The sequence below is a fragment of the Echeneis naucrates genome, chromosome 21 (assembly GCF_900963305.1).
Source record: "Echeneis naucrates chromosome 21, fEcheNa1.1, whole genome shotgun sequence".
Classification (NCBI taxonomy): Eukaryota; Metazoa; Chordata; class Actinopteri; order Carangiformes; family Echeneidae; genus Echeneis; species Echeneis naucrates.
In genome coordinates this window covers 16,674,644-16,735,875 of record NC_042531.1, presented here as the reverse complement: position 1 = coordinate 16,735,875, position 61,232 = coordinate 16,674,644, and the positions used below count along the sequence as shown (strand labels likewise).

Genomic DNA, 61,232 nt, shown 5'->3' with positions numbered 1-61,232 from the left:
TTATATACATCCAAACATACCATTTTGAATATTTTCCCTTCATTTTTTTTTGCATCATCTGTTTGTACTTAGATGCATTACATCTAAATGCTCATTTTCTAACATCACTGTAATGAACAATAAAAAGATTCTATGCTTCTTAGCTCAGGTCTCAAAATAACCTTTAGGAGAGTCACACAGTATGTACCCACACAACATTTGCATGAGTGTAACTAATTTGCTTTGCGATAATAATCTTAATATGCAGTTTATGGTGATTTAGAACTTATCATATAGCACCCAGGTTCCCTCAGGTTGCCTGTCTGCATATTAACAAGGCTCAGACATGGTGTTTTAATTACATTTCTAATCTTGTATCCTGTGGGCTGAACTAAATATAGAAGCAGGTAATTAATAGTGTTACTGATAGACATTCGTTGACACCTTTTACATTACTTTTCAATCTTAGTCCACTCCATAGAAGTGGCTACAAAATGGAAACTTCTGCTTTTTCTCTGTAGAGTAGATGGGATTATAACCAAGGCATATCTGATAAAGTCTAGACATGAAAAATATTCAGACGGCAGAATGTTCTGTACCAGAACAACTCAGTGCTCTCTGTAGCAAGTGTCCTCTCCTACATTTGTACCCTTGAACAAGATGCTATATTTGCTTCAGATATCTTGTTATGCAGCAGATTCTATGCTTTTGATCTCTGCAACTCTCATCAAGGAATGCTTTCTCAAATGCCTTAAAAAACATTTAAATGTTTCAGAACTACCCCCTTTTCATAAGGCCATGCTATATTAAAGACATTGTTGAAAAAAGTAAGAATATGAATGCCTCCATATAGAAGATGTCAAAGAGGAAAAACGCCTTGACTGAAGTTTTAGGTCTACTCCACCATTTCCCTGGCTACAAAGTGGCTTTTGAGATCTGCATATCAACAACACTGGGCTTATTTTGTTACTGTCACTGCTCCACTTCATCTGCCAGCTTCATTGTTAGCCCTACAGAGATGACCACAAAATACCATTGTTGCATTGTAGGCTGTTTGCTTTTTGAAGCCACTGGGGGTCAGTACAGCCCACATTACCACTTATTTTTTTATAGCCTGTATGAATGACAGGCCTACAGTTGGAATAGGTCTGAATGGACAAGCCCAAACAGGAAGTGACAGAAAAAACAATGTTTTCAATAACTACTTCTGAAAGCCACACCATGATATTCACTCTGAATGAATGAATCTACTCTCCAAATGAAAATAGAGTTAATAATGCATTTCCGTGAAAGAAACTTTATTTGCGTCTGTGCGTGCAAGTAATTAATGATAATGACAATAAGAACATAACTTAATTTACATAGCACCTTTAATAAGTATGGAGTTTACAATGTGTTTCGGGACGCGAATCAGAGCAGAACATGTATGAGGCGGATTTAAACTGGAAAAATAAACAATACACTTCCATGTGATTAGAGGGTCAGATGCTGTGCATGCACACACGAAATGGGGGCTACCTAGACTATAAAAAAGAAGATACACACATAATTTTTCTCTTTGGGCATTTTCCCTGTCTGGGAACTTGCGTGATTGATTTGGTGACAGTTTTTGGTTTTTGGTTTGATTGATTTGGTGACAGTTTTTAGGCCAGATCCCCTTACTGCCGCCACCCTCCCCATGTATCCGGGCTTGGGACCGGCACAAGCCTACTACTGGATTGCATTATGGCTGAGGTTTGAACCCGGGCCTCTGCATGCGAAGCAATTACACAATAACAAATATAATAACTTACTCTAAGGCGATACAGTCACTATATTAATGCCCAGCCTGAAAAAACAAAACAAAACAGACATGCTGATTTAAGTCGAGCCGCCTCCGTTTTTTGTGACTTTATGATAATAATGTAATCATATTTTATTCGAGTTGTTACAATAGAATAGAATTCTATTCACATTCCAGTTGGAGGTAACTGTAGTTAACACGCCATTCTTCAGGATGCACATTCGGACCACCATAGATCTTTGCCGTGGCTCTGTGTGGGTGCGCTCAAAAACAGGCAGCGCGCCTCCCGCCCCGTGGCCCCGCCCCTGTGCGCAGGGTTTGCGCCATTACGTCGCCGCGCTGATCACCGCTGTGGTGCAAGGCAGTCCGGCAGACGGCAAAGCAGCTGCAGAGACTAGGGGACGCTGACAACAACGGACGGGCTCTCTTGGGAAAGTCAGAAACGCAACATTTGCCTAGTCGGTGACTCGATGTCCAAAGATTTTCACTTGTAACAGTTTTTTTCCCGATTGCATTTTCTTCGATTTTACGCATGCGTGGGATTATACTTCACATCCTCTCGACCCGAAATGACTGCTAGTCGCCGTGTCTAGCCAATGGTTCCTGCGGGGGCTCCTGTCTTGTGGATTATCCGTCGTCGCCGAGCCAGTCGCATGGTCGAGCCCGGAGGAGGCCCCGCTCTGCTGGATGGATGTGTGTGAAGCAGCGCCGGACTCCGAGTACTGATGAAGACGGTGATAGTGATGATGCTCGGGTTTCGTCGGCAGTGCTTGAACTGATCTTGGATGTTCGGGCTTTATCGCCCCGACACAAACCATTTTCTCACACAGCTAAAATTATATTCCTTAAAAACTGGACGCCCCTGGAGCAGTTTATGACGGTAAGGAAAAGACACTCGTTCTCGGGCCAGCAATTTTTTTTAACAGCCAACTGACATTAGCTTAGCTAGTTTAGCGCTGTCACTTTTATCCAAGTTGCTGCCCCGCGTCGCTAAATTGACCAATATTGCGAAACACCATTGGGATAATGTTACTCCAAAGGGCTCATGCTGTTATTATACTCATGTCTGTTTGAGTGAGGTCTCGCACAAAGAAACAGAAAGCCCTAAAATACATGTTACTCCAACCTCAATAGCCAGCTCTTGTGTAGCTTGTTAGCTAGCTGTTTCCTAGCCCATTCAATACCTCAGGTCACTTTACGTAGCTGCGAAACAAGAGCTAATCCAGTGTGCGCAATATTGGTTTACATCTAGAGGTTTATTGAGCCAGTACCACTTTGTTTGGACTTCCTGCATTATAAAATTGCACATATGTAATCGGGTTAAGCAGGCCTTTAGTAGCTCATTCATTGAGCCGGGTACAATAAGCCCTTTAATGACACAGTCCAGTTGGCGTTCAATGGGACCAGTGCGGCGTCAGTTATGTGCCTACTGGGGCTTTAAATATGACATTGTTTCGTCATGTGCCGTGGCCATTAATTAGAGATTGATGCCAGCAAAACGGTTGAATTGCAGCATTTTAGTGTGAGTGTTAGACAGGGCTAATGGGATTATCTATCCCTGCAGCTCATGTGATAAATGCATAAACCCAGTTCAGATCGGTCAGATGATCTGGATGGGCTTTTTATGTGTCATTCATTGCACAGGGACTAATGAAGCCCCGTTTGTTAAACTGCTCTCATGAACGTGTCACATTCTTGAGATGTCACAGCAGAGGGGCCTGTATGGATCAGCTGCTTATTGTCATTCCCATATAGTTTGCACGTGTATCAATTATTGATGTTTTTTTTTCGGGGGGAGGGGGAGATAAGCGGTAGAAACAAGCTCTCGTCTGCAGGCTAAAAACCTTTTAACTGTGTGGTGTAGAACAGTGGATGTGAAGGTTTGCTGCGATGAGGCGTCCTCCTTTTTTTCGATGACGTAATCCTCCACCATCCGTGCCACATCTTTTGGGTCGCAGTCGGTTCTATGCTGCCTGCTGCTTGCCAGTCTGCTGCCGCCGCTGTGATCATATGGACTGTGCTCTGTCCTGTTTGTCTAGCCTCCCCACCTCTCCCTGGCACTCTCCGGGCCCTTTAGATATCTAAACTGCAAAATGACTTAAGGGTTAGGGTTAGGGTTATGTCGCGGATGCTTCTGAATTGGGTCTTAGTTAGGGAAGGAACCCTGAATGAAATCCTGTAGCTGGATTTATTTAATCTAAATCAGCAGCCCAAACATGATGTGACTGGGGGATCCCTGGGGATAATGTGAGGGGTGTCACTGGAAGCCCCCCGTGCCCCCTTCTTAATGGCATACTGCATTTAGGTACATCAGCTTTTAATGAGTGAAATGATGCAGTGAAAAATTTTTTAACAAGAACTTTTTTGTCTGTTCCCTTGTCTGCCACCATAAACAAAGCCCTGATCAGCCCTGATCAGAATGACTTTGACATAATGTTTGTGGCTCTTCTTGACCTTCATATATCTGGGAATCCCTGTCTGAAGCCAGACCACTTATCTTGGGAATTAAACTTGCTCTGTTGTATTTATTTAATATGGGACAACATTCAAAGCCCATATTTCAACCATATTTTAGCTGTGGTAGGAGTTTTTTACATTAGACTAGGAATGACTACCACAAAAGCACATCATGTTGTTTTGCTTGTGTATTTGGTAGCTTTTCTAAATGACATGTACATTTATAGCTCACGTAGCCCTATAATGCCTGCCTGATATGCAGAGAAATAATGGACAGAAAATATCAATTTTTTTGATGTCTTTAATCTGGACCAAAAACATTTCTCTCCTTTATATTTATTTCTTTATTTTTTTCCAAACAGCTGCATTTTTCAATTTCTTTTTTTTTATTTTGCCAAGGGGATGGTCTCATAAATGTATGCATCAAATATAATATGCACGGCATTAATAGTTTTACAAAAAAATAAAAATAAAAATCTAGCAAATTATATCTAAAGGTTTATTTACAGTGTCATAAACTTGTATGAGCAATATAAATTTCTTCATATGTTGCCATCCCTTAATTATTCAGTTTTGCCCAAATGATTTTAAATGACCCATGCAATTTCTTTCCTTTTTTTTGTGTTCACAAAGCACAACAAAACCATGACCACAGTATTTCACTCGGTTAAACTTAAGAGAACAGAGACAAGTTTTTTAAGGCACATTCATATATCATAAAAAGGAAATCCCATCTCTGATAGCTGAAACATACATCATGAAATAGAAATGCAGTCTGGCCAATTTTTATTTTTGATGCATCTATAAATTGATAGATGATGTGCTGAAGTGAATCCTGGCTTTAACTTGAAATTTTTTTGCTTTTGCTCTGTCCACTTGAACAGAACACCTGAACCGGCTATCTCTCTCTCTCTCTGTGTGTGTGTGTGTGTGTGTGTGTGTGTGTGTGTGTGTGTGTGTGTGTGTGTGTGTGTGTGTGTGTGTGTGTGTGTGTGTGTGTGTGTGTGTGTGTGTGTGTGTGTGTGTGTGTGTGTGTGTGTGTGTGTGTGTGTGTGTGTGTGTGTGTGTGTGATAGACAAGGGGAGAGAGTTCAGATGCTAATATGTGAGTGGATACAAGGGAGGAAGGGAGGAAATCAGGAGGGAGCACTGGTGGGCAGTAGTAATTGGGATTAGCTTCACCTGCTAGCAGAGGGCTGTTGGCTCCCATGGGAGCAAGCTTACAGTCAGGTAGTATCATCATGTCAAAAAGGCAACTTGGAATCAAGTTTACCCATTGATACAATTAGGCAAAGTGTTGGTTATTATTACCTGCAGCAAAAATCTACTTTTAATTTTCTGTTATTTCGATTTTAAGTTAAGATAAATTATAACTAAATATTAACTAAAGAATAGCATTTGTATGATACCTTTGTACTGCCAGGACTACATCTTCAGTACTTAAGCTGATGAGTGCAAACATTAGACCGTTTCATTAGTGATGTACAAACGAGGAGGTGCAGCAAATTCATGTCCACTTTGCCATCCATACACCTCTTTATAACAATTTTTTATTGTGCCATTTGTTATGCCAAATCTATCTACATAGGTTTGACTGGCCCTAATCGTGACAGGAGAGAAGATGGATGAAGATGCCTTCTAATTAAACGTCATGAATTGGCCCACATAGCAGAAGGGTGAAAGGTCAACCATTGTTCTCACTTGTTTGAGAGGTTGAGAAATGTGTACACACTGTGGGAGGGGTGAGGAGTACAGAATGTTAGACATTTTATGCTTCGATATTTTAAAAAGTGGTTAGTAGTCTTGTATTAAATGAATGGATGGTGGAAATAGATCTATATATAGGCAATTAATGAGGTATATTGGGACATGATGCAGTGTTTCCATTGTCTTTCATTTGTGTCACAGTGTAGGAGGATGTCATCTTCATTCACCCTGAGACTTAGCTGTTGTCTGAAGTCCTCACTTTCTGTCATTTCTTCCTCTCTTGACTGATTCTCACTTAACTCTTTGCTTTGAGTTTCCTGCTCTTCCCCTTTCTCTCTTTCTTTGTATGACACCTTATTTCTTTTTCGTGTCAACGTTGGAAAGACACACCCTACCACTTAGTGGTAGACTGTCAGTGGTTATTCTGACAATTTAGTACTGGTGTAATATGGCAAGTGTTGGCAAGAGGACTGGTTGTTTGCTGCTTTAAGAAAGATAGACTATCATATTCCATCATCTTTTACTAGTGGGTTTGAATTGTTGGCAGAAGTTCTACAGAAAAAAACAACATTGTCTTAGTAACCTTTGACTTCAGTTCAGTTTTCCAAAATTGCAGTTGCTTATCAACTGTCTGTCTTGTGCTTCTGGATGGTTCTTATTTTATCACCATAGCTGAATTAATGATTTGAAATTGAGTGATATTCACCTTTTTAAAATTCCCTATGAGAGCCTTTTCTTTCTCTGGGAGACACCAAGCTCCTTGTGACCTATGTTGACTGTTGCTGACAGCCTGTTCATGTTTAACCAAGAGGACCAGCTGTCAGCCCATTCCACTCTAACCCGTTGGAAAGCTCACGGTCCCGTCTGCAGTAAGGAAGCGTTGCAAGCTTAGCCATTGATAGGCAGCTCACCCATTTAATTTTACAGTGGCTGCACACCAACCCGTTTGGTTCCAAGTTGCTTGTGATACTGTGCCATTTTATTTCTTCAATCTAATGCCTCTTGCATCACTAACTACACAAGGGCTAATTACTGCCAACAAGGTGCTTAAAATTGGAAGCACAATAATTATCTTACATTTGGAATTATGCCTATGATTACACAGGTCTGTATTACTCACAGTCATACAAAGAATAACCTTATCACTTCATCAAACATGACTGTATCTGTGGGGTTTGTAGAGTGCTAGTCTCTGTATCATTCAGAAAGTAGCAGAGATCTGCATGTGATTATTTTCTGCCTGTGAACGCTGGGACAAAAATAACACTGGCGTTGTGAATTGTGTGTAACCGATTGGGGGTAGATTCAGTTCTGGTGAGGAAAAAACCTTTTTTAAATTTCAGAATAAATGATGTTTATTCATAGGTAGACAGTTGCTTTGTTATCCTGTATCACAGTGATCTTTTTATGCTTATGTAAGAAAGGAAGTGAAGAATCATTCAGCAGTTTATTTTAATGGCACTTGAGTTTGTAGTGGTTTTAGCTCTTGAAAAATGCCTTATGCTCTCAGAATACCTTGTAAAATCTTACTGTCTCTCTGGTATTGGCACATCTGGATTGTGTATAACTAATCAGATAAAACTGCATATTATGGTAATGGTGTTCTTGGTTAGTGGGCAGCCATAATGGTTTGATTATCTATAACAGTAGGATTCAGACAGAGAGGAGCTATTGGCAGATCCCCTACTATACAAATGCATACACTGAACAGATGCTTTGAATTGAATATTTACATTCAGGTGTGCAGGATTTGGACAGCAGCAGAGTGCTTTGTGATTTGGGACCAATCATGGGTGTAGCCCATAAGTGGGTTTATCAATTAAAAGTTCCCAAGCTGAGCAACAATGCCATGGCCATGTATGAGACATGACCATTAACTGGATGATCACTTTGATGGAGCTCCAGACACCCACTGTGATACATCCAAAAGGTTGCTTCCACCTCATAGATTAAGCTTTTTCTCTACGTATTGTGAACTATGAGACCTTAGATGGACAAGTGTGTTTTCAAGCAGGTCCAATCAATTTAATTAAACCAAGTGAACTCATTTCATGGGAAGCACCTTAAGATGATAAGTCAGTTTTGATACATCTGCAACACTCTTAAAGTCTGTTTTCTGTATCATTCATTCAGGGTTATTGAATGCAGGTTTAGTTTTTCCAATCATCCATCCATCCATCTTCTACCGCTTTTTTTGTTTGCGGTCAAGGGGGGTGCTGGACCCAATCCCAGGTCACACTAGGTGAGGATGGGGCACACCCTGGACAGGTCGCCACTCCACAGACTTACGGACAATTTAGAGCGGCCATTTAACCTAAACATGATGTCTTTGAACAGTGGGAGAAAACCCACGCAGGCACGGGGAGAACATGCAAACTCCACACAGAAGGGCCCCAGGCCGGGATTTAGTCTTCAGTTCACATAAAAATGTTAACATGAAACGTCTGAAGCTCTCTGCACCTCTGTATGTTTTTTGTCAGTGATTATCAGTCACCTTTGTTACCAATAAACAGTATTTGAGTCAACCCAGAAAAAAAAACTGTATTGATCGACTCCTCTACATCCACACACAATATATGGCTCTGTCAAATCTATACCAAGCAAAGGGCTCACTGACTTTAGAATTATTGTAGCTGTTGAACAATTTGTAGGGTCTTTCACATAATTGAATATACTCACTGGGTTTAAATTCAGTCCGTTGTCAGCTGTGGACATCAGTGTCAACACACTAGGCCGGTCCTGAGTTATAGTTATAGAATCCTACTGGTTTGCCCTCCTGGTCTCTTTTGCTGGAACATAAAATGAAGGCAAAGAAATGTAGGGGTTTAAAATAATGGTTGCTGGCATTTGACATTAGAGAAGTTGTGAATTTCATCCTTTTTGATTTTGTAGATTATAGAATTAAAAAGTGCTGTTTATAATTCTTGGACTTGGAATTTACAAGTTAAAACCTTACATTTTATGAAATGTTAAAATACAGTAGGATTTATGCAAATGATTTGCACTATTTTGCTTTACTTTTAAATTTTTGGCAACTTATATGATGGCTGTATCTAACTTGTTGTCCTGTATTGTCAGTATAGTCTGTACAGTTTCTAAAAAGTGCAGGACTAGATTATATCACAGAGCCAGATGATAAAGATGGCTGGATGGTGATTTAGGGCTGTGACATAGACCTAGCTATCTATGCAGAGGTTGAATAACAAAGTTATTAAAAGATTAAAACAATCATTGATCACTGGGTATGAGTTGGTTGGATGGTCTTTGGATTAATAGGGGGCATAGATGAAAAGACTGCTGGACGTGGGAAAACAGAAGGCATTTTGAGGTAAAAGATTGCTCCCAAACACTTTGTGACCAAAGAATGACTAATGTAAGAGATACAGCTCAGTTGCGTCTTGTTGTAGCAAACAACTCTCATAAACCTGGTCGAAGTTGGTTGATTGAGCTTGGCCAGAGAGCTTAGGCATGCACACTTTGTGCACCTTAAATTACTGACATAGAGAATGATGAAAAAGAGACCAGGTGGGGTGATAAAAGTGATGCGTACTTTTCATGGACCATCAATTTGGAGGGATTTCTCTACTCTCCATTGTCAGTGAGTGTGTTAGAGAGTGGCAAGGAGGGGCTATGCCAATACATGCTCAGCTGTACAATGTGGGGGGAAAAAAAAAAAAAAAAAAAGATTTTACCAACTTGAAATAGTTTGGGGTCAGTGTTGATGTGTAGCGGGCTGTCACAAATAAACCAGCTCCAGGGAAAAGCAGCTAACATTTGTATAATATAATCTGTACCTTCCATGTTAGTAGTGGAATAAATTGAAATTTGGAATGCTTTTTGTAGCTGTCTGCTAATGATGACATGTCAAATATGCTGACTAAGAGCTCAGATAGTGATACTGATTGTTGAATTTAGACACTGTGTTTATCAGGAGGGAAATTGCTACAGCAGAAATTATGTTCTCAGTATCGATAGCATTACAGTTCCAGGTTTCTCAATTTCAAATACTCCAGTACACACTCACACTCCCCATCTCCCCACCCCCACCTGTACACTCCTCAGGTATGTGAGTACAGCTGGCTCCTCACTCTTAGCTCAGGAGTTGTGCTACAGTGCATGTTTTGGCTTGCCCTTACCTTCACTACCACCCATCAAATTTTCCCACAAAATATTTATACAATGCATGAAATACACTTCTGTGCACATTTAGACATGCATCTACCATTTCCTGAAGGTGCACAGTGGTGTGCTTAGCAAAGGGTTGTTGCTCTATTGCAGTGTGCCCATTTTAAGCTGTTGCTTGTGCAATCTGAGCCAAGCATGCAAGCGTGTCTCCAGATCCCCAGGTCTGTCTTTGAAACAGCTGTTTAAAGAGCCTTGAATGCCTCAGAAGGTCAAAAGACACAGTTGCTTAAGAACAGTAGGTCAAAGCTGTAGATGGTTGGTCTTCTATATTCTGCAAGGTCTCCATGAGAATTAGCAAGATTGAACTGTTCTTCCTATTTATTATACAATGAGATTACTTTTCCATTCAGCAGAGTAGGCAAATGCCTTATCTGTGAACTGGTTGTAGCTGTAGACCATGTTTCCAGCTTTAGATAATGGCCATTATGCAAATCATGACACGAGAGTTGAATTTTGGTTTCATCTTTTATTAAACTTATAGAAACAGAAGTGTGCATGAGCATTCTGTTTCTAAACCTTTAGTTTCCTTGTTGCATGTTAGTGTGACAGTTGACAGGATTTTTGCTGGAAGATCAGCAGTTTACATGGTTAAGCCTAGTTTTATCCGCTGCTTGTTATGTTTGGAGATCTGTGGAGGAAACGCTAAGGTATTGCATATCCAACTAAAACAAGAACAGACAGACCAGTTAAAAAACACAGGACATTGGTGCTGCTGTTTTTTTTTTTTTGTTTTTTTTTTGTTTTTTAAAACACTGCTTTCAGTTTCTCCGCTGTCTGGTTTCCTCTCCATCCATGCATTTTTTTCTCTCCTTTATTTTATACTTACTGCTCTTAAATTTTGGTCTGCAATGACCAGCTTATTCAAGACAACATTGTTTACAAAATTCTGACTTTCCACAATTTTCTCTGTTTTAGTCAACAGATGGGTGCCGAATGTAGATGTGTGTACATGTCATCACTGTGCATGTAAGATGGTGCTATGAAAAGATCAAGAGGGAAAGGGGTCAACAACATGTGAAGGGATATCTGGTTACAAAGGCTGATGGGCATGCTTTTTTAGGAGGGTGTGTCCACCCACGTGAGCTTGGATATCACACACGCACACACACATTCATGCTCCTTTGTTGACACCTGGGCCTGCCCTACCCTTTCTCAACATTAACTCAGCCTGAGGACAGGGATGATCCTTTCTCCGTTTTCAACAATAAATCAGCCCCCACTTTTGACCCTAAAGTTGCATTTTATAACTATGTTTTAAGGGTGATTTGCCAATTTGTAACACAACAAGGCAAATCCATGTTCTAATGAACCATTACAAAAAGGAACTGTGAAAAATGTTTGACTTTTGAATGCTAGAAGCCAGTATTGATTCGTTTCATATGTGAAACAGGGGGAAAAGGGTGAGGGGTCAAGTCTTAATAGCAATGACACAATGCAACGACTCTTCAAATGTAGAGTTCAAAAAAAGCTTTTAGTGAACAAGACATGAAATGAATAACTCAATGCTTCACTTTGACTGTGAGAACCAAACACGACCACGAAGCTAAGTTTCAACTAACACTGTGTTAAACACTTTGTGTTTAACTGGCTATAACTTGAGTAAGCTACATTGATTTTGTTGTTGGAGATGGTTAAATTAAAAATAATTTAAATGAAAATGTGTTTGTCAAATTATCAATGTGTTATCAAAATGTCAATCAATTGATCAGTTTTACCATTTCTATGGATGAGGTAACGTAGCTGTGTTTTTGGAAATAGTGGGTTAGCAGCAATTCTCAGGAGGAAAAACAAATTGCAGGCTATGCTATTTTGTGTTGTGAACCACCATAAGTGTATGAGCTTAAAGCGTCTTGGTGTGTGCGGTGAGAAAGTAACTAAAATGGACAGTCACAACTGCAGAGAATCTGCGTTACCGTGTATTGTCAGAGATGAGAATGAGAGGACAGAAAGAATATAAGAAGATTTTGTGTGCATGCGTGCGTGCACATGCTGGAGAAATAGGCAGCCTTGCTGCTATTTTCTGGGGCAGGCTATCAGGCAGGGAGGCAGCAGGGAGGGATAATAACAGAAGCTGTTACATTCTTGTGGTTTCTCTGATTTCAGCATGAGGCAGGGGGCTGGCTCTGGCTGACTCACTGCTATTCTGCCTGCTTTGTCTTTATCAGCCTCTGAGCCAGTGTGCACTGCTAGCAGGCAGACAATACATGACATTTCTCGGACACTTTAATCTAAGACGCATTAATTACAGAACCATGAATCTTTGCATATTTTAGCACCTCTTGCTCAAGCATTAACCTGGCAACAGATTAACACTGGCTAAACTAAACCATAGTGAGCAGGGGCAATAATTTCACTTTATAGCTTGTTAGTTCAGGTTTGTCCCCAAGGCTGTTTAACAGCAGGTTTTCAGATGCGGTATTTAGGAATTTACTTGGACTTTGAGTATCTTGCTGAGGCTAGTTGTTTCCATACAGTTGCAGTTTATTGATTTGAGAGGAGCTGATAAATTACCATTGCTACCTTCCAGGAATAGCAATTGCTATTGGTTTGAAGTGAATGTGATGCTCCAGTCTTTATGTTTGGTAACAGCAAGATTTCACAGAAGTTGTTTGGATTACAGCTACAAGTAGTTTGCTGAAGATTATAAATTGGCCAAACTGATTCAGTGACTTCTGGACATCAGGAGTCCAGTTAATCACAACCTTGAGGCATCTTATTAGAGCTATCTACATCTTTAGTAACTATAAGTTTTCTATAGTTCACATTTTTTGTGCAGAGGAATTAATACAATGTCTTGTGTATACAAATAAATTGTAACAATCACATTTTCAATTTCAAAACTGGTCCAAAGTTCACTCTCTACATATCTCAACTCTTATACAATAACATCATTACTCTCAATCTGTTTCACTGGTTCATTTAAGCCCTCATTTAGGTCTGGGGTTCCACTAATCTTCTTTTGTCAAATCAGATTAATGCAGCGCAGGTCACCAATTTTTGGAACCTGGTTTGAGTCTGTTGTATATCAGGCCAGTGCTGGAGAGGAAATGCCATCTGCATAGTACCGCATAACCAGGACTACATATGAAACCTCCGACAGCTACATAACTGAATTAATTCCACACCAACCACTTCATTTAGGTTAAAACTAATGTTAATGTGGCATACAGAATACATGTGATCAGACCAAATTATATCATGTCTGTGAGGTGTGTGTGTGTGTGTGTGTGGGTGTGTGTAAAGCTATGCCATTAGAAGGCTCCTTTGTTGTAACAGTGACATTGTGCTGAGCTAGCTAACTGGTGCAAGCTAACTGATTTAAAGCAGAGATAAAACCTTGAGTCAAACACAGAAGCATGCACTTTGGGAGTTTTGTACAAAGCTGATGCACTTTTTAGTGTATTAAAACAATGTGCCTTTATAGCTCAGCCCTTGCAAGAAAAAGATTTAAAGAAAAGCAAGAAATTGCTGCCTCAGTGTTTTTCACCAGCAGCTAACCTTATTTTCTACAATGTGGAAACTTTGTATAAAGTATGAGGTGACTATCAGGTGGGCCCACGCTTTCCTGTTTTGGCCTTGTTTACAGACCACAATGTGTTCCACACACTTCTACATCTTAATCCTCACCTCTTCATACAACCTGTGGTACAGAAATGTCCCCCAACACCTCTCCCACTCACATTCATTTTGTTATTTGAACTAGATGAAAGATTCAGACCCACAGAAACTTCCTGCTGCTGTCTAACTAGTAAATGGGACCAAAAATACTAACATAATAAACTGTATTAAAAGTTTGTTATACTGTGTATGAAACCGGGAACTGGCAGAACAGCAGCTGCACATGTAACTGCACTCTTCTAAAATGAGTCATAAACAGACTATTGTTTCTTTCCCAGAGATTAATAGGTTTATGCTTTTCCTCAGTTCTTTGGTCAAGTGTGGAGTTGTATAATAACCTCTATGCTTGATGGTTACATTACCACATTTGTTATGATTAGGTGGTTGTAGGAACCTTTGAGGTGTAACCAGATTTTGTCGGCTTCAGGAATATCTAGCTTCCCTGCAATAGGCTACACAGCTGCTAGGAGCCTTGCCACTATTTTGGCCTGGTGAGACCTCTAATGCCCATTCTAAATTTGAAAAATTACTCAGACATGTTGGATTATCTATTTCCATTATCCAAGGAAATGGCCTTCTGACACTGATAATGTGTACACATTATGGTACATGTCTGATCATAAGCAAGGAACACAGTTTCCATGAAAATGGCTTGTATTGCCTCTGAAAGATTAGACTGCTGGTGATAAAAGCTTTTCCGAGTATTCCTCAACAACCACACTGCCTCTTTCTCATCTTAAATGTCACACCCAGTCTGCTTTTGTTTCTCAGCAAAAATGGAATATCCAAAGCTTCTTAGAAAAGGGCTTGGGTTATGTGGAGGGAGACAGATAATGAAGGAGATGGCTTGAACTTTGATGAGATAAGTGCTGATCTGTTTTGCTGATGTTTTAGTAGTATACCCTCAACAGCAATAGCTTTTAAGACAAGGAATACAGGGTCATCGTCTGGTTTCAGGGGATTAAATAAATCATGTAGCAATCATGTCTTTGTCAAATCTACCCTCTCTATCTCCTTTTTGAACAGACAGATTTTGCTCTGCCCAAGTCAAGCTTTTATTTTGGGGATATTTATTATTAACCTATCTTGGTCTGTATGATTACTAGCAGCACATGGCCCACCAGTCCACATAGTGTAATGCTGCACCTCTTCCACTTAGCCGATATTTGTTTTCAAGCTATTATCATGCCATCAGGTAATTGACCTCTGTCTTGAGCATTGCAACGCTGTTTAATTTGCATTCCCCAGGGAAAGTGAAATAATTATTTCTTCTTGACCAAAAAAAAAAAAAAACATGGAAGCAGTTCTTCAAATAACAACATGAAGTTGGTTTCAAAGTGAGACAATGCTCATAAAGTCCCATGTTAAAATAGCCAACTTGATCTCTATCTTCACTTACAGTCTATAAGTGGAATAGATTTATGACTTCTATATGAGCACAGTAGCGCTTTCAGGCAATGCTAAAGCTGCTTTCAAGTGATAAGCATGATGATGGTTATTAACACCATAATTTCATTATTGTTAATGTTTGGAGAGATTGTGTTTTCCTGAGTAAATGTTTCAACTTTGACTTTCCCTCCATTTTCATTTAAATTAATGACAGATAACTCTTGGATGACCTTAAGTCATAGTCGACTTACCATATATACAGGTAACTCTTGCAAGCCATAATAACAATTAAAAAGCAACAGCAGCCCACATGTGATCACCCATAAATATGTTTGTTTTGTTTTGTCTTTATAGTGTATGGCATCAAGGGAGCTTTTACATCCCAATGAAGAGAGTCTTATGAACCTGCTGTTTATTGATCCTACCGGCTATATTAGAGTGATTATGGAGCTGCAAAAAGATGTGCTGTGTGAAACACAACTGTAGTTCTGACTGTTGGAAATTGGAAAATGTCAAATTAAGTCTTAATGAAAGTTCAAACAGAAAACATGGAACTGCAGATTAGATTTGAGATTTCAGGGGACATCCGTAGGTGTAGTTACATGTTTCTGTCAGGTGCCTGTTGCCCCAGACATGTATCAGCTTTGCCATGCCCCCTAACCTAGTGGAGGGGGTGCTTGGTACAAAACACCTGGCCTCCCTGCTGGTGGGGCAGGAATGTGTAGGGCTAAAGTGGATGAGGGTGGAAATTTGCAGCGTTCTCAGAACATGACCCCTGGTTGCTTTCTGTAGGTTTTGTATGTGTGAGTGTCTGTGTTGGCTCCGTTATTATGAAGCAGCCAGCCTCTTGTTTTTTAAATGGGGTGATGCTGTCACAGATATTTCCACTCTCTGGGGTCAGTTTGAAATTCTGAAATTCTGTTTCTCCTATTATATGGAGGTTTTGGTAAGCTATGCTTTGTGTGATCATAGAATCACTCTCCACTGACAAGTTAGAAAAAGTGGATATTCGATTAACCAGATTTTTGCCATTAAGGACCCCATTTACATCTCAAATGAACTGAGCTAACACAGCAGTTAACAAATTGGCACATCTTTATTAAAAAAAAAAAAAAAGAAGCTGTCACCTTTAAAGAGCAGTAGAGCAGAGGTGTACAGGTGCTGTAACTGCTTGGTTTAATAAAGCTCTGCAGAATGAGTCAGGGAAATGCACCAGATGTGTGTGTTACGTATCAAATCAATGCTTGATGCTTCGAGTAGTGTGCTCTCTCCTTCTTTGGTGTTTGTGTCAGTGGAAAGCCTGTTGAATGATTCTTGGTTGACTGGTGCACAGCACAAACTAACTACTGTGAATGAGTAATTGGAAGTGGAACAGCTGGAAGTTAATGTACTTGCAGAACACCAGTTAGCTGTTACTTGCAGTGTTAAAGTGTGAAGGCAGGAGACCTGAAAATGTGGACTTTCTCCACAACTGCTGGCCAACCACCACCTTGACCTTTGTGCTATATGTAAATTCAAACAACCAGCTCACATCAGAAAAACCAAGTTCTGTGCCTGTTTGTGTTTTACCTGCATGATTTAATCCCATTAATGTATTTAGATCAAAGTTTCCATAGTTAGATTGTTTTCTGTGTTAGATGACTCCTGAATGTTGACAGTGCCGGGCCTGACTGGTGAGGGCCTTAGTAACGGATGTATTGAACTTATTCATTAGCTGTTCTAATAGCAGTGTACTCTTTAGTGTTTAATTGTGTTATTGTCTAAACTGGCTGCACCTTGAAGAGATGCTATGTTTCATCAGTTTCATCACTGTTGTGGTGTGAGCCAAATGCAGTAGTCTTGCAGCTTGAGAAGCACAGGCAGTATGACCTCTGACACATGAACATGAAATGAAATTTCAAGCAATTCCTGCTGACAGGGTGTTATGAGCATGCCTGTGGAGGAAACACTGGTCAGAGGTATATCCTTCTAGCACAGGGGGTTTCCCAACATGACGCTATATAACTGTGCAGCTCATAGCCATAAAAATTGCAGTTAGAACCAAATGTAATGGTCTGATCACACTTTAGACAGAAAACTAGGTCTTAACCGGTTGGAGAGCAAAACAAATGCATTTGACTTCTCACAAGAGGAAATGCATGTTAGCAAGGTCAAGAGGGGAAGTGAGAGTTGAAGGAATAACTCAAAGGGGAATGGGAAAATGGCCAGAAGGTGGCTGGAATGAAGGGAAACTCCCAGGGGAGATGGGCAGTGTAGCTATAAAGGACAGCAGTACAGACATTGTCCACACTGAGCATCGAAGATACACTACTGTTACTTCCCATCATTACCTGCATCATTTAGTAGGAATCTTTGTGACAGGTGTTAGGCATTTTAAATGGCTCTGTGTGTTTGTTTGTGAGAGTAAATGACTGCTCCTTGACACTGAAGACCATCATTTGCATAATGGACTCACAGACCATACTGATGCTTAATGACAGGAGGAGAGAAGGAAAAATTAGTCTTAAAAGAAGCTTCTCTCCTGTTGTTCAGACACTCAGTAGGTGCTAGGAGATTTGGGTCAAGGTTGTGTGTTACTGTTACTACCAAGTACTACCAAGTACTCCGGTTGTGTCGATCTTTTTCTACAGAAGACGCTTCATTGTCAAACTTAGGTATAGATAACATAATTGATCCCTACATAGCACAGCAGTCATTGCCATGCCAGAACCATACCCCTTGTGCTTTCAATGGAAGTCAGAGGGCCACTATAAAGAATCAAAAGTAAACTTCTGTTATTAAGGTTATCAAAATGATTGGGGGAAAAAAAGTGTGCACTTTTCATTATACCACTGAAACTCTCCTTTACTTACATCTGTCCATTAAAGTATTAGGATGAATAAGGATGGGTTCTTAATATTTTCTAGGATAAGATTAAAAAATAACTTTTTATACATTTTTATTCATCTGTCTCTCTCTAACCTTAGGTTTACCTGATTTGACTCATGTTAGATTGCATAATGTGATGTCTCTGTAATAACTGGAAAACAGGTGTATCATCCCTGTTGTATAATCCTTTTTTGAACTCTAAAGCTCTAATTTAAAATGACAGCCTAAGTCAGTCACAATCATCACTAGAAAATAAACTGTTATACGAGTTAATTAAATTCAGTTAAATATTTTGGGATATCTATATCTACAGGCACCCAGGTTAATGAATGTTAATTGAGCTGGTCTAAGAGTAGTATCTTTCAAGGTGTTGTATAGTAGTTCAAGGACTGGATAATGCTATTACTACCTCTTCTCAATAATAATACATAATATATATGCATATGTATTCTGTGAGAGAAATCACTTGCTTATTGGTTAATTGTTCACAAATGGAATATAACACTGAGAGAAACACTTATGATTCTTCCCTTTTAACATGAAAGTGACTTTGACATGGATTTTGACTGCAGTATCCTACTACAATCTGTTAACCTCTGCTGAGGCTGTCTAACTTATTTCCCTGACAAATTTCTACCTCATTCTCTCGGTGTGTAAATATTACATGGCATCATGTGACCCTTGATATACAATCTAGAGAAGCTTTGCCAGTTAAAAACATAACCATAGCATTTAACACTAAATGCAGTCATTCTCAATAAGTAACACCCTGGCTAACAGGTAACATTATGCTCTTCACTGCTTCAAAGCTGTAACTCTAATGGCTGCAACATCATGTGTACCTTTTTAGAGCTACAAAGAAGAACAGATTTTTAGAAAAACTCAGATCTATCTCTAGTTGTGGAAACTATTGAGTTTGTCCGTAAAATATGCGAAGATGGGTCCATGCATTGACTTCCTCACTCATCTTTTGAAGCAGTATCAGAATCTAGTGTTGATGTGTCACTGTTGTCAGACTTAGACACTAAGTTAATTTTGGTTGCCCTTCTAAGCCTACGGTTTCTGTTGTCTTGTGTCTCATGCTGTCTATAAAGACATAGACCCAGTCATAAAACCAACTTTATAAATTGATAATCGCTTTTTGGATATCGAGACCTCCAAATATTGGCATATGAAAAGCTTTTTAAAAAAAAACAAAGGATATCCCTATGCTGTAACATAAAAATCTAATTTTATATATTTACTTTAAAGATGCCATATTTAACATAAGCATGTAGGAGGCTGTGAATCGAACAGGGCTGTCTGGTATTTCTAATCAGGATTTCCCTCAGTTAGGAGGAGATGGTTATTCCACAGTACTCATTATAGTAAAGGAAAAAGGAAAAAACAAACAAAAAACATGGGTTTTCACAAGTCATATTTTTTCTTGAATAATGACAATGGAAGCACTGTTTTAGACAGCCTGAACTTTCATTGACATGCTGTGAGGTTGACACGTAGTTGTCCTTCATCTGTTGCCTCTTACAGTCAGTCACACTTCCACCCCGGAAGTGGTGGAAGTGTGACACTGGTTTTCCTGCTGCAAAGTAATTTTCTCTGCTCATTTGCCCCTGCTTCTTTAAGCAGATGCTTGGCCTGCATGGGTGGGTAGTATTTAGTCACGGCATCCAATGGATTCTCCTGGGAAATTAAAAAAAAAAAAAAAAATGTCAGTATGTAGTCTCAAAGCAGCTTTATTAGGGCTGACATTTCTGATGAAATCTCACAAAGATGTTGAATATCAACCCTCAGAGTAGACAGCTGTCATCATACACTTTGGGCCTCTTGCCTCAAAAGAAACTGTACTGTAGCAATCGGACTACAAACCCCACTATATAACTTTGCCATTAGTTGGGGCCACATATGGCTACCCGTAAAGGGGAAGTCAAAGGTCAGTCACTGCCCACATTCCTAAAGCTCCAACCTCCCTGGCACCCCACCTCCCCCACATAGATGCACGTTAAATGCTTTGTTTCAATCCATCAGTTACACAAAGACAAAGACACACACACATAATAAACAGCATGCCCACTGTCTGCTGTTGTTGTTGCCCTACATAAAATAAGTCGAATTAAAGAGATCAATGGGCAAGGAAGGGTGAGGGGTAGACAGGAAGAAAGGAAGAGTAGGGAAGGGGAGGGGTTGTTTAAATCTGGGTAAAGGTGAAATATGGGTAGGCTTTGGTGTATAAAAATACTGCCAGATAGAGGACAGATGAGTTTTCTGTGGGGGCAAAATGGAAAGAAAGACATGGAATCCACGCTGAGAGGAGAAGACCTTGGACTTGCTAGTTCAATACCAAGCATACCTTTTTTTTTTTTTTTTTGATGAAGGAATAATTACAATAGTAGCTCGAGTCAGGCCAGGTCTGAGCCTGTGCCATCGTGCAGAACTTCTCTCAGTGTAAAGTGCATTTGTCATTGCGGCACTCTTCATTTTAGCAGAAAGAGAGAAAGATCTATGACAAATTTGAAGTGACTTTTTTTCTCCTCACAGCAATTGCAAGCTATGTTTTCCCTCTCTCTCTCTCTCTCTCACGCATCTGTAATTGACCACCTGTTTGTTTGTGGCCTAGTTTATGCTTTTTGTACAATTCCTTTGGGGTTCCTAACTGCTTCTCTATTATTTCAATTGTTCCAAAGCACAACACAAAGTGAAGAAAAAAAGGGAAAAGGGGGAAAAACCTATATGTACCGTGTTGTTCTAGCTTCTTCTGAAAAAATGAGGGGTATAAATAGAAGTGTATAGGGCAAATGAAGTTCAGTAATTGGCCCATATTTGAACTGGGATAGGCTGCGGTGTCTGTTGTGTAACTTCTTTAAAGAGTTTGGTGTCTTTAGTGTAAATGAAATCTGTAGAGAGTATCTTAGTTAGTTAGTTAGTGCCGATAAAAGGGAACAATGTGCATCTCGATGTTTATGTCAGATAACTTGTTTATGTGTTGCAGTAGGTGTGTTTATAAAAAGGGCGTGCATTCCTGTGTGCAGACAGGAAGGCTGCAGGACTGTCTGTGTTTGCAATAAGCTGAGAGAACCAGAGGAGCCCACCAGTAAGGGAAGCTTTTGGGTCAAGAGCCCTCATATTCACAGACACACACACACACACACACACACACACACACACACACACACACACACACACACACACAACACTTGTTTGTAAGCTCTGCTGACTGAAGGAAGCAATAATGGTGGCGTGCTTCCGGAGATCCGGAGGGTTCTCTCAGGGGAGTGTGTCTGTCCTGTCCCGCTCAGCAGAGCAAAACTGAGAAGAGCAGAGTAGAAAATTATACAACAATGAGAGCAGAAAGCAGCTGAACAGAAAATTGTACAATTGGAAAGAATAGTGAATACAGGAGAGACCAGCAGAATCTAGGGAATGCAAACAAAAATATTCAAAATGATTGTAAATGATCCCAGTAATGTAAAGTCACGTGTTGATTGGCTATGTGAATAAATGGTTGCATAGTATACTGCTCTGGTCCATGGTCTTAAAAATGTCCATGGACATTTTTAAATGTCCATGGACATACATGGATAAATGTATAGACCAGACAATACCAGGGAAGGCACTGCTACCTGTGGAATATATGTGTGTCAGAGCTCCCCATCAGTGTGTCCCACAGCTCCTCTTAAGTCTGAACCACTTTTGGCAGCATGTCTCCTGGTTCTCTGTGCCTTCTGCAGGGCTTCATCTTTCTGCTCATCTTGCTGGTCTATTTGTTTTGCTTCCAGAGCTGACAGTACTGAGGCTGGTATTAGCATGCATGCATTACTGTACATGGTTGCTTCTGTAATTGTGTGCACAGGCTGTCTAGCTGCACTAATGCCTACAGTTATTCCGTTGGCAGAGTATATTGATCTCGCTGTCTCATCTTGTATGACCAGTTTCACGCCTGGCTGGTTATTAGCTGTGGACCACTGCACCCAATGCTTCCTGGAATACAGCTCAGCTGCATTTCTGTGTTAGAAACCTTCCTGCTTGCTTGAAGTAGTACCTACTTCTTAAAAATTCTACCCCCACCACCAGGAAATTGTGAGGGGAGGTGGTAAACCAAATCTGATCAGCTCAGCTAATTTTGATGGATACTGCTGAATATAATCTTGTGAATAAATTACAACAGAAACAAATGCTGCACTCATTAAATATTCATTGTGAGGCTATTCCTCTGCTCGTCTCCCATGTAGGCTAATGTGGTGTGACCTTGTGACATCATCTGGGCCAACTCCCGACAGCTGCACCGCAGAGATGAGCAGAAAACAACAAAACATTGAAATCACTGAAGATATTTTTCACTAAACTGTGTCACTTTAAGGAATAGTTTTACATTTTGGAGAGCTTTATTGTCCGGTCACTTGTTCAATCTGTAGGTATATACTATGTTTGGATACTTAGGTCATTTTGTGACTTTGCACAGACTTTGCTGGTTGTCCAGCAACCTCACTGTGGTGGCAAGACTCCAAGGAGTCAATGCCTCCAGCCAAGAAATGGTCCTACATATAAACCTCTGTAAAACCAAAGTTTACAGATGTTTTTTATGGGTGAAACAAACTGCAATTATCTCTGTTAAATGTTCTTTTGAGGTGTTAATAAACAAATATTATATTTCCTCGTTGCCAGTCTAAGCTAGGCTAGCTGTTAATTTAAAAAAGGTATAAAATCTGTTCATATTTCTTTAGCTGATCACCAACAATCACAACAAAAAATATCACATCCTAATGCTAATGAGAATCAATCCTATTGAGATATTTTAGAAGATACCCAACATTGTGTGTGTTCTATTGCACTTTCAGTAATACTTCTCCTCCACAGTTAAGACATACTGTACTCTCTCAGTAAAACCCCTCTTCATATTTTGTAGGGTGAGAATGACATGTTATAAATCACACATCATGTAGTCATTTATAAAGCGTGCATATTGAAAATGCTTGTTGATAGAATAATTACGTATGTTTGTGTGAAATATGAAAGTCTGGAGGTGATAATACAGGCTGTTGTGGCTATCAACAGTGGACTCATAAATACATTTTTTTGTATAGGTGTGCGTGTACATGCACAGTATGCACACCATCTGCTCATGCTCATGGGGCCTGTGCCAATATGCAGTGACAGCTCAGACATGCAGAGAGCCCTCCATATATCCTGTATACACAGACAAAAGTGCTCACACAGCGTCATCGGTACAAATACAACAGGTCTAGATGATGGGGTCATGACCATAGTGGCGTTATTATGTCTCCTGTCATGGTGGATCACTGAAGAATAAAAAAAAAAAAAAAAAGAAAACAACAGGAGGCGGACTGGATGTGTCTAAAACCCATGACAATGACAAATGTTGCTTCAGCTACAAGTAACTGGTGAAACTAAGCCAATAGGTTAGGTGGAGTTTTTTTGTTTTCTGCTTGATTTATTGACAGCCATACAGAGCAGTTCAATATTTTTTTTACAGATAATTGTAAGCAAATTACTATACTATATACTATACTATACTATAATAACTATTTCATAACTACATATAAAACAATACTGACAGAAGACACTAGCATATTTTAATGGTACAACTGATTGGATGGGGATTATTTTAAAGAAGAATACATTTATTAATACATTTATTTTCTTTCTTGCTGACAGATAGGAAATTTACTTGTATCTTGGCAGTCTTGTATCTGAATGCTAAATGTTAATCTATTGCCTACAGGCAGTTTGTTTATCTTAACATGAAGACTGAAAGCATTGCCGGACGGTTAGCCTAGCTTCTTTCAAAAGGACCAAACCCTCTGCTCATCAGCTCTGCAGCTGATTGACACAATGTGTTTCATTTACTCAAAAGTGCCAAAAAATAACACAGGACAGTGTTAGGAGTGTGTGTCCTTTTCTTGGCTGTGTTTTGTATTGTTACTACTGTATACTATATAGTATACTGTTTACTTATTATCCTACTATTGCAGTGTAACAAGTGGGGGAAGAAACAGGTTTTCCAGACAAACTGTTGCATGAATATATAATATTTATCAGACTTGAAATCACATAAAAAATCTAAATATGAAAAAATTTACAAAATTTATATCTTAAAATGCAGTATATGCCAATACCAGAAAAACTTAACAGCCTTTTCTTCTTGGTGTAAACTAAACTAAATTCTGATTGCATTTGGGAAGGTTTTCATCAGTCACATGTGGCTTTGGATTTTTTCTAAATTGCTGAATTATTGTTATTTATTCCTTCTGATGATCAGACAGGGCCTCGGCAGTCAGCTCCCACATTTGCCAACCAATCATAAGCCTTTCCAGCCAGACACATTGAAAAGACATGTTGTTATTAACATAGAGTTAAGTTTTGAAATAATTATACATCATTGAAATTGTATGTTGTCAGGTGAAAGGACCAGATTACGTGTTGTGCTCTGCTTGTCTTGTGTATATTATGTTCAATTTTCTCATTTTGTGCTATCTAGTGAATGTTTTAATACCTGGCTGCTGTGTAGGGAGCACATCTCCTTGTAGGGAATCTCTTACCTACTCATTGACATTCTTTTCTAATGAAGCAGTCAGTCTCTGCTGCTTCACTGTGCTTGTACAGACTTGTGTTGCTGTGTGGCTGCCTTCACTAAGGCAGCTGAGAGTACATCATGTCATACTGTACATTGGCTTATCATCAGAGGCCATTAGAGATGTTTTTTTCAGATGTCACGGTTCAGACCATGACCCGATGATGCCTCTTTTCTTCTTGTTCCCTCTCACTCATCGTTTCCCCCTCTCCGCTGTGTCTTTGGTTTGTTGCAGACCCTGGTAGGAGCGTGATGAGCGCGCGCTTCCGCTTGCCTGCTGGCAGATCCTACAATGTCCGGGCGACGGAGCTGGAGCGAGACAGGCAGCACACACAAGTTGTGTGCAATATACTGCTGTTGGACAACACAGTCCAGGCATTCAAAGTCAGCGTAAGTACTGCTCTTCTATTCAAGTCTCTCACTGTAATTTCTAATAATCTGGGTCAAAAATGTAGAAAGAAAAAAAAAACAGCAAAAAACTAAATAATGGAAACCAGTAAAGTGAACTGGACTGAATCAGAAGTTATTTTGTTCAATGTTAAGTATATTTTTTAACAATAAAACACAGTTTGTCACCCAAATGCTACCCATAGCTTTATTATAACCAACATGATGAATACACGAGAGGCACAATTTATGCCGGAATTAGCACTTCCCTTTTGGTAAACCCGTCCTGGCATATATTGCTTATGGGTGAGCATGTTTTACAGTTTGTTGAGGCTGGCATCACCTTTGTTGTCCATTGGAAATAAACCTTTTTATAAGTCTATGAGCAAAACACAGGCAAAGAGGAATTTCAAACTATTTTGGCATAGTTTAAATATGCCAAATTGCCAGGTTCCTAGTGTACTATTGACATTAGTTTATTTTTGCTGGAACACACAGACTCTCCTCTATCAATTTGTTTACAGTGTTGGGGAGTAAGTGAAGCCATTAATGATAAATATTTAATATCTTTCCCTCTTTTTTTTTTTTTTTTTTATTTCCACTCAAGCTAAAGAATAGGTTATGAATGTTAATTTACCCATGGCGTGAGGATTAAGCCTCTAAATTTTCATTACACAAAGCAAAACCTCAAGAAAGAAAAACAGGAAGTTATAGCACCAGCATTGCGCCCCTTCCTCCCTCTCACCCACCCCCAGCTGCTCCCATTACTGTAAATTTCCCTTCAAATGCGCCTTATTTTAATGTTGGAGTTGGTGGGGAAAGGCCTGTGTGCCTCTACATGTTTGCAGGCGTTTGAGAAGAAACCCACACTATATTTTTCTGATGGACTCAGAGCTATGAGTTCACTTCATTTTCACTTAGCTTTACAATCATTCACATGCAGACATATCTTAAGGAGACAGAAATATTATGTATGTCAGTGTCTTTTCCGTGGTGTGAATGTTAGTAAGTGTCACTAAAGTGTATGTATGTGGGTTTGGGTTTTGCCCAAAGCTGGTCGCAATTTTGATGTGACAGGCGTTTTATTGTAAGTTCATGTGCCCACCCAATTCCTTTTCTTTCTTTGTGCCTGTGGGTTTGATCAGAGTTGTGACAGTACAAGGTGGGAAATTCCCTTTGTAAATCAGAATATACAAATCCTCTCATAACACCCCCTCTGACGGATCACATCCCATTGGCGTGTATGTGTGAATATAATTCCACAGAAAAGCACAATAACATACATAACATGATGACGCAGTTCAACAAAACAAAATGACAAAAAAACCCTTTTACGTTGTGAGAGAAGCAGGTGAAAGAAAAATCATCGCTTGATTTCATTTCATCTGTGACACACTCGCTTTGCAGCTGGTATGTCTTTGACTTCCTGCTACTCTTACCACTGATCTTACCACCAAAAGCACTTGAAACATAAATATTTCTGTGCATTCTGCATACAAAGCAAAGTTACAAGAAGCAAAAAACACTCAAGGTCACTGCAACAAATGACCAATAGCCAAAAAACTACTTCTGAAATGTGCCATTTTTTAACAAAATAAAATGATAAGGCCTGTGCATAATAAATTAGGTTTGCTGAGACCATTTTGTGATTTTTCTTGGGCACAGAAATAATAATTGTAAATGAACATCTACAGACTCAGTTGCAAGATAATCAGGGTTATCCTTTTAGCTGTAATTGTGGATCTCAATCAGTCTTTTCTATAACATCTCTTCATTTTTTGTCTTTACATCCCTCCCTGCAAATCTCTCACCATCTCTGCTTCCTGCTTCAGACTATCCCCCTCTCACTTTCCCTCCCTGCCTCTTGCTGAATGAATGACTCTGTCTCTGTCAGTATCTCTGACAGTGTCATTGATCAGACCCCTGCAGCAGCAGTAACTTCCTGGAAAGACAAGCCATCCTAAGAGCAACAATACTTCTATTGATCCTCTCCTTGGCCAACTGGCCTTGATTTTTTTTTTTTTCTCCCCCCCCCCCCCTCTCTTTTCCTTCTCTGGAGCAGAGAGTGAAAATCCAGCACTTGCTTATTGTCATGGGAACTGCATCGTTCAGGGTGCGAGGGTTGGGCGGTTTCACATGCAGGCTTGTATTCATGATTCTATAGATGGAAAGTCTTTGGGGATTTGAAGTGATACCAGCATAAATCAGAATTTTTTTTTGCTCGAATGGCTGAGAGATGACAAGAAATTAAAAAAAGCACAGCCCAATGCTGACCCACTGCCTCACTGGCACAAAAGCAGGGTCAGAAGTAGGACTCAGAGTGAAGTGACAAATGCAGCGGTAACCATAGTAACCACTCAACACTACATAGAAATCCTGCTATCTGCAGGATAGCAGAATAATCAAATAACCCTTAATAATGAGCAAGTAAGAACAGTAACTGGCAAAGGATAAATAATCCTGCAAAATGGCTTTTATTTTCTGCTGAATGAGACCTCTGAATGGGATACCAATGAAAGTTATGTAGGAGACTGAGTTTGTTCACGTGTTGACTTGTGCATTTCCACCTTAGATATAATGTGACATTCCTACTCCTGCAACAAGGTTCACTCTTAAAGTCAGCACTGGAACCAAAATGTTTCATGTGTGCCTATATTTTTTTTTTGTTAATTATTTTTGGTAGTTTTTAAGTTTTTTTCTATATAAAGAGACTGGGCTGTAATGCCTGACATTAATTTCTTATCTGCTTGTTCACAAGCAACACAAAAAGTTGGACTAGTCAAAGGTAAAAGCCATTTTTTAAGCAGTCAAAGTGAAATGAATTGTTGTGAACCTGCTTTAAGCACTTTAAAGAAAAGGGCTGAAACTGCTCATCTAAAGAAGAAAACTTCACTTTTTGTAAAACCTTACCATAATAAGACCAAAGTTCTGAAATGTTGAAAGTTTGATGTGTTTGTGTTGTGGAGTGGTTGTGGCTTTGCAAGTGTTTTTCTCATTTAGCCATCTAGAAATAGAAAGGTGTGTCACTTTGTTACAGTGTATGTCTGGGTGAGATATAGTGCAAATGTAGCTGCTTTTAAATTGTGTGTGCCGACTGCTGGAGGGATTGAAATCTGGAATCCGAAAAAATAAATTCTCCAAGGCTGGGCTGTGAGTCAGTCTAAAAAGTTGACACAAACTGTGTTTTCTTTGAAGGATATGTGCATTGTAACCTTTGTAAATTGATGTATCATGTTGATATAACTTTATTTAAAATGGGTGATTTAATAAAGTATATCCATTAAAGTGAAGTGTGTGTGTGCATGCACTCTGAGCACAGACAGAGGACAGAGGCAGATGTTAATGACTCCTTGGTGGTGTAGTTCTCTTCCTGTCTGGACAAGCTTCCTCATGCATATCTGAATTTCCATCACTCTGTAACACACACACACCATACAGAACTGTGTTTCCTGTGGAAGGAGGCAAATAAATGTGTCAAATTTTGCATTCTCTATTGTTTACCTGCTATTAAAACCACCCTGGGGTTTTCCCTGGTCTGCCCACTGATGATGTCTGGGTTTTTTTTTCCCCTCTGACCCTATAGACAAACCCTAAAGGTCTGAGGGTAGTGACTTATCTGAGCTTCTCTGTCTGTCAGTCTCTCATAGTCTCAGCCAATCTCTTGTGTGCGATTGCTCTATATCACTAAGTCTTCCTCTTCTGTCCTCACTCTCACACGCAGAAACACTATGACAGCCAATGGTATTACTTGACTGCACAAAGAGCATTTGTCTCAACCAAACACGCACACACAACACAGTACATCATCAATCACTTCTTTTCCCTCTATTTCTATGTCTCTTTGTCTTCTCTTTAATTTTCACTCCCTCCCTCTTGCTCTGTCTGTCATGACTTTCTATCACTGAATCCAAGAGCTGTCCACTCCATGGAGTTTTTGCTGCTGCCGTTGTCTGTTGTGTAAAAGTACAGGGGAAGAATGTGTGAAATTGTGTGTCTGTGTGCATGCTTCTGGCTCAGTTTTACCAATGTATAGTTATTTGTTCCTGTGGGGGCAGTGATCACACATTTGGCTGTCATGCTTTCAGAATACCAGAAGAGGCTAGCGTACACACACACACACACACACACACACACACACACACACACACACACAGAGGCATTGGTTTTCCTGGGAGCATGGTATAAAAAGTGCACAGAGGGCACCCACATACAACTTGAAAAGCAGCTTGATACAATGGGGAAGCAGTAGACACACACCAATGCACACATAAAGACTTGTGCAAAGTCTTTCAGATGTGGGTCTAGCCTTACATTGCGAGTTGTCGTATCCGAATGAGCCTTCAGTTTGTTGTTGTCCCCCCCTGCCCCACTTATTTTCCTCTATAACTGTTACATCAGACTTTTTGGACTCTGTCAGTCTCTCAGCTTGTAAATGAAGCAGTCAGCTCGTTATTGCGTGTTTAAAAAAACAAAAAAAAAAAACAGTTGGGTGGTGTTTTTGCCCCTTATTATCTGTCCACACTTTTATATTCTCATCTTTATTTTATATTGAAGCAAAGTTAAAATAGGGATCATGTGACAGTAAAGCTCAAGCCTTTTTGAGGTCTGTTTTCCTTGACCACAGTACAACACAATGCAATATTTTAAAATTCAAAGCATATTTTCAGTAGTCAGCTTATTGTTGATAGAAGACTCATGAGGTTTTTTATATTGAGAAAATGCGTTAACTTTTCATCCATGAGAAAAATTATAGTATAGCTACAGGGGAGTGAGAAAGAGGGAGCCAAGGAGCACACAGGGTATCAGAGTTAATTCAACGAGGCTTTGACAGTCGTGTATCCCCCTCAACACTCTCTCTCTCACACACACACACACACACACACACACACACAAACTGCAGCACTAAAAGGCTGCTGGTGATCCTGGAGGCTTGCTATGTCAACATGTCAACCGTCAACTATCATTCCTTTCGTCACACACATTCAGACACACAAACACACACAGACAAATGCAGTACTGTAAAAGTGCGTCACCAAAGGAAAGGGTAGACCTGGAGCAGTTTCTGTGGGAGTGATTGTGTGTGGTTTTTTTTCTCCCATGGGAGTTCTGGAGTTTCATTCTTTCTCTCTCTCTCTATCTTAAAGTCACAGCTAGATCAGATGCTGATTTGTGCTCACCTTGTGGTCCAGCAGCTAATCCCGTTGTTAATGATGTTAATGATTAAAGGAACAATTCCTTTTTTGCTATTTTTTTTATCCCCCTTTTCATTCTAGACTGCTCTGTCTTGTCTATTTCTGTGGTTCTCAGTTAGCTCTATTTAATAGAGTTTTCTGTTTATTATTACAGATATTTTCTTCATTTGTTTCATTATATAGCTGTGTAAGTAATTGCATATATTGTAATTACATATAAAATCATCATTCTATGATTTTATTAGCGCTTCACTACTGTTTATGAGGGGTAATCGTAAAACATAACTGAGTTTACAATGGACATAACAGCTCAGATATTGAAAATTTAAAATTAAGGTGTTTTTCCTCATTATTTGCCAAAGCCATCCTCGCTGGAAATCAAGTGAGGAACATGCTGCAGAGCATGGTCTTTCCCATTTAGAGTGCGCTAGACTTCTGAAAGCAGACGTTGAAGTATGTACTCATGGTAATTGATTTACCTGGAATTAATGACTGTCTTGAGCTCTTTCTCCAAGTGTTCCACATCTCTCGCTCATTAAAGCTGGAGCACAAGCAAATAACCATTTGAGTGTTTTACTCTTTTACTAGAGTGCTTTGGATTTCTCAACCCTTTTCTTCTATATGAAATTTCTCTTCATGACATCTGTTCTTACAGAGTAATTCAAATTGAGTGGAGGAGGTTGAATCTTCATTACTTAGCAGCAGCTTTTCATCCAGCCTCCCCACTAATGTCATGTGTGAATGAACTGCATTTATTGTTAAACTTGGGATTTCTATTTATGGATGTAATTAGACACGATCAGATACTTAGCAAGCCAATTGATTTTACTCTTCTGACTGAAGGCATAAAGGCAAACCAGACAAACATTTAACAGCCTGATGTAGAATCAGTATACTCAAGGGGTGCAGACACAACATAATCTTTCTGTTTTTAGTCCATACTTTTATCTTTGCCTTACTATTCTAAGCCAGGATTCAATTCTTATTCTTCTTCTCGGTGCAGGAATAATGACTGAAAACATTAGATTTGCCCACATTCACAAGAAATAGAACAGATAATCCACAGGTGCAAATAGTTGAACCTGTGATGATTCAGTTTTGTAGCAAGTATAAAAGGTTTTTGTGAGGGCTATAAGACATCACTCATTTGTTAGGGAATTGTCTGATGGTTTTACACAGTCACTGAACAAACCAAGTAGTGAAATGGATAAATACTGTATAACCCGCAAGCACACATCAACTTAATTTCTCATACGTGTTCACCCTGGTGTGGTTGGAAAGATATTAAACAGGATGAATCACATATGAATCTTAACTTAATGAAATGTTTCTAGAGCAGTTAAATAATTCAGGCATCTGTGGTGAGAGAGGGTAGCTACTGTGTGTGTGTGAGGACTGGCACTATGCTTCCATCTTCACTACAACATAGCGCAGGATATGGTTTAATCGGTCCGTTGCTCATTCCCGTGTCCTCGCTATGCCCTCTGTGACTTTTCACAGAGGAGTTCAGGAGCACTGAAAAGCCAAAGGAACTCTGCCTGGTGAGATTGGGTAATAAAATCTGAATTCATCCTCTGTGTCATTCTCTGCAGAAATCGGATCATGGCCAGGTGTTGCTGGATGCTGTCTTCAAACACCTGGAGCTGACTGAGAGAGACTACTTTGGCCTGCACTTGGCTGACGACTCCTCGGATGCACCGGTCAGTGCGATGTTTTCAGTTGTGTTTAAGTTGGAGGATGCTGCAGTTTAAAGATTTCATATAGTCCACTGTGTACTCTGGCTTTGAATTCACCAAAAGGTCATCTTTTTAAGCCTTGATGTCTGTGTGTCCGTGTGTGTATGAAACTAAATGTTTCATAACCCTAATCTGTAGGAAGGCTCTAGGATGTGGATTAGTCTCCTAAAATCAAATATGTCCTATCTGTGTGTGTATAGAACAATCTAGATTGACAGTATGAGTGTGTGTGTTTTCTTGTGTGTGCCATGTGCACTGGGTTTCTGACAGGTATGCGTGGCGCGTGTGTGTGTGTGGGAGGCTATTGTTGAATAATTTAGCATGTGTAGTCATGCTGTGGAACCGTTATGGTGTCTCTAAGTGTTTCTCAATTAATATTTTACAGCGCTGGCTCGATCCCAACAAGCCCATCAGGAAACAGTTAAAAAGTAGGTGAAATCCACAACACACTGCTTCCAATAACTGGTCCGGTTCATGTTAAGCAAATGTTGGGATAACAAAACTTGTTGACGCAGTCATCTGAAGGTACACCTCAGTGATGCTTTTTTTTTTTTTTTTTTTTTTGAAACCCCCCTCAAGCAAAATTTCCAGTCCACAGTGAGTGTGATTTGAAAATTTTAATCTGCCAAAAGCAACATTTAAACTTGTTTTAAACATTTTTCAACCCTGCTCTTATTTTTTGATAAGAACTAAAAGAATTTTGAGTTCCCCCCACACACACACACACACACACAAACACACACACACAAACATTTTTTAAAAGTAAGCCGTTTTGGTGTGTCAATAACAAGAGATGAATATTTCACACATATACCTTCGAAGGACATTGAGGTCATCATTACATCTTTAAGGTCTTAATGAAAACGTACAGAAAGATGTACAGACCATTAAAAAGAATGACAACTAGTGCCAAGCATTGGATCGTAAAACAAAATACAGTGGCCTTGTACAGTACATTAGCTTAAGATAAGATAAGATAAGATAAGATAGACTTTATTAATCCCTTGGGAGGTCTCCGTCAGGGAAATTGTTGTTCCAGCAGGTACAGCACCGACAAGAACAGTAAAAGAAAGCACACAGTTTGAAATATATAAACAACAAATGTACAACCATAAATATTCAGTTTTTTTAGTGTCCCATCTTCTCCAATCCCTCTTTCTTCCTGCTACTCCTCCCCCTCCCACCTAGTGCAGAGTTATACAGTTTTATTGCTCGGGGGACAAAGGAGACTTTGAATCTGTTGGTTCTGCACCTGGGGAGAAGCAGTCTGTCACTCAACAGGCTTTTCTGTGCACTGATGACAGGCTGCAGAGGGTGACTGGCGTTGTCCATAATAGCCAGCAGTTTGTTTCTGGATCTCCTCTCTGCAACTGTCACCAGAGAGTCCAGCTTTGTGCCAACCACAGAGCTAGCTCGCCTGATCAGCTTGTCCAACCTGTTTGAGTGCTTTGTGGATGTACTGCCACCCCAACACACCACAGCATAGAAGAGGGCACTGGCAACCACAGACTGGTAAAACATCTGCAGCAGTTTCCTGCAGATGTTAAAAGATCGCAGTCTCCTCAGGAAGTACAGTCTACACTGGCCCCTCTTGTACAGGTGTTCTGAGTTACATGACCAGTCCAGCTTGTTATCCAGCCAAACCCCAAGGTATTTGTAGTTACCTACAACCTCCACCTCATCACCCCTGACCAGCACTGGACGTGGACACGGTCTGGACTTCCCAAAGTCCATGACTAGCTCTTTAGTCTTTGAGGTGTTGAGGTGCAGGTGGTTCCTTTGGCTCCAGACAACAAAGTCATTCACCAGACTCCTGTACTCTTCTTCTCTATCATCCCTAATACACCCCATGATAACTGTGTCATCTGCAAACTTCAAAGCTTTCTAGCCTTTGGGCTTTCTATCTATTCACTGTTCTTCCAAGTTGTGTTTTATCCATCTGTTAATCTTCATTTCTTATAGGAGGGTCTCCCCATAACTTGAGCTTCAGAGTAAAATTCTTTGTCACTGACCCCAGTAAACTTCAGGAAGAATACACACGGTAAGGATGTTTATTTCATGAAGATAAAGATGGTTCCTGATAATCATTTAGATTAACAGTCAGGATTATCTGTTGGTAGGGTGTTGATAAATATATTCTCACTTCAACACCTCTGTAATATTATGAAAATCTGGAAGTCCTGGTTTTATTGATATTGAAATACATCAAAGCTCAAATTGGGTAAAATGTAAAGTAAAAAAAGAAACTAAATGCATCAAAATATTGAAGCAAGAGTAGATAAATATGCTTGAAATACCAAATACGTTGATTTGAAATGTTCTATATACACTCACCGGCCACTTTATTAGGTACACCATGCTAGTAACGGGTTGGACCCCCTTTTGCCTTCAGAACTGCCTCAATTCTTCGTGGCATAGATTCAACAAGGTGCTGGAAGCATTCCTCAGAGAGTTTGGTCCATATTGAAATGATGGCATCACACAGTTGCCGCAGATTTGTCGGCTGCACATCCATGATTCGAATCTCCCGTTCCACCACATCCCAAAGATGCTCTATTGGATTGAGATCTGGTGACTGTGGAGGCCATTTGAGTACAGTGAACTCATTGTCATGTTCAAGAAACCAGTCTGAGATGATTCCAGCTTTATGACATGGCACATTATCCTGCTGAAAGTAGCCATCAGAAGTTGGGTACATTGTGGTCATAAAGGGATGGACATGGTCAGCAACAATACTCAGGTAGGCTGTGGCGTTGCAACGATGCTCAATTGGTGCCAAGAAAATATTCCCCACACCATTACACCACCACCACCAGCCTGAACCGTTGATACAAGGCAGGATGGATCCATGCTTTCATGTTGTTGACGCCAAATTCTGACCCTACCATCCGAATGTCGCAGCAGAAATCGAGACTCATCAGACCAGGCAACGTTTTTCCAATCTTCTATTGTCCAATTTCCATGAGCTTGTGCAAATTGTAGCCTCAGTTTCCTGGTTTTAGCTGAAAGGAGTGGCACCCGGTGTGGTCTTCTGCTGCTGTAGCCCATCTGCCTCAAAGTTCGACGTACTGTGCGCTCAGAGATGCTCTTCTGCCTACCTTGGTTGTAACGGGTGGTTATTTGAGTCACTGTTGCCTTTCTATCAGCTCGAACCAGTCTGGCCATTCTCCTCTGACCTCTGGCATCAACAAGGCATTTCCGCCCACAGAACTGCCGCTCACTGGATATTTTTTCTTTTTCGGACCATTCTCTGTAAACCCTAGAGATGGTTGTGCGTGAAAATTCCAGTAGATCAGCAGTTTCTGAAATACTCAGACCAGCCCTTCTGGCACCAACAACCATGCCACGTTCAAAGTCACTCAAATCACCTTTCTTCCCCATACTGATGCTCGGTTTGAACTGCAGGAGATTGTCTTGACCATATCTACATGCCTAAATGCACTGAGTTGCCGCCATGTGATTGGCTGATTCGAAATTAACTGTTAACAAGCAGTTGTACCTAATAAAGTGGCCGGTGAGTGTATATTGCCTGTTTGTTATAACAAATGGACTGCACAGCTGTTGTATGGTACATTATTTTCTAAGGTTCATTATGTACAAGCTGTAAAGAGTAAATGTCTTTCCGCTTTAAAAGTAAAAATAAATTGGTTTTCTGAAATCACTTTTGGGAGCTAACAGATTCCTAGTTCGAGAGCTTTTTCCATTCACTTGAATTAGAGATAAAAGGACAAACTGGCATGCTTAATATGGGGCCAGAGTTTAACTCACAGTTCTGCAAACATAAGGTCAAACAACAAAGAGCAGAGGGGATGTTACTGTGCCTGGTGTTTGTTACAGCCTCTGAGCCATGGCCTCGCTCATTCAGCAAGCAATGAACCTTGGATCTGGCAAGCTCTTCTGGTGTATAGTATGTTCAAGTCACAACAAAAACTCTCCTGATAGCCTTGTGACACTGCGTCGATGCATCACTTGTGTCAGCAACACTTGGCTGAGCAATGTTGTGAGCAGTGAGAACAGTTTCTACCCTCAAGTGACATAAAAAAAAATGCTTTTGATGAAAGGCTTTTCCAAGGACTCATGAGCAAATCTGCTCTGTCTGTTATGGAAAGCAATATAATAGTCCCACCAATAAAACAAAGGCCTCTCCTAAAATGTATTTATTTTATTTATAACAGGCACTTCCATTTGAAGTGTTACCATTATAATCAGGGCGACAAACCTATGTTGCTTTAAGTTAATGGTTCACTGATCTGTTGTCCTAATGCGGTGTGTGGTTATTCATCAGGTACCAATATTTCCTTCAGATCAAGCAGGATATATTTACTGGAAGGTGAGTACCTCTCCCCTCTGTTTATTAGATGCTGCCGTATAGATATGCAGTGAAAATACATCTTGCTGCTTCTCTTTGTTCTAGTAAGTAGTATATTAATAGTATTGATTGTGTCAGGCAGTTTATTACTATTATGATCAAACATGTTAATCGCTAGTCTTTGCGCAGAGCTGTAATGTCTGTATATTGATCTGAAGCAGAATCATCTATGTATCTGCTTTATTTTAATACGTACATTTATGCACATGTTCTTGCGCTTCCCAGATTGCCCTGTGCACACAACACAGCAGCACTGCTGGCGTCCTATGCTGTTCAATGTAAGTACTGCTCTCTAGATGCATCCACTCCATGAAATGATGGAAAGAAAGGCAATTCATTAGGCCTCTCTTTAACTCCACACATTGTTAAATGTAATGCATGCGACTGCTTCAACACATTAATATTTGGTACTCTGAAGCCATTACCATTCAATTAAGCTGTGTAGTGATAGTTGTTGTTGCCTTCAGGGAGACAAATGTTCTATTTTCTAAATATTCTATTCTATCCTATATAAGGACCGCTCCACAATCAGCTTTATGTGCCGAATATTGTGCAGAGTCAAAGGGAAAGGTACCAGGATGATGGTGATCAAGGGTTAATTGCTACAGTTTAAAGGCATCAGCCATTTATCTTTAGTAGTGTTATCAAATATGCAAATATGTGAGTTAGTCCTTCAGTACTGCAGGTGAAGCACTGAAAACAGTATCAATATTTTACTATAATAGATACTGAAATATAGCAATACCCCTATTGCTGTATTAATGCATTTGGCAACTAAATGCAAGACTGCAGCCTCACATTAAATGCCTCTATGTTAACCTAGCAGTTAGAAAACATCTCTGGAGCCCTATAGACCCATGTATACAAGGGGATGTTCAGCACCAGCACTGATGTTTAGTGCTTGGGTTAAATGCTGACTGGGCCCTTCTGTCATCAGAATAATGACTCATGACACTGGTGTCTTACTCGCACTTTCTCTTTTACTGCCGCTCTTTGTTTGTACTTCAGCCTGTTCTGCCCTTTGTTTCTTTCTTTTTATCTCTATTTAGTCTTCTTCATCCCTTTCTGCTTATCTCCTATTTTTTCCCCCCCTCACTCATAAACCCCTCTTCAGCCGCTTCCCTCTGCCCTCCCCTCCTCTTTCTGTCCTCCACCTCACTGGTGTATTTTGTGTGGAATTTGCTCCGCTGCAGTATATAGGTCACAGAAGAGATTTGGCCCTAGACTCACAACATCATGACATGACTGCTTTTCCACACACAGATACACGGTAGCACATACACACAGAGTCTGAAGCTACGTCTATGGTGTCACTTTGCTCAGTGCCAGCCCAGATTATGAAGATAAATGAAAAACGACTTGAAGCAGCTGCTATGCTGCTAATTCAGTTAGCTTGGCTCAAAGTGCCAGCACTGATGATCACTCTAAATCCACACTAAAGCTTTGCATTCTCAAAAACATCACAAATCCCCACCCAGTAGATCAAAATTCTTGTTTAAAATTGACCAAATACTGTCTGTAAACCATAGCAACCAGTTCATAAAATATTAAGGTTGTTGGAAAAATGAAAAAAGAGAAAATATGTTTTTGCTTGTTTATTTTAAAGCAGTAGATATGGACTAATGCAGCTTTTCATTTTTTCATCACATCGCATTTCTGTTATACTGTCTCGTCCAGTCTAAGTTGTTGGTGAAGGGATGGCACAGACATACAAATAAATCCACACTTAGGTTAAATTTCCCCACAGTGAAGGTAAATCCGTCATCACAAATGGCGAGTTGATCATCTTCTTTATGCTTTGTTTGGTCAATAACATCATTACAATGACCCAGAGCTCAAGCTAACCTCTCCCCATTTTGAGCTAATATATAGCACACTATGGATTTCCCATTGCATGGTTAATATATAAAGAGAGATCAAGTTGTCAGCTGGACTTGGTGCTTGATTGGCCTTAACATTGGGTATTGTAAGTAGTAACTGCAGCAAAAGATAAAAGCAATGTTAACCCAGTGTTGTGAGATATGCACTATTGACTGGACATATATTCCTCCCTGGAGCTATGTGCGCATCAATACCTGTGTGAGCTGGAATAGATTCATTGGCCAATAATGCTTAGGCTACCGGCTAATGGGGCAGTCCAGGGAATACTTGAGTGAATTGATGCTTTTGAGCTTAAACTGCTTGCTTGTGAGCTAATAGCTTTGTGGATTCAACTTGTGCTATATCTCCCTGAGGGCTACCAGAGATCAGGGAAACATTTAACTTTTAAGGCTTCTTCCTGTTATTTTAAATCATTATTTTCTTCATCATTAGAACAGCTTTGTTTTTCATCCTGCTGTCTTATGCTATTTTGAGTCCCATTAAAGCCTCTGTCCATCTGTTACATAAAGCACTCATTTCATAAGTAAGTGGCCAAAATATAAATGGTAATCCTAATTGATCCATGGTTTCCACAACTGGTTTGACCTCTCCTTAAAGCTATTTAAAATATTCACACGCAACGGCTGGATCTTAGTAAGATAAAAAGAGGCCTGTGCTGCCTTGTAGCTTTGCTGAAAATATGCAAACCTGTGATAAAACAAACTTTCCCACTTAATATGGTATTACAGCAGTACAGGAAGAGCACTTTGCTTTAATCTCCCACTGTCTTCTATAAGCTTAAATACTAAATGCACATTTGATGTATTTTCATATGATGCTTGCTGTGATGATATCCTACCTCTCTTTCTCTCTCCCTGTAGCTGAGTTAGGGGACTATAGTGAAACGGAGCACAGTCCAGGCTACCTGTCTGAGTACTGCTTCATCCCCAACCCTCCACAAGACTTCCACAAGGAGGTCGCCAAACATCACCAGCAGCACAGGTATGTTGTCCACACATACTCCATACAGCTGTGATCCCACAAAGTCAGGTAAAAACACAAAGGGACCAGCATATTTTTCCTGCCATTGTTGCATTTCATTTTTGAATCACATTTTTTTCTTTTTCTTTTCTCTCTACCTTCTCCATTTGTCTCTTGAACACACGGTCTCTCTCTACCTCGTCCTTTTCTGTGTTCCAACACACAACCTCCGATTGTCCTTGTACCTCTCTCTGTCTGTCTTTCTTTCTCTCTCTCAGTGGTCTATCTCCTGCCCAGTCAGAGTTTAATTATCTGAACACAGCACGTACGCTGGAGCTCTACGGGGTAGAGCTGCACTATGCAAGGGTAAGTCAGATTTTATTTCATGCCTACCTGTCTGTGTGTGTGTGTGTGTGTGTGTGTGTGTGTGTGTGTGTGTGTGTGTGTGTGTGTGTCTTAAAGGCTGCGTGTGTATATTTCGTGAATCTTGGTTTATATTTCATACTTCTGTGTCTGCGTTTTTCCCCTAAAGGTCACGTGGCCTATTCAGCATAGTGTATCTGCAATCTCACTCTAGCCTTTTGTTTCTTTTCCTCTTCCACATAGAGAAGATAGTCTAGCCTACATTGAATTTCAGCAGTTATAATCAAAATTGATATTACAGTATTCCCAATGTGGGGGATTAAGCATAATAGTGACATTTTAAAAATATTTCTTTTAAATAGCTTTGCATAAAAGATCTGATACAACTTAAGATCACTTGTCTAATAAGTTACTTTAAAAATATAAAGCCTCACTAGTGAACATTAGCATTTGGACTCTTAGCTGTTCAAGGAATTAAAGCGCAATTAAAAACTGTTTTTAAACTTGCTATCATGTTTACAATGTGTTTTTTTGATCATAAATCATACATCTGGAATTGACACTTGCTGCTTACACCGAGTCAGACAGCCAGGGGGTTCATATTTCATATAACAAGGAACCAACTCTGTCAGGCCAAAAGCTTGTCAGAATAGAGAGCAATTGTTTACATTAGCATAGCTTTTAACACTGTTAGTCACTGCCAGTGATAACAAAACTGATTAACTACTGTACCTTTTCTCAAATGCCTTCTAGTTAATAATTCTTATTGCAGTAAATTCTTTAATCTAAAAATAATGAAGGTTTTATAAATAAAGGTTTTGCCAACTAATCGTCTTGATGCACTTAGCTATTTTACGTGTCAGTCTAGCACAAACAGCGGTACTGGGTTTGACATAAAACCAAATCTAGATTTTTCAATGAGGAAAGAAGCATAGATTTGACTGACAATCCATCCATCCTTTTTCTACTGCTTCTCCGTTTCTGGGTTGCGGGTGGTGGCCTATACACAGAGACAGACAGGACCAACAACCACTCACACTCAGTCACCAGTTAACCCAAACATGATGTCTTTGGATGGTGGGAGGAAACTGGAGTACCCATAGGAAACCCACACATGCATTAGAACATGCAAACTCTGCACAGAACCAAGAACTGGACCCACAACCTTCTTATTATGGGGCGACAGCACTAACCACTACGCCACATGCTGCCCAGATTTGACTAAAAATGTAAAATGTAATTTTACAAATATTTATGAGAATTCACATCAATTTGTTGAGGAATGAGGTTGTTTTTGTATTTGTGTGAGAATCTTTTCATTTGCTCTTTAAAATTAAAGCATTAACACAGAACTAAACTTAAAATGTAAAATGGTCATTAAACGTGATATCAAAATTCGAAAGTGAGCACAAAAAAGAAACCTAAGAGCTGCTTCAATAAGATATTTATTTATTTATTTATTTTTAATTTGTTGAGAGTGAGTCCGATTGTCTTCACAGGGAGCGCTGCACATTTGTCTTGGTTCAAATTACAGCTCTGAAGTCAATGATCATTTGGAATAATAGTCAGAACATGTTGAATAGCATCTGCTTAAGGATGTGTTATTATTGGATTCTGGCTTAAACTCTTCTTTGCGTATTCTGTTCTTGCTCTATGTAAATTCTTACTTCCCCCTGTGTGGGTTTCTTTGATCGTCTCTTTCCCCTCTGCTATAGGTTTGCATCAAGTCTGTCGTCAGCAGGGTCCCTAATATTTTGCAGCAGTGAGGGAGCATGTCCAAAATTTCTTGGCTCCTGTTTATTTTTGTTCAACTCTCCTCCTGTTTGGCTCTTCTCTCTTACCCACTACCCTCAATAAACACACTCTCCTCTCCGCTATTCAGGACCAGAGTAACACAGAGATTCTCATCGGGGTGATGTCCGCTGGAATTGTAGTTTACAAGAACAGGGTACGGATCAACTACTTCCCATGGTGAGTGTCATCAATTGCATTTTTTATTTTTTTTATTGTAAGTTTCCAGGTCACTAATGTCAATCTGGCTGATATTCAAATATCATGAACCAACAGTGGGGGGGGGGGGGGGGGGGATTTGTGTTTTTGTGCTGGTGTGTGTGTGTGTGTGCTTGTGTGGGGTAGGTAAATAGTGTGAAGCGTTGATAGTTTGTTGATGATTTTGTTCAGAGGTCTGAGAGCGATAATGATGACACTCAGTTTCGTTATAGGAATTTGGCTTGATTTTTCATGAGGCAATGGGTAAAGGTAGAAAAAATTATAGTTTTCATAGATTTAATGAATGTAAAACAATAATTTTATCAGTGAAAACCATGAGACACATATTTCTGAGGGAGAGCATGTCAGTGTTGGAGAGTGGAGGAGTATGAGGTAGTAAACTCTGGGGGACACCTTAAGACAGTATACTCCTCCCAGGCTCCAACTAAACAGAGAGTTTAGCCTTCTGTGGGTTGGAAAATGAAATAGGAGAGAGAAATAAAATCCTTTTTCTTTTTGACTGAGCATGTTCACCTGTAAACCAACTGCTGTTTCAGAGGTGTGAAATGCAAAAGAAACGTGTGATCTAATGTTCAGCAGTTTCTTGTACACCTGCCGGGAGCCCGCAAGCAAGGTTGTTGAGAACCAGCTGCTTTAGTGGCCAACAGAAAACCTGGCAGTGATCAGGTATGAATGAGTTGATCTGTGTGGATGGCAAGTGGAGCGCGAAGACAAAAACTGTTCTTCATTGATATTATCCTACTGCAAAGAACAGCTACACAAAGAAAATCCAAATCTTTATTGCCTTTCTATGGACTGAGCTCTTTAATTGTTGGCAATGATAGAGAGCACTTTTGTCATATCTCTGTTGCATGATTTCCCTTGAAATGAAGAACCAAACTCTAGATGTCAGAATCCCACCTCTGCTTCAATCACCTTCACTTGAACAGCCTCCAGGAATCCTTTTATTTCCTGAGAACTCCACTGCATAATATTTTGGTAATCTCACATAGTTATTATTGACATGGCATATTACTGTTTAATCCACAGATGATCTTTTCTAGAATTATATTTTTGATTCCACCAAAGGGATTCATGTTAAATTAGGTTTCCTGGAAATAACGTGGTCATGAAATTTGCCTGCTCCCCTTTTGTCTTTTGTTCTCCTTTTTCTTTTAGTCTAATTCACTTTCTCTCATCACTCCGTGTGTCTCTTGCTCTCATTCTCTCTCCAAAACATCAGTTCTTGTAAATCTCACATATTCTGCTGCTGCACTGTAGGGATGCTAAATGTTAATGGGTGCCGGTGGTGGGAATGTAACTATTCAACCCCTGTAACTCTGGAAGGTGGATTCACTCATGTGTTGGCTTAACACACGCAGCTTGACCAAATGCACAAAGCACCTGGTGTACGTGAGTGTGTGTGGACATCTGTTTGTGTCTAACTGAAGTAAAATGTTTGTAGCAGAAGTAGAGTTGGTCTGTGTGTGTGTGTGTTCATATAGGGTATATGATGATTTTGACTTGGTTACTCAGAGGTTTTAGGCTGTGCATTGACTTGCATAACCTTGGTTTAGGTCAAGTCATCCTAAAGGGAGAAAACAGCTAAAGCAAGATTTTCTGTGTCTGTGTGTGTCTGTGTGTGTCTGTGTCCGTGTCTGTGTCCGTGTCTGTGTGAGTGTGCGCGTCTGTGTCAGTGTGTGTATCAAGTCAGCTGAGCTAAATTTAGAATGACCAACAGTGGTGTCCCCAACAGCTGTCCAGCACCATGTGTGAGAAAGATAGAGGGATGTAACATATCCTCCCAACACTGCATCCTTTGATTTTCGTCTTTCCCTTGCCTCACTCTATATCTGCGCCACATTTGTCTCTCTGCCTTTCTTCCTTTTTTCTCCTTTAATATTTCTGTTTTTAAACTAGATAGGGACAAGAAAGATTGTGAGAGTTTGAAAATCAGAGAGAACCATTTTGATTTCGATTTTTTTTTTTTTTTTTTTTTTTTTTTCCCCTCTTCTCTCTCTTCCCCTTTCCTATTTCTGTTCATAGCAGCCTGACAAATGAGCCACACTTAGATGGGGCATGACTCACACCCTGCTTAAGCATGTGTGTGTGTGTTTGTCCATGCAAGTATGTAAAATATATTTAGCAGGGAGCGATGAGTCACAGGAACAACAGAGCTCTAGGAAAGGATTATGTTTCTGTACTGCTCATCAGCAGACCTCTTACTGTGGCCGTGCGTGTGCAGTCTCCTGATTCAAATATTATTTCATACCATTTCTGCTTCTTCAGACACATGACTAGATAATGCACAGATGGATGAGAAGGTGCATGTCTCACGGAGCTGCCAGGAAACTCTGGCACTGTAACACTGTTATAGCCCAGTCTCCCCCTCCAGGTCTGAGGTTAAATTGAACAGTTGATATGTGACACATGGGTCAAGTGACTTGAACTGCTGAATCATTGAGATGTGTCCTAAGGTAGAACCTGCCAGGCCTCTATCTATTGATCATTGTATGATGGACTGGATAAAGCATGAGTTACACAGACAAATGTTCAACTTGTGCATGACAAGTTGGAAGTATTACATTTTCTATTTTAACCTGTAATATACCAGTCGCCATCAGCCATTACAGATATAGACAGTGCGCTGTAGACTCACAGGTTTTAATCTGACATTATAGTTTTTATTCAATAGTATTTAAAAATACTAGGTATGCCTGATTCTGAAGAGTTGCCCAATTCTGTGATTTTACTTGTTTAGTGAAGTCTGTTGTCGAGCTCAGTAATACCTGTTTCTGCATGTTTGAGAATGAGACAACCAATCAGAGCTTTGGGGGTAAAGAATGTTGACATCAATCTCCTACATAGCTTGTAATTGCAAATCTTAAACTCTGTAATTTATTTGTTGTCCCAACAACGTTTAAATTATGTTTTAATGTTTCGCATAGCATAAAATACTTAACATCATGTACAACCAATGATGGGCTGGAATGAGGCTAACTAGAATATGATAGAGGATGATCAATTCCAAGCTCTATAGCTTTTAAAGCCTGAGGCTGCTAACCAATATCAGTCAAAAGTTTAGACTGTTTCCTGTTCACTTAAATGAGAATTTTGTGTCCAAACCTTTGACTGCCAAGTGTATTTTCTAAAAATGTTTTATATATTTCAGATCATGCCATTGGCATTGGACCCAACATTACATCAGTTGCACAATGACTCTACTTGAATATAATATACATCTAAGGATTATTAATTGTTTTTGACCACTGGAATGCCACTGGTTTATATACATGCAAAAACCATCAAACATTGTTATGTTTGCTTGGCCATAGTCATGAGGAGGAACCCTTCGAGCCTTTCAGCACAGCAGTATAGTGGTTAGCGCTGTTTCCCCACAATAAGAAGGTTGAGGGTTTGGTTCCCGGGCCTGGGGCCTTTCTGTGTGGAGTTTGCATGTTCTCTCCGTGCCTGCGTGGGTTTCATCCGGGTACTCCAGTTTCCTCCCATCGTCCAAAGACATCATATTTGGGTTAACTGGTGATTCTAAATTGTCTGTAGGTCTGTCTGTCTCTGTGTGTTGGCCCTGTGATGGACCTGTCCAGGGTGAGCTGGGATTGGCTCCAGCACCCCCACGACCCGGAAGCAGATAAGCATTTGAAGATGAATGAAAATGTCATTCTTTTTCCTTATCTTTCTTTTCCAGGTTGAAAATAGTGAAAATCTCCTTTAAGTGCAAACAGTTTTTCATCCAACTGAGAAGGGAGTCGGTAGGTACACACACGCACACACACACACATTCAGATGCATTTTTAACGACCACAAAATATCTTTACAAACACATTGAATGGTGAGATTTAATTAAAGTAGTCCTTAAAGTGGTGGAGTGCCTGGTTAAATAATATAAATCTTAAAATAATTAAATTCATTGGATTAAAGTAGAGGATAGACAACTGAAATAGTTTGCTAAGGGTAACAGGCATTTTACTCCCTGGAAACAGACTGAGAGTCGGGAGACCCTCCTGGGCTTCAACATGGTCAACTATCGGGCCTGTAAGAACCTATGGAAGACCTGCGTGGAGCACCACACCTTCTTCAGGCTGGAGCGGCCCATCCCTCCACAGAAGAACTTCTTCGCTCATTACTTCACCCTGGGCTCAAAGTTCAGATACTGGTAAGAACCAAGGTCTCACTTTGACACTCATTTGGTTTTGAGAGGCTGAAACACTGGACGGCTGGTGGTGGCTCTCATGCTGACTTGACTCAAAGAAACAACTTAATAATTCATTGTTGTACCTAAAGTAAAAGCATCTTGTTTGCGTTAAGCCTTGAAAACAGTCTTTAAAGCTTGGCATAAGGCTTTTGTGTCTATCTTGCAAGCATTGATTTTAGACCCTCAACAGTCTCAAACGAAACACAGTTTTGAATTGTTGAAATACACCTTATCAAATTTTCAGTTGTAAAGTGGACTGAGAATGCAAGATTAAATTATTTTTGTCCTTCTGCATTATGACATGTTGGCAACTTCCCTTTTCTTTTCTTCACTTTAAATAGTTTTTATTTCCTTTTCCAATGAGGCAGAGTGAGACATTACCCAAGAGTCTTGTGATGCATTATTTAGCAGCTCAAGACTTGAATGAGCCCTGATGTGTGTGTGTGTGTGTGTGTGTGTGTGCGCGCGTGCTTGCCCTTGAGATAATGATTTACAACAAGGTAGGGCTAGACGATACAGCCAAAATTTGTATTACACATTCCAAAATTTTGGTCAAGAAAATATAACTGATAAAAAAAATATATAAACACTAAGAATGTCCACAATCTGTGCTGGCAAAATTTGAAAAAAAAAAAAAAATTGCCGAGTCTATGAAACTTGTATAATATTTCAGATATGCAATTGAAAATGGAAAAAGTGTTAACCTTTAATTTCTCTAAACTAATTTTCAAGTACAATACAACACTCTTTGTTTTTTTGTTTTTTTTGGGGGGTTGTTTGTTTCTCTCTGTAGTGGGCGGACTGAGGTGCAGTCGGTGCAGTATGGAAAGGAGAAAGGCATCAAGGACAGAGTATTTGCCAGGTAATAGACTTGCCTTTCTTTTTTGGTTTAATCTAACCACTACACAACTCAACAACAACATAAAAAACATAACATAAAAAATTAAATGTATCACTCACTACACATTGAAAGACTTCTCTACCAATGACTCAGCAGCTGGACTCATCCATAATGTTCCTTGTGACTTTACTTCACTCATTCCATCAGAAACTGCCTTCAGTCTCCTCCTCTACATCCCAAATTGTGTCTTCCCTTTTTACCATGTCTTGAAATAGGTGATATGACATACCCTTTACACAATATCCAACTCTGAATCAGCTATCTCCTGGGTCGATAGGCGCCTGGGGCTATTAGCAATCCAGGTGAGAAAATGTAACAACTTGGGCACAACCCCTATGACAGAGGTGGACCACCTCACTCCCCTTAACACATAGCTGGTATGTCCCAGACCAGTTTGAACCTGATATCAAATTTCTGTCCACAAAACCGTGAACAAGCTTTGCAAAGGAATGGAGAATTTAGTGACTGTGATAGAATCAGTTATCTTTAAATAGCAATATCTACTGAAAAAGGGACCCATATCACTGTAATGCCCAACTGAATGGATGTTTTGGTCTGAACAGGTCTCCCAGCAAACCTTTGGCTAGAAAACTTGTAGGTGGAACTGACTGGGAATCAGTGAGCAGGAACAGCCTATCCGATGAGAGACTGGAAACCCAAAGCCTGCCTACTCGTTCTCCACCCGGGACGCCAAATCAGTGAGTCCACGTTCCAGGGTTCAATCCAGGTCACTTCAGTTTCATGTCACATTGTTATAAAGTGCAAATTTAAATTTAGTCATAATTAACACGATGTCTATTTAAACAGCTGTGTTGACAGCAAATGTTTGCTTATTATTAGTATAATTATTACAAATTTTTGTTGTCTTAATGGGCAGCAAAACATCTGCACAACAGACTATGTTTCAAGGGAGTTGTTTTAGGGCTGTACTGGAAAATGTGTGTGCTACAGATTTGCCTAAGCAATTCTTTACTTACCCCAAGAGAAGCAAGAAATAATCAAGTAATAAAAAGTCTCTTTTGGTCCACTTCTCCTATTTTACAATAAAGATTTTACATTAATCGGTTTAATGCCAGAGTTTTGCTATTACCAGGGTAATACTTAGGTGTCCAAGACTTTAGCCTTAATCATATTTTATTTCAGGGTACTGTATCTAGTCGTGGACGTTAGTAGTCACAAGCATATTTAAAGGTTCTATTTCCAACCCTTCATCAGTTTTGTCTGCTGTGCGTGTGTGCCAGGAACTCACTGTTTGTACAAGAGGGCACAAGGCTACGCCCGTCTTCTGTCGGCCACCTGGTCGATCATGTGATCCACGCTTCACCCAGCCTACCTGTCTTCTCCTCAAATCACAAGTCAGCATCTTCCACGCAGGCCAACAGCATCAGTCTGGACTCAACGCCGTAAGTCTCACAGCTGTTGGATGCTGCATGAAATTCTGATTTTCCTGGAGCAAGTCAATTCCCTATCACTCTCATCTCTCCTTTTGTTCTTTTTTCCCCCTTCATGGCTTCATCCTGTGTTTGGATGCATGCTTCTCTTTGGGAAAAATCTGCCTCTAACTTGGTGGCAGAGCATAAAATTTCACTCTAAATTTACTGCCCCATAAATAAAGCACACACCAGAAAACCAGCTGCCCTTTCATTTTGAAGTTAGATTTTACTCATCAACGCTAGTGCCACTCTGTCTGAGTGTACTGCTGAGATGACTGCTTTTTTAAATGTCTGTCTGTGTCTGTGGCTTCTCCTCACAGTTTACACCCTTTCCCAGTGTCACTTAAATGGTCCCACTAGAAAGATGAGCTCTTTGAAAAACAGCTTGTAAAATGTGTTTGCAGGGTGGATTTGTTGTACTGTACAGCACTGAACGTGTGTATCACATGCTAAAACAACTGGTGAAATGAACTAGTGAATTTCCACACAAATGCCAAACACTCTTAGTAAAGTGAGTCCTGATGGAGTTTTAAAACTTTATGTACAAGAAATGGTCTTGATACCAAAATCCTCTTTGCATTCATGGAGTTAGAGGTTAGTCAAGAGGGGAAAAAAAGAGTTCAAAATCTAAAATGCACGTATGGTGTGGCTGGACTGGTTTATGCTTGTGTATGGCATGCATTCTATGTTGATGCAGCAGGAGGGTGTGGGTGGGTGTGTGTGTGTGTGTGAGAGAGAATAGGGTTAGAGAGATGCAGCATTTCTCAGTTTGAAATCAGAGTGGTTAAGTGACATTACAGCGGTAGTTCAGCTGCCCATCACATTGCCAAAAATGAATAGTAACATTACCCATGCATGGTATTTTATTGGTTGTATTTAGTATATTCAACATGATAAATATTTTGAATACCAATTTTTGGTTATGTGTTCAAACATTGTGTTTGAACACATAATTTCATCAAACATTCTCGAGAGGAGATACATGTATGCTGAATATGGGGCATGAAGAACAAGGATGAGAAAGGAAAGTCAAAAATCAAGTCTGTGGGTGAACTGGACGTTTATAATCTCAAATGTTATGACTGACCTGCATATATACTCTAATAACCAGTTTACTAGACATCATTTGTAAAAGTCAATTCATTTATCTTCAACCGCTTATCCATTTCCGGGTCACATGGAGTGCTGGAGCTGATCCCAGCTCACTCTGGGTGAGGGTGGGGTCACCCTGGACAGGTCAGCAATCCATCACAGGCCAACACACAGAGACCAGCAACCACTCACACCTACAGACAGTTTAGAGTCACCAGTTAACCCAAATATGATGTCTTTGGACGGTGGGAGGAAACCCACACAGATACGGGGAGAACATGCAAACAAGCAAAAAAGGCCCCAGGCCGGGAACCAAACCTGCAACTTTCTTATTGTGGGGCAACAGTGCTCACCACTATGCCGTCGTGCTGCCCTAAAAGTCAATTGTTAAAAAAAAAAAAAAAAAAAAGAAATGAAGAAAACTAATTCATGTTTTGTTTAGTTTTTTCCATCTCTACTCTAACTTTTGTGGCTCTCGTTACTTCCTCTGTTGACCTCAGAGTCAGTCTCAATCTAGATTAGATGGTTTTTGCAACCTATCATTTGTTAAAATAAATAAATAAATAAATAAATAAATAAATCATACATTTTCCTCAATACACCTCAGACCTTCATAAAGTCATTTATAATCTGCTGTTTCACACAATTTTATGATATGTTGGTTCCACAACATAACAAAACCATAACTGTTGGAAAGTCTATATTAAGTTCTGTTTTTAGCTGTGTAGAGTGAAAATTATCTGTTTAGCAAACCAGTGTTAGGAAACAAACGGTACAATTATACGATACAGTCGAACACAGCACTGCATCCAGCCGTGTAGTATTTTATGATAAAATTAGTTTGTTTGCTATAATCAGGCCAGTTTTTTCAAGGATGCAGAGAAAGCCTCAGAAATTTGTTTAGTTTCCTTATTCCGGGGCCCATGCTAAGATGTAGTTTGGTATGAAGCAACTTGCATATCCATTTCACTCATCTGTGTCTTGCTGGAGAAACTGAGGGTGTGTAGTTGGCAGGGGCCTGCTGTGCAGCGCTTTCCCTCTGAAAGCTTGCCCTGCTTTTGACCCATAATAAATGTTCGTTTGCGTGTGTGTTTAAGGCACTAAGTGGCACTGGTAACATCAGCCAAAACAAAGGCAATACTCTTTGACTGGTACTCCCACCTCTAAGGAGTGCCTTTACACACGCGCACACACACACACACACACACACGCACGCATGCACACGCACACTGTGAAATGACTGGTTTTGCCCTCCAAAGAGTGAGCCATGATGCTACTGAAAGCCTTACCTGACTGAGTATGTTGCACCATCCACACATTGTTTTTTATTATCTGGATGAAGGAGAGGGGTGTCTTCCTTCCCTTTGTAGCCCTTTTATTGAGGTTAATGCATTGTGACTAACACCATGCTATTAAGCCTCTTTGTGTCTCGCAGTCTTACTCCTCTTCATTTGTTTTTCTCTATTTGCCTTATTCTTCCAAAGCTGACCTCTTTATCAAACAGAAAGGTCTTTCGCGAGATGACAAGTTGTGTCTTATTCTGTACATGTGTGTTTGTGGCTTTAGCTTTTCCATCATCTTGGAAATACCACTCTTCCTTTAGCAGTGGCTGCTTTTTGTTTGAATTGTAATGATGTATTATGTTGTGTTCTGAAGGGTACAGTTATAGTCACTAGTCATAGTCATATTATTTGGTGAAAAGATTTGATCTATCATTTGAAACATCACTTTTCTTATTTATTTATTTATTTTTGCTGTCCCTGTCTGTCTCCCTCTTTCTACGCCTTTCCCTTTCTCAGGTCCCCTGATGGGGTAGATGGCCAGCCTCCAGCTCTGCCTCCCAAGCAGCTGAGCAGGAAGACATTGAGTCAGATCATCCAGGCACACTCTCAGCAGAGCCTCCTGGACAACCACCTCAATGAGATGTATGATGTTCCCGTCAATGCTGACAAGACTACGGTTAGTCTAGCAACAGAGGACACAAACATTCACTCCCTTACAATTCAACACTTTTTTTTTAAAGAAATTGAGAAGTCTCTGTCCTTGGTAAGACCTTTTGAAATTAAAGTCTGCAATTTTATATGAACATTTCTAACAACTCAAAAAATGTTTTTGGTGAAATTTTTGAAATGTCTTCCCAGTTTGATTTGCCTGTTTATTTGTCTGTAAGGTTAAAAAAAAAACCTCAGATGTTTCCTCCAGTTCCCTTATAAATGATGCTTAAGTTTCTCAGTCTACATTAATTGGTGTATTTAACACCCAAGTCTAAAACTCAAAGCTGATCACCTGCTTTTTGGTCTCTGACTGACCAACACATTTACTGTTTATCCAGCATCAATAGCTGCCATTTCATGTTCTCTACTTGCTGGAGGTGAAATTATGCAACAACTTATATCTGGGGGATTTGCATTTGTTTTGTTGCACATTTTTTCTAGAACTGAACTTGTTATGGAGGATATAAAGGGGATGTGAATTTAATGTATCTCTCTGTGTGCTTCAGCTGAATGGAGTCGTCCCTCATGACAATTTGGTCCTGATCAAGATGAGACCTGATGAACATGGACGATTTGGCTTCAATGTGAAGGTGAGAGCTGATTCTATTTGGATTATAACGGGGGGGGGGGGAGTTAACCGATTTCTTTAATGTTTTGGGCCATTTTTGCATTCTAACTATCTTCCAACAAAAATTTCTAACCTAAACTATGTTGTATGTCAAGCTTTCAGAAACTTTGCTCCTTGGCACAAATCATCTGTATCATCCAAACTCTTTGTTGTGTAAAGAGAGGGCATTGTGCAAGGTTCTTTCTTGTTAACTGTGGTTTTTCCATCTCCAGGGTGGAGCTGACCAGAAGATGCCTATCATCGTGTCTAGAGTAGCTCCGGGAACATCAGTAAGTCAGCAACAACTTTTCGTCGTCTGTCAGAAGATAAGACAAAGCAGCCACTTGTTTGAATATTAGTTCATGTTCAAAATCAAATGAACAAACGCTCCTTCACAAATAACCTACATTTTAGCATTTTGCCACATTTTTCTCTCCTCTAGAAATGTTTTATTCAACTGAACAGTAGTTGCAAAACTATAGAAGTTCCAGGAAAATTAAAAACTTATTTTTTTTTACTTATTTTTCTTCTGCCATTGCACTTCCTCCTCTTTTCAGGCCGACTTGTGTGTCCCACGCCTAAACGAGGGAGACCAGGTGGTCCTGATTAATGGGCGGGACATCTCTGACCACACCCACGACCAGGTGGTCATGTTCATCAAGGCCAGCTGTGAGAGCCATTCTGGAGAGCTCATCCTATTGGTCAGACCAAATGGTGTGTTGTTCTCATTGTTCAAATCAGTGAAACACTTTATACTCTTCCTTTCAAGTGTTGATATCCATTTCAGTGTTGTTTTATCTCCTCTCTCGGGCTTCTCTCTGGCTCTACTAACAATCCAAAGAGATGCTGAGAGCCTCTGATTTGCTGATCTGCTCTGTTCTAATCATGTGATGATGAAATCATAAAGTAGATTTCAGGTAAACTCTAAGAAAAAGCACTTTTAAGGACTACCTTAAAGTATTCACATCTTTTTTCTTTTTTTATCTTTTGGCTTTTCCAACTTTGGGATCGCCACAGCAAGTCAGCTCTGTGATTTGCCTGATTGATTTGGCTACAGTATTTACACCGGATGCCCTTACTGCCGCAACCTTCCTCATTTATCCAGGCTTGGGAACAGCACAAGCCCAACACTGGTTTGTGTTGTAGCTAGGGTTTGAACCCTGGGCCTCAGCATTCAAAGCATGCACTCTACCACTGAGCTATTAAACTAAATTAAATTTGTTTGTGTCAAAGTCATTTCCTTTCTTCAGACTAAAATAAATCAGTGATATATTTGACCAAATAAGCAACATGTATCCAACAGGATCCACTTAAAGTCCACTTAAAGAGGAAGTTTTTCAGTTATGTGATTATGTGACCAAAGTATGGAACCATCATGTAGTAGTGTTTTAACAAAGTAATATTGTCAGTTGGTTCAACTAATTAGGAATTTCAATGTAACCATGAGCATGAATCTCCACTTTGTAAACATCATATTGATGCTAGACTAAATGTGTCATATAGCCTATAACCTCTCGTGAGTAGCTTCAACTAAAGCCACAATCCTTGATCCTGCCACTGGCCTCCTTATGGCTGCTTAGTGAATGATGCAAATGAGAGCTATTAATTTGTACATTTTGCTCTCTGTATAAATCATCTATATGCATTCTCCATGTAGGAAGATTGTAAAGTATTGCGTTTAATCAGCATTAGAGAAGCACGAAGGGGAGCTTATAAAGATGACGAAACATGGAAATTCTTGATGTTTTAACTGGGTCAGAGAGGGATTTGCACATTCTATCCTGTATTACATCAAAGCAGATATAAAACTGTATCAATGTACTGACTTCCTGTAATTCATTTAATTTTAAAAATAAAATAGGTGGACTTATGTAGGTTAATAAGTAATTGCACATAGATGACATGATTGTGTATTCCTGTGGTGCTTAAACACACTTAAAGATAAATCAACTCACCTTGAGGCCTCAGCTTGTATAAACATCCATGCATACATAACCTGTGACCTATTTCTTCTCTGTCTTATTCAGCCATCTATGACGTGGTGGAAGAGAAGGTAGACTCAGAACCAGATTTTCAGTACATCCCGGAGAAGTCCCTGCAGGACCCTGCCCAGCTAGACCAGCATGCTTTGAGGGATTCTATGGTCATATTGAAGGAAGGCCTGACAAGTGGGGCCGTGCTGGCACAGTTTGATGTGAGGAGAGATGAAAATGAATTCACATTAACAGATTCACAAACTCGCACTTTGAGAACTTTTATGTAACAGATTTTTTCCTCCTCCATGCTAAAAAAATCCTGCTGTCCCACATCATCTTCATGTCACAGTTTTCAGTTCGAGTGTTATTAGTGAAGAGGAATGTAAATACAAATATCACCTCACACTTGTCCAAATGCAAAGGCCAGTTCAACCAAATGTTTTGTGCACTTGTGCATTTTTGTTGTTATGAACTCACATAGTGTGCATAGTTAGATTCACAAAGTTGACAAAATAACGGTTGCTATTTATTGATCTTCCAGGTACTTAAGCATAAGTCTTTTTTTATTTTTTTTTCCTCACAGCAACTGTACAGGAAGAGGCCGGGAATGACCATGCTATGTGCCAAATTACCTCAGAATGTTTCCAAAAATCGCTATAGAGACATCTCTCCTTGTAAGTGACTGTACACAGCTGTTCCAACATTTCAGCGTGCTTGCGTGTTCAAATATGAATATAACATTAACCTTTGTTCTTCCCAACACACTCCTCTCCACCCATGTTCTTCTTGAACAATTTTTCTTTTCTCTTCTATAAAATTCTATCTTTAACCCCCCCCACCCCCCTTTTCCTCTCTCCTGGCAGATGATGCCACGCGGGTCATTCTGAAAAGCACAGATGACTACATCAATGCAAATTACATCAATGTGAGTTTTAGCCTACTCCTTTCCTCTTTCATCATTTAACAATATCACAGCGTTTGCAGCATGTCAGATGGTTTGCTTTGCAAGGCCATCAAAATGTGATAAAACACTGATGGTTGTGTGCTGATAAATTAATTAACCACATGGGCATTGCAAGCAATTGACACTGAGCCTTAATGGTTTACCTCTTTTTTAGTGAGCTAGGTGTTTGTCTTTGTAACTTGTGGGTGTTCGGAGGGTGTCCGTACAAAGCTGCTCAGTGAAGAACATTGCACTTTTCCAACGATGGATTTTGAAGATTTATTTATAGGTAGCATCTCTGTGGCTTAATTAATAATCAGCATGAGCATGAAGTACATGCCTTCTTACTCATCTAATTAGATCTTTATCTCCACTAATAAATTATTAGTCTTATCAGGCATACCACATTCTTCCATCAATTGTGTGCCTTGCTAATGTACCCCAGTGCAGAGCCAACAGGTACATACCATGTCACCTAACCCATTCATTTTGTTCAGTTCTTAGTTATCCTCTCCAAAATGCAAACATACATCTGTCTCTGGAAGTACACTTTCTTTGTTTGTCATGTTTATGTTTCTCACATGACAAGATTTTGTTGTGTGAAAAAGGTGCTTGGGTTGCAAGACACCATTAACATGTAGCAGCACTACATGTTAACACACAACCTAGAGACAATACAGTACATCTATTAGAAGATTGGCCTTGCTTTTTTATGACTTTGTATCGAATTATTCATATGAAGAACATTTTGAATCAAAGAATCTTTTTCAACCTAAGACTTTTCATAATAAGATTTCTGAGGGCCATTATCTTCTTTTTTGGTCTCGTCATTTCTTTTTTTTTATGTAATTACACCAGGAAATTCAGTCATTGCTCTTAAAAAGTTGGAAGAAAAAGCAAAATGAATCAGTATTAATCTCTTTGTGCCTTAAACCTAGTGTTGCGGTGACATTCACTTCATGTGGTGATATTTTTTTACAATTACAGTAGGTTACAGGTATGACCTTGTAAGTGAAGCATACCTATTCAAACTGCAGATGAACTGCTGTTAAGAAGCTTTTGATATATTATTAAGCTATTGTTTGTACCTTTTTAAAAAGTGTTAGGACACTTCGATATCTGCACTGATTGAAATGCATAGAGCAGATCTTGTGAACTGAAGAAAAGCAGCTGTAAAATTAGATCTGTGCAATTTAATATTTCCATGTGTTTGTTTTGCTGTAGATGGAGATTCCAGCCTCTAGTCTGATCAACCGCTACATAGCATGCCAGGGCCCGCTGCCCAACACCTGCCCTGACTTCTGGCAAATGACCTGGGAACAGGGCTCATCTATGGTTGTCATGCTGACTACGCAGGTCGAGAGGGGGCGGGTATGTAGAGGTTTTCTTTCACAATGTGACTAACAATCATATGAGGACAGCTGCATGTTAACAAGACATTGCAAACTCTTAAAACATATATGACTGTATATTAGGCTGTGTTGGCTACAGCTCTACTGTGATCACTGTGAACAGCACATTAGCACAGCAGCAACTGGAGCCCAGGTGCTCCACCAAATGTATTGAGGCACTTAATGTAGTTGTAGGTCATCAAAGTTTTGCCAGGGTTCAGAATCCATGGCACAACCCCTGTAGTTATGTGCATAAATCACAGGAATACAGACTAGGCGTGTACAAATATGCTTTGGGTGGCACTTATGGGCTTTTGCAAGTAAATTGGGAGTTGTTATGCAGCCCATGTAGATAGTCATTTTGAGTTTAACGCTCCTGGTAAAATCCAGGTTTTCCATTCATAGAATCCCAAGTTCTGATACTATGTGGGCTTGTTTAGATGCCAGAGTAGAGACTCAGGTTACACTTAGTTCTTAGTAAGATGCACATGGACCCAGCAGACAACTATATTTGTTAATTAATTCACCAAACAGTTATGCCACTGTGAGAACTGTCTTCTCAATCATCAAACTATATGTAAGTTTAAAAAAAAAAAACACAACAAAAAATTGCATATAACTAAACCAAATTTTTTTTTTTTTTTAGGTGAAGTGTCACCAGTACTGGCCCAACCCAGACAGCACCACCACCTATGGAAACTTTACAGTCACATGCCACAATGAAGAGGGCAACTCTGCCTTCCTGGTCCGAGAGATGACTCTCGTGCACATGCAGGTAAACACACTCTCATATGCTTTTCCAAGCACATTATGGTAGGGGCTAAAAAAAGCTAGAACCAGAAATGAAAAGAAGTTGATGTGAAGTTGGAAAGATGAGAAAGTAAGATGGCGTGTGCAGCTAGCCAGAGCGAGATCGAGAGCACGTGAAAGGCCCCAGGTCCAATCAGAGAGAGGGACCCGAGTCTTGAGAAGGATGAGCTGTTGAGGACCCCGGAGGAGGTGTGTTGCCATAGTGACCAGTGTGGGCTGTTCTTTTTCTGGCTCCCGCTGCTGCATGCGGGCCACGTATTGGGATCTGGTTACCATGACAACCCAACCACCCCAGTCAGTCACATTGCTGAAAAAAGGGAGCGAGAGAAAGAAGAAACCAGACAGAGGAACAGAGAGTGGGATGATGATGGTTTGAAACACAGAAATGGAGACCGCAAGTTTCTTTTATTGTGATGTTTAAGCTTTTGATGCTTCCTGTTGCACTTCAACATGCCATGGTGGACTGTTTTTTTGTATCTATTTAGACTGAAGCTTATTACCCATTTGTAGATAAAAATGGTGCAGCTAAATATTTGCGTGCATGTTTTTGTTGTAATTTACAGTATGCCACATGTCATGCTTTTAGGGGGGCCATCTAATTAGAAATGAACTTTTAACAAGGTATGACGTGCTCCTGCTGTGTGTGTTTTCCTGATTACGTCCTTGTGTGCTGCCCTTGTAATATGACCTTTTAAGTATATGCCTGTAGGAGGAGGCAATTAACATTCTCCTCTGCCTGTGATTGTTGCCATGGAGATAGATCTGTTACCATGGCAAAGTAGCGAGGCAGTATATGAAAGAGAAAACGTAGTGGGGCTGAGTTACACAAGATTTGGTGATCAGCGGTTGTTTTCTGCTGTAGGGTGTGCGTGTGTTTGTGGACGTTGTCATCACAATTCCCCTCTGGGGTTCAGATCTTACCCGCATTTTCTGGTCATACAGTGCAAAATACCTTTCTATACTTCTCTTTGTCATATGTTCTTTTAGTTATAAATGAACAAAGATAAGGTATGTGTCACATTTTCTCCTAGCAGTATAGAGACACAAAATGAAAATTTTGCAGGACAGCCACAGAAGATATTATCTCAGTATCTGTTCTATCTCCTATAAACTGGGAAGCAGTAGCATGCAACGCCAAGTAATCCAGTGGAGTGGAAAGAATAAAATCACTGTTTGTGATTTACATCCCCTGTTTCATAACATGTATTAAGGCTATACTTACATACAAAAATATGGCAGTACAGGCTCCTTCCAGGATGCTCAGTGCAATGAAATATGTTTGGAGGTTACCCACATGAAATGCCATAGCCTGTTCTGGGTTGAGTAAAATTATTTCCTTACTTATCATTGGTACTTTATGTCTTCCAACATGTTCTGTTTTTCTACATGAAATTTCACATAAAGCAATAGGTTTTCTTCCTACTTTGTGTCTGTGTTTTCAGAGTGAGCAGCAGAGAGAGCTTACTCAGATTCAGTACCTGGCTTGGCCAGACCATGGCGTTCCTGACGACTCCACCGATTTCCTGGACTTTGTCGCTCTGGTACGGACCAAACGGGCTGGTCAGGACCAACCAATGGTGGTACACTGCAGGTAATGTCATTCTGTGAAATTGTTAAATCATGATCTGTTGTTTGATGCAAGCAAACTTGAAATCTCTGGGTCCACATTCTGTGTTGCACTTGTTCTGTAGCTGAGCACTCTGTCAACTCTGTCCTGGCTGCTTTTTTTTTTTTTTTTTTTTTCCCCCCCAAGTGCGGGCATTGGTCGGACAGGGGTTCTGATCACCATGGAGACAGCACTGTGTCTAATGGAGTGTGGTCAGCCAGTGTATCCTCTAGATATCGTCAGGACCATGAGAGACCAGAGGGCCATGATGATACAAACACCTGTATGTTAACACATTAATTTGGCTGACAGCTGCTCTTAACTGCACCCAACCATCAGCTAAAAGATCTCTCTTCTCTCTAACAGAGTCAGTACCGCTTTGTGTGTGAGGCCATCCTCAAAGTGTATGAGGAAGGTCTTGTGAAACCACTCAAGACCGCTGTCTACCAGGAGAGAGAGAAAGTGAACGATGAGATGGAGGCACAGAAGAAAGAGCAGCCGAAAGCAGGAGAAGAGAGAGAAGAGACGTCAGTGACGGACGAAGGCGAGGCAGCTGCAGTGAAGTTGCTGGAAGGAGGGCTGGACGAAGAGGACGACGACGAGGAGGTGGAAGTTCTGGACATCGGGGACGTGACAGGGGGAGAGGAGGAGGAGGAGGAAGAAGAAGAAGAGGAGGAGGAAGTGGAAGAGCCAAGCGTCACAAGCGCCACCAGCGTGACAAGTGAGACCAGCGCAAACCCTGACCCTGATTCTGCTAACCTGTGACATTAGACCCCTGGGGATCATAAGGGGTCACCAGGAAGAGGCCGGGTGGTTGGAGGAGAGAACAAAAGCACTGTTGCACTTTACGCGGACAAAAATGGAAAAAAGGACAAACAAACGTGAAAATCATGGACAAGCTAGAATAAAAAAAAAAAAAACAACTAAGAAATCCAGCTGTGTTGACTAGGTACCATTAGGGGATATTGTATGTTCAGGGTAAAGAAAAAAGTATACAAAGATTGAGAAGACTAAAAGTAGAAGAGAATAAAATGTGGATGGGGAATTGCTATAGTGCCATAAGTCTGAAGGGGAAGGGCTGCCCCTATGGATGAAAAGAACCCCCCCACATGTTTTTTTGTTTTTTTTTTTTCCTTAAATTACCCAGAGGGTTGCCCTGTTCCCTTCTGAGCGCGTCTGCCAGACGGACCTGCCTTTTTTTTTTTTTAGTGTCCTTTTAGCTGATAAAGAGATATACCTTATCTTTTGTTCCTCAGAGTATTTATTGTGTTTTAGTTTGTGTCAAACCCTGTCCACTGAACAAAAAAAAGTTGTATGTTTTGTTTTTATGAGTCTAGAGCTTCATGCTTTCCTGATTAAATCTTAGGTAGTAAAGTAGTGTGATTCCTCTTCTTCTAACTACTTCTTTATTTCTTTTTGCTTTTTGTGAAGAAAAAAAAGAACAGTGATTTAATTTATTGTACTTGGTTTTATCTTTCTCGGCTTTCTTGTCTAATTTTCTGACAGCACAGACTGATAGATGGACAGCTGAAAGCACTTTGTGTCTCACCTCTTGTTCAATGCTGTGGTGAGTTGGAGAATTCATCCTGCTTTGTTCTGTGTTTTTGAGCTTGCAGCTACATGCGCTCTGAAGTGGCTGTTTGATGTGTTGAGACAGAGCTGGTTTAAAAATCCTCAGGACTTGTGTTCACTGGTCACCTGTGATTACACACTTCCTCACTGAAAGAGAAAACTTAACTTTAAGATTTGGTGATTATTTAAAATGAATTCATCATTAGAAAACAAAGACAATGTCACAAAGAGAGCTACCACTGTCTCACTTGGTTAGAATCAAAGCTGTTTTTCCACCATCATGGCTGATGAAGCCAAGAGTCGAGGCTGAAGGAACAGATTCATATTTAGTCACCTCAACATTTAAAAGTAAATATCTGCTCACTTCAGCTGACAGTCATTGCTGAAGTCTTCTTGACCCTAACACTGATGGCAAAGCCCCACTCAGTCTCCTGTCTAATTGGTTTGCCCTGACTAGCACAACCGTAAATGTCGATCCACTTTGTGCAACATTTCTTTACATAGGATATCATACTAGAAGGTGAGAAAAGAAAAAGATTGGCCTTATGATCCAACACCAGTATAATTAATTGGTTCCCAAAGCTGTAAGAATTTTTTATCCAGTCAGTATTTGTATTCCTCAAGGTTTTCTGATCCTAATCCCTGATTGAAGAGTAAAATTTGAACTTTAGCTCCCCCCGTTGGTCTCCCTGCTTTTCTTTTTTCTTTTATGAGTTTTGTAGCCTGTATACTGGAGCAAACGCAGATGCCTGCTCACATACTGTAGTTACAGTGACAGACTGGTGTCTCATTACTGTATATGAGCAGTCATTTGGGCTCAATATCATAATCAGTAAGAATAGTTATCTGTTTGAGCAATATCCTTAGCTTGTACTTTTTCTGTTATGTTCCAGTGACCCTCAACTCAACTTGAAACCTTCCCTGATAAATTACATTAAGTTGTTCTGCTTAGCAATAGTTGACAGTTCAAAGAGGCAGCACAAACAAAAAATTCAACCAATACTTATCTTTTCTTGGTGGTCCTTCATTGTTTTAAGGCACATTTTTTGAATACAAGATAATGTGTGATGATGGACAAGAGACTAAATGATGACTTGTATTTTTAATTCACAAACCCACCATCAAGTTGCTTGTGTTTTGTTTTTGTTTTATTGTCCAAGTACAGGTGAAGCTGTCAATGTGATTTTTCTTAGTGGTATGAGATGGAGTGTAGCCTCTTTAAAATTTGAGATATTTTCTTATCGGC

At 40.0% G+C, this 61,232-nt stretch overlaps 1 protein-coding gene across 2 annotated transcripts; it reads left to right on the top strand.

The window, feature by feature from the left end:
* The first annotated feature begins 2,109 nt into the window (after nt 1-2,109).
* ptpn4a (protein tyrosine phosphatase non-receptor type 4a) lies at nt 2,110-59,429 on the top strand. Of its 2 annotated transcripts, none has more exons than XM_029530075.1 (27): nt 2,110-2,642; nt 24,807-24,961; nt 31,743-31,850; nt 32,272-32,314; nt 33,849-33,927; nt 36,172-36,216; nt 36,481-36,533; nt 38,997-39,117; nt 39,375-39,462; nt 41,342-41,430; nt 45,155-45,218; nt 45,450-45,622; nt 46,455-46,523; nt 47,126-47,260; nt 47,804-47,965; nt 50,887-51,046; nt 51,588-51,671; nt 51,922-51,978; nt 52,246-52,402; nt 53,716-53,882; nt 54,248-54,338; nt 54,528-54,589; nt 55,832-55,978; nt 56,645-56,773; nt 58,251-58,399; nt 58,562-58,697; nt 58,781-59,429. In XM_029530075.1, exons 2-27 carry the CDS (start codon nt 24,824-24,826, stop codon nt 59,177-59,179), a joined length of 3,105 nt encoding a protein of 1,034 aa, XP_029385935.1. In that variant the 5' UTR covers nt 2,110-2,642; nt 24,807-24,823; the 3' UTR covers nt 59,180-59,429. The 2 variants fall into 2 exon arrangements, with proteins under 2 accessions (XP_029385935.1, XP_029385936.1); XM_029530076.1 differs by having other exon boundaries at nt 47,801-47,965.
* The last annotated feature ends 1,803 nt before the right edge of the window (nt 59,430-61,232 follow it).

Excerpts from the sequence above, each read along its gene's own strand:
- ptpn4a (XM_029530076.1), top strand. The coding sequence starts at position 24,824 with ATGAGCGCGCGCTTCCGCTTGCCTGCTGGCAGATCCTACAATGTCCGG. Across the intron at positions 33,928-36,171 it reads CTTCAGGAAGAATACACACG|GTACCAATATTTCCTTCAGA; the intron begins GTAAGGATGTTT and ends GTTATTCATCAG. Across the intron at positions 39,118-39,374 it reads AAACATCACCAGCAGCACAG|TGGTCTATCTCCTGCCCAGT; the intron begins GTATGTTGTCCA and ends TCTCTCTCTCAG.